Source organism: Phascolarctos cinereus, unplaced genomic scaffold (assembly GCF_003287225.1).
Source record: "Phascolarctos cinereus isolate Bilbo 61053 unplaced genomic scaffold, phaCin_HiC Scaffold_2;HRSCAF=192, whole genome shotgun sequence".
NCBI lineage: Eukaryota > Metazoa > Chordata > Mammalia > Diprotodontia > Phascolarctidae > Phascolarctos > Phascolarctos cinereus.
This window is the reverse complement of record NW_027555625.1, coordinates 37,932,957-37,990,103: the sequence shown is the minus strand read 5'-3', so window position 1 is coordinate 37,990,103 and position 57,147 is coordinate 37,932,957. Positions and strand designations below refer to the sequence as shown.

The following is a 57,147-nucleotide window of genomic DNA, read 5'->3' as shown; positions in this document are numbered from 1 at the left end:
TGGAGAGATGAATCATAGTTAGAAATTGTAAAGAGGCAGTTTTCAGTTCATTATAAGAAAGGAACACTGCAAAACTTGAGTCTAGCTGGAAAGCAGCAATTAGGCATAATAATAAAAGACAGGATTGTGGAACCTATGTGTTTCAACTAGGTCTTGTTTTATCCCACAGTTTCAGTTCCATGCTACTCATAAACTATTTTTGATGGGCCTAAGCCCCAGCATACATGTAACTTCCTTGGGAGTTTAAGAGCCACTGTCTAAATGCTTTTTGAGGACACAGACTCATTCAGTAATATAATGGGAGTTATGAGGAATGATCTAACGCAAAGTCAGATAGTAGTGAGTACCATGGGCTTAAACTCAGCATCAGACAATAGGATTCAGAAGAAAAGAGAACTTGGGGGCATTTTGTTGGCTTTTGTTAGTTTCCCAGATGAGTGTCGTGTATATAATATGTCCAGGCTGTGCACTAAAAGTATTAGTTTGCCCTTTGTAAGTTAAGGCCTTCTAAAGACTGCACTTTATTAAGAACAGAAAGCAGAGGGTAGCCCTTAATGCCAGAAGTGCTGCACAGTATAGCTCAGTGACCATAAAATCATCAGAGGCAACACAGTGGAGTTGGAATATGACAATTACCAGAAGATGTCAGTATTCTGCAATATGGAGATGCATTGCCCTGGTCACACATGTGCCATGGCTACATCAGTACCTGATTTGTTTGCCTTAATATGTGTTCTTTTGTGTGTGTGAATATTCTTTTCCAGTGATATTGTAACCTGTGGAATGTATGCCCCATGTGTTTGGGGTGGGGGTAGTGGAGCACCTGTGTATTTCATTGCCTTATTTGCTATGCTGTTTGATTAAATGCCACTTGTTTTGAATTAGTGTGTCTTATGTGTGTCCAATAAAAGTAAGCACACTTGTGGGACATGTGAGCTATTTTTTCAAGTGAGTACTCATCCATAGATAAATTCAAATCTGGGGTAGGTTTTCTAATAGCTTACATTAGGGGAAAGCGTCATAACAGTAGACCTATGCAAAGGCAGAGTAGACTACCTCAGGAGTTAATGGTTTCCCCAACACTGGTAGACTTAAGTGGTAGATGGATGGTCTTAACTAGCTAATAATAAAAGATGCCACTTATGTAGCACTTTAAGATTTTCAAAGCACTTTACAAATATATCATTTTATCCTCACAACCCTGGGATGTAGGTGCTTTTATTATCTCCATTTTGCAGATGAGGAGACTGAGGCAGGCAGAGCTCAAGTGACTTGCCCAGGATGACAACTTGCAAGTGTCTCAGGTGGGAGTTGAACTCGGGTCTTCCTGACTCCGGGTCCATTGTGTCATTCACTGTGTCACCTAACTGCCTCACTTGCCAAGATGTTAGAAAGGGTAATCCTATGTAGCTACAATAATTGGACCACATGAGCTCTTTCCCAACTTAAGTTCTTTTAGTTGGAATGGTTGGGGATGAATGGTTAGACTAGGAAAATACTCATGTAGGAAAGCCCTAAGGGCAAAGATAATACATGATAGAAGCAAAATGGGGTGGGAAGATTGGGAGAATGGGTGAAACCCAATATGGAGAAGGGTAGCATACAAGGAAAGGTGAATAAGTAGCTAAATGCCCATAATGGAAGAAAAAGTTAATAAGAAATGCTGTAGACTAAGCCCCAAGAATACCCTAGTCATGAGTTGATACTGGAGGGGACCCCCAGTATACAAACTTCAAACAGAGAGTCAGGTTGGCAATTCTTTTTTGTTATAGGTTTCACTAGATGTCTACCAAGGTCACTTTTCTATTTTTTAATCCCATGAATTTGATTATGGAGCTGAAGCCTTGTCCAGAATAGATCTTATTTTTCCAGAAAGCAGAAGATCCCCCCAAAAAATAGTGCACATGGATGCATGCTGTCATAGCAAAACAAAACAAAACAAAAAACCAACTATGATAGTATAAAGTAACATTGAGAGGTAGCAAACTGGGGAAATGTGATAGTACAAGTACCATGCCATTAAAGGCCCTCCCTTCTGTTTTGTTGTTGAGTCATTTAAGTCGTGTCCACCTCTTGTGATCCCGTTTGGGGTTTTCTTGGCAAAGATAGCAGAGTGGTTTGTCACTTCTTTCTCCAGGTCATCGTACAGATGAGGAAACTGAGGCAAATAGGGTTAAGTGACTTGCTCAGGGTCAAGTGTCTGAGGCCAGATTTGAACTCAAGAAGATGAGTCTTCCTGACTTCAGACCCAGTGCTTTCCAGTGCACCACTTAGCTTCCCTTCCTTTCTGTTAGCAGCTGACAAACTATTTTTCTAAGGAGGTTTGTTTGACTATTATGAAGGGTTGTTTTATATCGATCCATTTTTTAAAAGTAATGTCATGGATCAAAGACTGCGAGACATCCTTTCAGATAGAAAAGAACAGGCATCCTACATGAAGTGAAAGCATATGTGAGACAGTAAGTAGGAGTTAACTCAATTGTGTCTTTATCTTACCTTGTACTTAAATCTCTTGATCACAGAGCCTTCCTTGGTCATGAATATGGAACTGAATATTTTTGAAATGATAGGGGAAAGTGGAGCATGTCAGGTGGTGCATTTAAGATGGGATCTGTAGAATATGGTAATGACTGATGTGTGTGTGTGTAAATCCCTAGGTCACACTGGGAAAGGAAGCATCATGATTATCCCCATCAAGTCAAAGGTCTATGTGAATATGCCTAGAGAATTTCCATTACCTGTCCACATGGAGTTTTCCAGCAACTTGTGTCCTTTTTCTTAGCAGAGTCAGGGCTTTTTCAAAAGAAGTGGACCAAAATGATGACCCCATTGATCTTACTCATGGCTTTTTTAGCTTTGAATTTCACTGGAGTACCTTGGTGTCAGCTCCTCATTTTCATCATGTTAAAAGCTTAGTTACACAAAGTGTGCCCTTTGTGCAAAATCTAATGCTTCATAATACATTTGGCTGTGAGGGGAGAGAAAAGAGGGGAAGAAAACGATGTCATAGTCAATACATTGAAAAACAAGAAGGCTGGGGAAAGAATTTTTAAACCAGAAAAGAACAACAATCAGGAATACTAGAAGAAACAATCTGTACCAAGCTAATGCATAATACGAGTCAATTAGTGGGATTTACCATATCTACCTGCTTTTTACTCTGATATACCAGATCACAAAGTCTGGGGCACAAATGTGACAAATTTATGGTTTTAAGAAACATAGAGAAGAGGGTAGTGCATTTTTTGTGTGTGTTTTATTATATTGTTTAAAAATTTGAACTTAATCAAAAACAAATAAGTTGAGTGCTTCTGTGTATCCAGTGGACCAGAAAAAGAGGATTGTACATAGAAATGATACTCTCAATTATGTACAGCTTGCTTTTCTTTTTAATAATATAGTAAATTTAACATGTAACTTGTCTAAGTCTTCCAGTTTGTCTGTGAATCCATCTGGCCTGCCATTCCCTTCTGTGCATTTTTAAATGCTTTAATAACCCTCTTTTTTCCATTTCTTTTTCTTATCTATTTTTCCCTTTTGTTTGAGAGGGAAACATGCTTTTCATCATATCTTTCTAATTTAATAAATTGTTCTGGTTCTGTTCACTTCACTGATTTATAGAAGTCTTCCCAGGTTTCTCTGAAACCATGACTTTTATAATGTCTTTTACCTCAATAATATCCTATTACCTTCATATTCAGCCGTTTACCGCTTGAGGAATATGTCCTTAATTTCTAGTTCTTTTATTTCTTCAGACAACAGGCCTCATAATGGTATTGCTGAGTGAAAAGGCTGACACAAATTAGTGACATTTTGGGAATCATTCCAAATTGCTTTCCAGAATGGCTAGGCCAGTTAATAGCTCAAACAACAATGCATTGGTGTATTTATTTTCCCAAAGCCTCTTGAACCATGTTCATTTTCCTTTTTTATCAACTTTGCCAATCTGATGGTTGTGAGGTGGAACTTCAGTGTTGTTTCAATGACTGATTTGGAACATTTTTTCATATGGGTTTTGTGGCTTGAATTTCTTTTTCTAAAAACTGCCTGATCATATTCTTTGACCATTTATCTATTGGGGAATGGCTTTTGTTCATATATATTTGAGTCAATCCTTTATATATCTTGAATATAAGACCTTTATCAGAGAAATTTTTTTCCAAGATTTGCCTTCACTCCCCCCCACCCATCATCTTGTAATTTTACCTATATTGGTTTTGTTTATGCAGGTTTTTTTTAATTCTATGTGATCAAAATTGTGCATTTTGCCTTCTGCCATCTCTGTCCTTTGGTTCCTAAGTCTTTCCTCGATGTGACCTTTTATGTCTAAGCCGTATCATTTGGAGCGTAGTTTTGAGTATGGTGAGAGATAATTTTTCTGTACCTAACTTCTGCAAGCTTACCCTAGGCCAGGGATGGGGAACCTCCTTCTATTAAGGGGACTTGTTCTGTGAAGTTTAGATTCAGTCAAAGGGCCACACTTGGCCATGTATGGCCTTGAGGCCAAAGCTTCCCCACCCCTGCCTAGGATTTTGCAGGTTTTGTATCAAAACAGTGCTACTATGTTCATTTGTTTTGTACATAGTACGTAATCTGTTCCTTTGACCTCTCTATTGTTTAAGTGTTTATCAAATAGTTTTGATAATTACTGCTTTGTATTAAAATTTTGAGATATTACACTGCTAGCTTTCCATTACTTTCCATTCTTTTTAATGGCTTATTTTGAGATTCTTGACCACAATATAATAAAATTTATATTTAATAAATAGACTTTTGAGAATGGATTAAAATCAGTTGGAGACTTAATATTTTAATCCTAAAGAATTGGTGAATTGAAGAGCACATACTAGAAACAACGGAAAATTCTAAGTAGTAAATTGACAATTAGGCAACATGCCCAAAACTTTATAGATGTAGCTAAAGTGGTCCTTATGGAAAAATCCATAACCCTAAATACATTCATCAACAAGAGAGAGAGAACACACCAGTGAACTGGGCATGCAAGTAAAAAAAAGGCAAAGAGAAAAGTATAAGTTAAAAAAAAATCACCTCTAAACCACCAACTACATAACAAAATAGAAATCCTGAATCTTAAAGAAGAAATTGATAATCATTTAAGATTAACTGAGCTCCAATAAGGGCCAAAAACCTGAATTAATCTTTTTCTCTCTGAGTGAACTAAAAACACCCCTTCCTCTGTCAGCAAATTCCAGGACCAGATGGAACTGACCATCATTCCTGCTGTTTGTTATCACTGGGCCCAGGATGTCTGGGACCAGATACTCTCTTGAATAATGTGATTTTTCTTATCTTGAGTTTCTATCGACACTTTGGCGTTCTTCTGTTAAACAAACATATGGAGGCTGTATTTTTTGTAACACAGACATCCTAAGTCTGATCACTCTAAACTGTATAAAACCTCTCATTTTGCTCAATCTCGGAGTCAGAATCACATCTGGCTCCCATGTTAACATGATTCGCTAGCTAAAAGGGAATAAACTATGTAATCATGTGTCACCTAACTTGTTTGCCTTCTTTAACCAAACTTTCAGGTTAACAAAATAAAGCACTTGGAAGAAAAAAACGAACAAGCAAACCATTGAATGAATCAGTGTGTGAGTGTTTTCTTTAAATGGTAACTAGTGTAATTTTTTTAAAAGGAAAATTGTATTAAACATGAAAGGATTCACAACAGTTGAAGATGAAATAAAGGAAATTGTCAGACATTTTTGCCCAATTCCATGACAGCAAAAATGATAATATAGATGAAATTGATGAGTATTTTAAATATATATATGTATGTATATATATATGTATGTATATATATGTATATATATATATATATATATATATGTAAAGAAAACAAGAAATGGGTTGTTTTCATAACCCAGTATCAGCAAAAGAAATTGTATAAGCCATAAATGAACTGCTGAGGACACAAAGACTAGGACCATATAAATATACAAGTAAATTCTATCACATTCATAGAAAAATTATTTCCAATGCTACATAAACTCTGCACGAAAACAGAACAGGAATTCCTCCAAATTCTTTCTAGGATAGAAACACAGTGTTCTTATCAAAACCAGAGAGAAACAAAATTAGGGAAGATCAGAGGTCTCAAACCACTATGCTGCCTATAAAACTTCCCAGTATAGCCAATCAGATTAAGATGTAATTGGGAAATGTTTAACAAAATAAGTAAAAATACAAGACAACCTAGATAATGTTAATTTGTGGCTTTCTAAGTATGTGGTTTACAGGGATCGGTTTCTATTTGATTTTAACACTACTGCTTTCAGCCTATTTCCTTCATGAACACTGACACAAAAATATTAGAGTATTAAAGAGGCTACAACATATTTAAAAGGTTGTTCATTATGACCAGTTGGGAGGCAGGCAGGAGAAATAACAAACATAATCTACATTAATAATAAAAATTACATTATTCTACTAATAGATGCTTTTAAAATACAAAGCCCAATTCTCATTTTTATTAAAAACGCTGTTGTTAGGGGCCACCGTTCTGGGCTGGTCACGAATATGTCCATGATGTGATACTCGTCCTCCTAACAGAATGAGAGTTACGCATACCTATGGGTTGAGCTGACGCGGTTGAGGCGGCAGAGTTCTAGACTCTTGCCACGTCTCCATCGACACACCCACTCAGTGTCCCTTGAGGCGGTTAAACCTATGGGTTCTAGCCAAGTCTCCGTCATTGGCCACCTATGCATTGTGATTGCTCTTCATGAGTGTGGAGGCGGGATTGGATTGTGGAGTATAAGTGGCTCCGTCTGGTGACGGGAGGGGCTCTTTCCTTGGCTCGTACGCTTTACCCTCCCCGTTCCTCCCACTTGCTCTCTCTGCTCTTAAATCTTTCGACATGCTATAATAAAAGTGATTGAACACTTCACGGTCGACTCCTTTCGTGTATCCGGGTAAGCTCCGAAGACTCGGTGGTGAGTATACCCTGGCGGCCTGATCTCAGTAGGAGATAAGGCACGGCCGGGGTGGCCGGTGCAGCTAAAGAGCTTTTGAATAAATTTTCCTTAAGATGGTAAGTATTATCTGTTTAAAACCCAGAGCCAACATTATATGTAATGGAGAAAGGGATAGTGAGTCTTTTCCAGCAAGATTGGGCATTTACTTCTAAGAATATTAGCCAGAGTAATAATACAAGAAAAAGAAATCCAAGAAACAAACATAGGAGAAGAGAGAACAATTACTTCTTACAGTTAATATCATGGCCTATGTAAATATCTCAGATGTGTCCACTAAAAAAATCAGTTGAAGCAATAATTTAAGAAAAGTTGCAAGATATAAAATAAACCCATAAAAATACTAGCCTTTGTGTTACCAACACTATTCAGCAATAAAAGAGAAATTCCATCCAAATAACTATAGAATATAAAGAATACTTGGGAATCCATCTACCAAGATAGATACTAGGAAAAATATATGAAACAAAACTTTCCATATAAATATAGACTTAAATAAATGGAGAAATTTTAATTGCTTTAGGAGAGGCCTTGCCAGTATAATAAAAAGGACAACATTGCCTAAATTACTTATTCATTGCAATACTAAACTCCCAAAGGTTTACTTTACAGAACTGGGGTGGGGGAGGGGAAATTCACAAAATTCATCTAGAAGGTGATATATTTAAAATTTAACCTACAGTGCATGATAGTGAATGATATATGATATAACCACCAGATAGCACTATTGAGCAAGGCATCTGAGCTACCGACCATCCCAATTGATCCAGAAGACTTGTATGCCTAGATATCATTTTCCCCTCCCTTTCCATGGGTGGAGCATTCCAGCAAGTCTTTTGCATAGGCATGGCTTTGGCAAAACCAGTGCACCAAATGGCTGCCCACATTAAATTTGCCCACTTCTGTATTTTTACCAACTCAAATTTTATTAGAAGTACTTTTATCTTTGCCAGCTGTGCTAAGTTTAACACTGGCCTTCCTGTTTTTGTTATTATCACCTACTGAACAAATAAGATCCAGTCTCTTAAAAGGAAAATCCACCCCTCATTCCCTTAGCTCTAGATCTAATATAAGCAAAATATCACAGCAGCTCACATTTATGTTGGCTAACATTTTTATCATGTTAAAAGCTTGGATACAAAAATGTTCATTGAGATCATAGATAGTTTGATGCTTCCCTTATCCAGAGAAAAGTAGGGAATCTAAAGTGAGTGGGTAACCTAAAATACATTTGGCTCTGGAGGAAAAGGAAAGGAGGAAGGAAAAATATATTGGTTTCTTCACACTCAATCGGCAGCACAAATTTAGCCCAGTAGGACATAGTCTGTGCTTTGGTTGTCCTCCCTGCCTCTGATAAGGATTCAACACAGTTCCTTACACTTATCAAGCTTCTCAATGAATGGCCCCTCAAGTGCACCTACTCCTTACAATTGCTCATCTTGTTTCCTCTAGCCCAGTTTAACAAAGATTAAGGTCTAAGGCTACCCACAAGCTCCCTCATTCATGATCAGAGGGGCTGGGAATTTGGGCAACTGTTTGCCCAAGGTTTTAGTTTCCTCCCGGCAAGTGTCTCTGTCATTTCTAGGTGAAACTATGAGGAGTCTTTTCTTTTTCCTTTTTTTTTATATTAAATTTTTACTTTATTTTCAGCTCTGAATTCTCTCTCTCCCACTTATTCCTTCTCCCAGGTGGAATGCAAGGAAAACAAAACCCATTATAAAAATATATAGTCAAGCAAAACAAATTCCTGTTTTAGCCACATTCAAAAACAAATGTGACTCAATATGTCCTACACCTCTCTAGCTGGAGGTGGGTAGTATGTTTTATCTTTCGTCCTCTGGAATTGTGGTTGGTAAGTGTATTCATCCAAGTTATTAACCTTTACAGTATTTTTGTTATTGTAAAAATTGTTCTCGTTCTGCTTATTTTTGCTTTATATCAGTTTTTGTAAGCCTTCCCTGGTTTTTCTGAAACCATCCTTTTCATCATTTCTTATAGCACAATTCCATCAAAATCATATACCAGAACTCGTTCAGCCATTTCCCAAATGATGGGCATCACCTCAGCTTTCTATTCTTTTCAACCAAAAAAAGAGCTTCTATAAATACTTTGGGATATAGGGTTTCTTTTCCTCTGGATTTCTTTGAGGCTATAAACCTAGTAGTTGTGTTACTGTGCTGAAAGATACATATGGTTTAATAGCTTGGGGGGCATAATTCCAAATTGCTTTGCAAAATAGCTGGACAGGTTCACAGGTTCACCAACAGTGCATTAAGGTACCTGTTTTTCCACAGATTTATTTACCACAAATGAGATATTGGTAAAGCTCTTAGCACAGTGCCCGGCACGTAGTAGGTGCTTAATAGATTACTGTTCCCTTCCCTTGTCTGCTTCCCACTGCCCTGGGAGCAGTCTTTTTTAAAGGGCCCTCATGTTGAGTTCAATTCCATCATTGCCCTAGTGGTGAGCAAGCAGTGAAGAGCCATAGAATCTCTTATAGCCCAAACTATGAACAAGTTATACTTGGAAACCATTAGAAGGGAGAATCAGACGTCCCTCTTAGCATTACAACCACGAGAAAGGAAAAAGAGCTGAAACAACAGGGGCAGAGTCAAGTGAGGAGCAAAAAGCAGGCCAAGAGCAGATCTGGGAGTGGGTTTCTACAGTGATCTGATTTCCGAGGAAACCTGGAGTGACCCCCAAATTTGATGCTGAGTATTCTGCAATTAGCTTAATGCAGAGGTTCTTAACCTGGGTTTCACTGACCCCTAAGGGGGTCATGGACCCTCAGGGGTCCATGAACTCAATTCAATGAGTCTCTGGACTTGGATGGGAAAAAAGTTTCCTTTGTAGTCTTATGTATTTTGTTTTATGCATTTAAAAACATTCTGAGAAAGACTCCATTGACTGCCAAAGAATCTGTGACACCAAAGAGGTTTAGAACTCATGGTTTAATGAGAGGGGCTTCCACTGCTCCTTAGAAGCTAATTTTAGTAGTTTATATTTTTTGTAAATATTCATCAATTTCATTTTAAATTGCAGGTTTTGTTAGCACAGAGTTGGGTAAAAAAAAGTCTCGAATATATTTTATTTCTTCACTTATTGTGAATTTTTAAAAAAACTTTGATATTACTTTTCCATTTCTTTTTAATCAAAGTGCTAATCGTTTATCTATTTTATTGTGCTTTCTCCAAAAAAGCAATTTCTAGTTTGATTTATTAATCTTCACTTTTTAAATTTTACAAATTCTTTAATTTTTGAGGATTTCCAATTTGGTGTCTAATTTTTAAAGATATGTTGGTTTTCTAGTATTTTTAGTTGTGTTTTCAATTCATTGATCTGTGCTTTCTCCTTTTGTTAATGAGAGTTTAGAGATATACATTTTCCCTTAAGGACTGCTTTGGCTACATCCCCAAAATTTTGATTGGTTGTCTCATTGTTGTCATTATCTCTAATGAAATTATTGCTCATTTCTATGATTTGTTCTTTGGCCTAACAATTCTTTAGGATTCTTATTTTGTCCCCAGTTAATTTTTAATACCTTTTCCACTGGCCATATATTTAGTATAATTTTATGTCATTGTGATCAGTAAAGGATATACATATATATCATATATGTGTATGGGTGTATATTTTTTCCCTGTTTCTTAGTGAGGTTTTTATGTCTAAGACATGATCCCTTTTTGAAAGGTGTCATGTATAATTGAGGAAATTGTCCCGCTTCCGCCATGTCTGTGAACAATTAAAGGAACATGGAAACAATAACTGATTGATCAGTACAGGTCCATATGGGTTGCTTGAGATGTACAATTGTGAGAAAACTTCTCGCATCAGTCTTTGGGTCTGACTGGGTTTCTGGTTAGCATAACCTAGGTCCTTGGTTAAGGGTCTCTAAGCAGCAGAGAGAGGTGGTCCAGTTTCCCAGCCATACAGGGCAAGGTTCAAACAATGCAATAAGGTTTTCTCCCAGTTCCCACAAATGAATAAAGTTTTCTCACGGAACAGAATTTGGACTAGACCTCTGAGGAGACAGGGAACTGGGCTAGCTCCAGAACTGAGTCACAAGATGGAGTCAGTGTTGTTCACTCAGTTCCCACAATTAAGCACCTGGTGTCCTAATCACTTCAATTCTCTCACTGGCCAATCACCTTTGACTCAAGTACCCATTCATGGAGCAACAATGATAGGACCCAGCAAGGGGCCCGAACATTTGTATAGCTCCATAAGAAGATTGGTCCCAATAAGGAGTTCTCATGGTCATCTACTAATTAGCATTGATCTCATCTACTGTTTATACATTTGGGGCTGTCTATAGGGACATTTTATAGTTTCTTTTCCCATCTCTATTGCTTCTGACACTGAGGCTGATTAAGTGGACCACAGCATTTCTTCTATGTCTTCACTCTCCTCATATTGCATTTGGGTTGGATTTCTTATTGGTTTCAACCATTTTCTTTTTCTTTGTTGTTTCTAGTGGAGATTGTGAGGAGACTGCTCTCTTCTGCTACATTCCTACATCTTGGATCAGTCGCTGAGGAAGATAACAGTAATAAGTATATTTGCATTTCAAATTAGAGGCATTGTGTCCACCATCTCCAGCACCACGTGTTACCATCAAAGGGAGTGGGTGTGGAGTGGAATGTGAAGGAGGCTTTTCCAAGGCTGAAGCTGAGGCATCTCTTTACCCTCCTTCCCAAACAGTTCCTTCTCAGAGAGTTAGGCTAGAACTCCATGCTCGCTCTAATTTATCAAATCCATCTCTTCTCAATTCACTCAATAACTTATAGATGTTTCCTGGTACTTTGCCAAATTTTCCCAGCATATCAAAACAAGAAAAGCTTCATCTCAGCAATTAGAGGGGTATTGACTACTGAAGCAAGTTAATACTAAGCAAGGTGCAGATTGTACAACCTCAGCCTTTGCAGCACTTTGAATAACCACATGGCTTAGTCTTCCTTTTATAGATCATGATGGAGAAGAAAATGGACATATGTATCTTTCCCTCCCTCCTCCCTTCCCACATATGGCATTTTCTTTACTACCACCTGCTCTTAGGTGGTGCCTGGATCATTTAAAACTAACTTTATGAGCTGCTAAGAACTGCAGTACATATTTTGCATAACTAGTTTGTTCTCCAGCAGAGACTATTTCCGCCATAGTGTCCAAAGAGCACAACCAGAACAAAGGTTACCAAAAGCACTTGCTCCTTTACCTCGAAGCAGAAGAGTCAAAGGCAACCCCTTCCCCAGCACCGAGAAAAACAACTGGTAAATGTTTAACAAAATAAATATACAACATAGCTGATGTTAATTTATTTTTCTAAGTCAATATGCCATCTCCATTTGACTTTGACAACATTGGCTTCCAGTGACTATCCTGAATGACTTCTCAGGAACCTTCCCTTACTGCAGTCATTCAAGCACTTGAAAAGTGTTGTGGGTTTTTTTTCCCCCCCACATGGGTTCCTATTTCTATTTTTAAAGGCTGACTTATAAAGGGCTGGCATCGGGAACTTTAGATACCCCTCCACATAAACATTTGGTGTGTCCAATTTTCTTTTTCATAGGACTTTTTTTTTTCAGCTTGGGTTTTTCAATGAAATTTTGCTGTTATATGGAAAGCTGTCATTCTCACGCAGATATTGGTATTAAAGCAGCAACTTTCTTTACAATGTACCATCAATGTTCAAACCAAGTCAGTGCCTACTTTGTGTCAGGCACTGTCCTGTTTTCTTTTGTTTTTCACAAACGTTATCTCATTTAATCCAAGTTACAAGTATTTCAAGATCCAAGTATCTCTTTTAATACAAGTTAGGAAGGTGCCTTAAGATTATTTGGTCCAACTCATACTTAAATGGGAATACCCTCTGTAATATGACAGGTAATTATCCAACTACCACTTAAAACTATCATTGGTGAGGAACCCACTAAGCTCCTGGGGCAGTCTAATCCACTTAACAACTCTACTGTCAGTATGATTTCCTCTAATATATTCCCTACCTGCTCTAATATGAACCCCCAGAAACCTTATCCTAGGTTTGAGGGACCCTGTGGATCAGTATTCACTCAAAAACATAGCTCATATGCCCCTAAATTGTTTATATTACCAGTAAGTCCAAAGACACATTAAAAAAAAAGATATTTAATCAAGTAGCATGGTAAATAATGCAATAAGAGACCCCATGCACACATGGGGTACATTTTCCCACAGGTTACCACAGTAGCAGTTGGGAAGAACACACAAGCAGAAAACATAAAACAATAATAATAAATAACAATAATAACTCACATTTATTTATGTAGTACTTATGATGTGCCACAAGGTCGCCTAAACACTGTACAATTATTATCTCACTTGATCCTCAGAACAACCCTGGGAGGTAGATGCAATTATTTATCCGCATTTTACAGATGAGGAAATTGAGGCAGACAAGTTAAGCAATGCCCAGGGCCACACCTCTAGTGTCTGAGGCCAGACGTGAACTCAATTTTTTCTGAGCATACACCCATGACTCTATCTATCCACACATATGATCAAGAAACACATAAAAGACACACACAGAGAACATGGGAACGGGTTAAGGGAAACACATGAAGTACTGATGTGGACATGGCACATGTGAGGCTTGAGGGACTCACATCTCCAATATTATAGAATGGCTGACATTCAACCAAACTATTCTCTGTTGGGTGCAGTCTGCCTTCCACCAGGCACCACATCACCTCTGCTGGTTATCATGTCAAGCCTGGCCTGTGTTGTCTCCGACACCTTAGTGCTACTGACATGCACTCTGAATGAACTTCAGCCACTAAGAGCTACCTACTATGCTCTTCCCATCTCCCGGAGTGCAGAGTTCAGAAGCCCTTCCCTGGAAAGGTCAGGCTGATGCTCTTGGAGCACCCAGCTTGGGATTATGACACACCACAACCATCTGGGGAACTAGCAAAAGCCACTTGAATTCCCCCAGACTTAAGTTTTTTCCTTTTGAATCCTGGAGTCTCATGATGAGTTCAAGTCCATGGTGGTAGGTACCTATATGACTTAGGGTTAGAAAACTCCTTCTAGCTCCTGTTACAACTCTGATCATCAGCCTGTCCCTGTTCAAGCATTTCTTACATAATGGCTCCCAAGCTCCAAGTGGAGTTAAGCAGCAGAATGAGATTTTAAGGCTCATCTTCCTCCTAAGACCCACTAAGATGTTAATTAGGTTCAGAATGTTTCTCTACAGTTATTTTGTGTCTGTTAAGGTTTCCCTTCTGGTTAAAGGCTCTTTCACATTTATAACAGATATTGAGCTTTGTTTCTGTATCTTTATTAAGTTTTCCATTCTGGATGAAGGCTTTTCCACATTTACTACGCTGGAAGGGTCTCTCCCGATTACGATGGTAAGTTAGGCTTTCCTGATTGGTGAAGGCTTTCCCACAGTCATTACATTTATAGGGTTTCTCTCCAGTATGAATTCTCATGTCTTTTAAGGTTTTCCATTACAATAAAAGCTTTTCTACATTGATTGCATATGTAGGGTTTTTCTCCAGAATGAGACCTCTTATGTCATTTAAGGTTTGCCTTGTGGGTAAAGACTTTCCCACATTCATCACATTGAAAGGTTTTATCTCCAGCATGAAATAGTTGATGACGAATTAGACTTTGATGATCAGTGTATGCTTTCCCACATTCATCACATTTATAGGGTTTCTCTCCAGTATGAGTCCTCTTATGTGTTTTAAGGTTTGTACACCACCTGAAGGCTTTCCCACATTCATTACATATGTAGGGTTTCTCTGCACTATGAACTCTCTTATGTCTATTGAGAGCTCTCCTCAGAATAAATGCCCTTCCACATTCATTACATTCAAAAGACATCTCACCTGTATGGATTCTCTCATGACTTTTAAGGTTTCCCTTGAGGCTAAAGGCTTTCCCACATTCATTACATATGTAAGGTTTTTCTCCACTATGCAGTTTCTTGTGTACCCTAAGGGACGCACGGTATCTAAAGCCTTTCCCACACAGATTACATTCCAAATGGTTTTCTCTAGTATGACTTATTTGATGTGTCTTCAGGATTCCCCTTTGCCTAAAGCATTTCCCACATTCATTACATTTATAGGGTTTCTCATTAGCATGCATTCTCTGATGTCTCATAAGACATGAGTAATATCTGAAGGTTCGCCCGCATGTATTGCATTTCAATTGTCTCTCTTTAGTATGAATTATCTTATGTTTATTAAGGACTCCTTTCTTGATGAAGGCTTTCCCACAATCATCACACCTATAGGGTTTCACCCCACTGTGATTTCTTTGATGAACAGTAAGGCATGAAATGCTGCTGAAGTTTATATTACATTCGTTACACTTATGGAGTTTCCCTTTAGCATGTTTTCTATGGTAATGAATAACATTTGACTGGTAATTGAAAGGCTTTTTGCATTTACTATCCTTACAACATTTCTTCCCAATGGAAATTCTCTTATATTTAAATGGATCTAAAACCTGTTTTAAGTTCTTTCCAAGGGTATCACATTTATAGAGACTTTCTCCTATAGGAACTCTCTGTTGAGGAATGAAAACTGACCCCAGGATGAGCTTTCTCCCAAATACAGTACATCCACTAGAAGATTCATTAGTGATTTTGTCCTCCCTAGAGTGTGTCTCTTGATTTTCCTTCTGCCTCTCTAACTCAACATCATGAGCCCGAGTTTCTTCCAAAGGAGACTGCCGGGGGCCATCCTTTGTAAGTATTCCTTGGAATGTTTCTCTCACAAAAATATCCTGCTTTAGAGTTGGTGCCTTGACTTCACATCTTGTCTTCTGACTAAGGGAACCTGAAACAAACATATAAACCATTATTTAACCATTATTCTCTGTGGTGGAAGAAAGCAAAGGGACTTATACTAGGTCTAGATTGTCTTTAAAGACAATGACGATTAACCTGGAAAGAGTTGAACAGTCATTGTTACTAAGAAACTAAAGCCCAACCTAATTAATGAAATATTGTATCAGAGCACCTACCTGCCCAAGATTTAAAGAATTACATTCCAGGGTACTGAAGGCATTTCTAAATGTCATCAGAACATCCTGATTCATAATAGCTGGGGATAATGTCTCCATCTTAAGAAAGAAGAACCAGATTAATTTTGTAAACTAAAGACTGATAAGTTTCAAGGTAATCTCCAGATAAATTTGGGGAAAGCCTATCAAACCAATAATCGCTTAGTAATACAGTGTTTGCAATACCAATCAAACTATCAAAAGATTACTTTAAAGAGCTAGAAAAAATAATAAGGTATATTATCTGCAGGAACAAAAGCTCAAAAATCTAAAGAGAAATGTTTTAGAAATGGCAAGGAAGGGAGCCTAGCAACACCAGTTCTCAAACTGTACTACAAAACAAAAATCATCAAAACTATATGATACTGGTTACAAAAAAGAGAAGTTAATCAGAGAAACAGATTAGATATGCAACATACAGAAGCAAATGAACCTAGTAGATCCCAATACCTGAATTGCTAGCTTACTATTTGGGAGGGGGAGGGTGGGAATATTATGCTGAAAAAACTAGAAAGCAGTCTGAGCAGAAACTAGGTTTAGAACACTTTATGCCAAGATAAGTTCCAAATGGATGCCTAAATTAAATATAAAAAGTCATGTTCTAAACAAATTTGAAGAGACAGGAATAAATTACTTTTCCTACATGTGGGTGGGTGAAAAGTTCATGACCAAACAAGGAATTAAAAAGAGGATCAGGGAAGATAAAACGGACAACTTCAATTACATAAGTTTTTCTACAAACAAAAGCCAGCGCAGCTACAAGTAGAAGGGAAACAGGTAATTAGCAAAAAAAAAATTTGCAGCATTTCCCTCTTCTAATCAGCCCTTCACAATACTTTCTCCAGTATCGCATCCCAATACATGTCCTGTGAAGGTTGCAAGTGCCCCCATTCCTCCCAGGTGAAGTCCACAGCCACATCTTGGAACGTCAGTGGTATGTGAAATAGCAAACAATACACATGCTCACTTGGGGACCAGCCCTCATGGGGAATATGACAAAGACATGAAGTTGGCAGAATGGAAAGGCACTGTTTCTCAAAGCATTAAGCAGAATTTTAGTATTTCTGGAGAAATTACTTATTGGACATATTGGACATTTATACTAGACACAATATTGCAGAAAAGTTTCCTATTCAAAGTTAGCCTTACAAATGAGCTCCCACAGTGAGTCATGCTTGAAAATCCCCCTGCCATAGGAGCAATTTCCTAACCCCTGCCCCCACCCAAGTCAGGCTAGTTTTTCCTTAAAAGGTATTGAGACCAACCTAGAGAATTGGTTGGCCCAGGCAATGAAAGCTCAGGATATTGACATCACTTGCAGATCATCTGAGTACAAAACCACCTTGGGAACGTTCAGGCATCCTCTCTGATGCTTGGCTGGTGGAACTTGAGGGCATGTCATTCAGCTGAATCCTGGATGTCCATGCTTTCTGAATATTCTTCTCCTGCTAAGGCTAAGTAAATCTTTTGTTAACTGCTGAACGACTTAAGTATGTCTCATTTTGTATCAATATCAAACCTAACCTACCAGGGCACTGGTCTAAGGCTGGCCCAGGCCACAACACCCCAAAAACACATCAGGGTGAAACTGAGAGCCCAGTGAGGGTAACTGGAAAAACTACCAATCACACACTTACAACGAGCTTCAAGGTTTACAAATGTACCAACTGTCATCGTATCTTGGAAGACTAGTATGCCCATATTTCCTCTCATGCCAAGCTCCAGAAGGATACTTTCTTCTTAACAGATTTACAACCTCTTTTCTCATCTGAGGATTCAGGGCTTCAGATACAAAAATGTTGACTTGGCATGCCAAGGTCTCTCTTAAGACCACCGGTTGAAAGGCTATGAAGGGATTCAAAGAAGCCCCATTCAGGTTCTCCCATCCTCTCTGGGCAGCACTGTAGGTCACAGGATGGGAAAAGGCCCGGGAAGAGAGAAGCAGAGTGAAAAAGGGGGTCAGCCAGGGGGTGGGTTCTGCTCCTAAATGCTATAAAAATAGGTGTAAGGGTCTAAAGGGCAAGGAGCGAGCAGCCTACGGTCACAAGCAAGAGTTTGTCTCTACTAGGTAGTCTTTGACCACTGCCAGGGGCTGGACAATGCTGTCTCAGCTGCTTCAAGGCATTCTTGCCACCAGTACTGGTAGACAAGCCAGACCTACTTGCCTGTCTCTTCAATGACAGATGCAGCTTGTCTAGATGCTCTGGGAGCCCTGAGACTCAGGGGGCCCCAAAGCCTTAATAGTACCCATGGAAGGTGGCTCCAAGTCATCGGGCCTGGAAGAGAGCAGCAGCTCCAGCCACCAAGCTTGATGAGACATTTGTAGTTGAGGGGATGGGTGCACTTTAACAATGGGCTTGTAAGATGATTTATAGATAATTTCCAACTCTTTGAGGTAGAAAAGAGCAGGTGCCTCTTTTCCAGGATTGGTCAAATACCTGTAGAGTCAACTTCTAGTTAATGTGTGTAGTGGATAGAGTGCTGGGCCTGGAGTCAGAAAAACTCATCTTTATGCGTTCAAATATGGCCTCAGACACTTCCTTGCTGCGTGACCCTAGGCAAGTCACTTAACGTTGTGTGCCTCATCTATAAAAATGGGCAGGAGAAGAAAATGGCAAACCACTCCAGTATCTTTGCTAAGAAAACCCCAAATGGGGATGAAAAGAGTCAGACATGACTGAAAAATGACTTGAACAACAGAAAAAATTTTAAGGCTGGTCCTCTGCAAGAACAATCAGTCTTGTACTGTTTCTCCCAAGAGGGGAAAATGAGGCGCAATGGATGTAAGGATATTAGGATTCAAAGCAAGAAAAATGCCCTAACCCTTGCAGTCACATAAAAGAGGAATGGGCTGCACCGAGTGGTAGGGGGTTGTTACCCCTCTTTAAAGTCTTAGACTAGAAGCTGGACAATCACTGCTCAGACATGTTACAGTGGGCACTGCTTTCATGCAGTCCGGTCAGCAAGCAATTATTAAGCACCTACTACATGCCAGCCATTGTGCTGAAGGGCTCAGGACACAAACAAAGAAAGAAGTTCCTCTTCTCCAGGAGTTTCACAGCCCAACTGGTATCTATACCGGTGGGACTACATGGGACCATCTCTTCCAACTTGCAGATTCTGTTATTCTTCAGTTTGCATCCGTTCACACAAATCCTCCAACATTCCTCCGAAGTCCTCATGCTCTTCACAGCTTGTGACACAAACTTCCTGTACATTCAAACATCGTGATCTGTTCAGCCCTTTCCCAAGTGATGAGAACTCACGCTGCCTTCAGCTCTTCCCTAGCACAAAGAAGGGCCACATGAACCTTGGGGCAGACGGAGCATGGTCTTTCTGCCTCTGAACTCCTCAGGATCCGGGGGCAGAAAGAGGGGCACTGGGGCAAAGGATTAGGGCATGAGTTTGTAACCAGACACAGTGAAGACAATGTCACAAAAAGCAAAACAGATGACTCCAATTCCATGAGAAGAAAATGCTTTTGCTCAAACAAAATACATACGTGTAGAATGAAAAAAAGGCAGAGAAGTACAGTAGAAAGAGCACTTGGCTCTGAAATCAGAGGACCTGGGTTCAAATCTCACCTCTGAAACTTATGCTACCTGTGTGGTCTTGGACAAGTCATTTGTGCTCCCTAACCTCAGTTGCCTCAAGTGTAAAGTGAGAGGCTTGGGATTCACGGCCTCAGAGGTCCCTTCTAGCTTAGGATCTTCAACCCTAAGAAAAGATATGCTTCTGCAAATCTTTGTGCACACTGTAATGATAAACACGTAACATCCAAAATCCACAAAGAATTTATACCAAACCCCTACCCCCAGTACATAAGTGGGAAAGGATATTAGTGAAAAATTGTCAAAAGATTTAATGCAGATGTTCAAGAACCTCAACATGACTAATAACCAGACACATGCAGACTCTGCCATTTCAGTTCACACCTATCAAACTGTCAAAGAGAGAAAAACTCAATGTTTGTGGGATATGAAACATTCCCTGGTCCTGGAGATGCAAGGTGGTCCAGCTATGTTAGAAAATCCTTTGGAATTCCACAGGAAAAGTTACAAAGCTGTTTATACCCTCTGCCCAAGCTAGCTGTTCCTACAATTAATTAGGTGTTATATCTTAAGCCATTTATTGACAACAGGAAAAAAACTCACGTGCAAATATATCTATATGTATATAGTCACCCCCCTCAACTCTGTTCCAAAAGATTGAGGAATGTGCTATAAGGAATGACAAATACGAAGATTTCAAATAAATAGAGGAAGATCTGTAAGAAGTGATACAGAGTGATTAGGGCATAATGAAAAAAACATACACAATTAGAAAGCTAAGTGAATAAAAACAACTTTAAATGGTAACAAAAATCAGATTAATAAAGCATGGCTAGTAGAGAGTGATGGATGTGTGGTAGGAGAGCCTGGGTTCAAATACGAGCTCTCCCTGTTATTCCCTGTGTAACCTTTGCCAAATCAAACTTCTCTGGACATGCTTCCTCATCTAAAAAATGAGGCACTTGGAATAGAGAGATGACATGGAACGTCCCTTCCACCTGTAAATCACTGAACACTGGACCATACTGCTACTATTTTGTAATATCTGTCCTCATCCTTACTTTTAAGAAAGGTTTTACAATACTTTAACTACAAAACATTACCAGCCAGAATCCCTCATTTATCTCATTTCCCCTGTATATTTTCTGGAACTGTACAGTATAGAGGATTCAAATGACAGTAATATGAGGGTTTGCATAATGTATCAAAACTTTACAAAAGCTACTTCTAGTGAGTATGTCTTGCTGTCTCTGTAGACTGTTTGAAGATAGGAATTAGGTTTTAGGCTCAACTCTGGCTACACATGAGGTTGAACAAACCAGTATTAGTCCAAAGGGGCAGTCAGAATAAAGACATTTGGTGAGTGGAGCAGCACAACAAAATGAAGACCCCAGGTTCTGTCACAGGTGAGCTTGAGTAAGAAAATTCATCTGTCATCTGAGGGGTCTCAGCTTCCTCATCTATTAAATTAGGGCATTAGACTATTCTTTCCAATTCTAAACATCTGTAGACTCTACCATCTGTTAGAATTGCACCAGCCTTCAATGGACAAAAACTGAGGTTCAGGCCCCTAGATGCAACTTGGTTGAAGACAAGGTAAAGGGAATGATCCACACTTTGAGAAAAAGGAAGGCCTTTCAGGAGAGGGAAAATATCCTAACTCACCTGAGATCTGATTGTTAGGAGCACAGAAGTCATTCCCTTTTTTCTTGGGGAAGAGCAGAGCACTGAGAAGCCAGAACTGGAGAAGGAGAAAGAAGTCAGGAGGAGACCAGTCTCTTAGGGGGTAATTTCCCCTCTCCCCATATGCCCATCATTCCTACAAAGGAAGGAACACTTAGCTGGGCCTACCGTATGCATGAAAGACTGGAGAATGGTACGTGAGTTAAAGCGTTCCATCAGAAATTCAGGCCGGGAACAAACCGATGGTGCTGTCCTTTAAATGAATGAGCTCATGACCATCTGTGTTAGTCAGAGATTCCAAGATGTCCAGCCAAGGCCATGAAGGACAAGCTCCTTTCCCTGAGCGCACATCTGAAGTGAGCCAAGCATCAGCCAGACTCCCTCCCCTAGAGTTCCCTTTTCTCTTTCTTGGTCTCGTCAACCAATTATAGCACCCCTTAAAATGAGAAAGTATTCCTAACATAGGTAAGGATGAGATGTTTCCTGTGCAAAAAGGGAAAGCCAGGAAATGTCACTGAGTTGTCCTGTCAACCCCCTTTTCTAGGATAAGAGAATCTCAGCTTTCTTCCTATCTCCAGTTGGTTTTAAAATGCCATTTTACTGTTTTGGACACACTGAATCTTTTTTGTGTTTTGTTTCTTTTTTTGTGGGTTGTTTCTTCCTGTCTTCCTAGTATGAACTCTGATTTAACATATAATCGCTCACTTGGAGAGGATTTTTATGCTGAGAGTAGCAAATGAGCAGAAAAAGCCGATAAAGCCTCTGTGGAAAACGAAAACTCACCCAAACGCCCTGCCTCCAAAACGCTGCATTGAGTGGCCCTCATTCACCAGGCTATTGAAAATCATGAGAGAGGTGAGTTCTTGGAGTCATTCTCAGAGAACTCAAAAAGATTGTAAACAACATGAGAGGTGCCAAAGAACTGGGAAAGGGCAAAGGTTATCCCAGCTTTCAGAAAAGGAAAGAAAGAGGAATCTAAACTACAGGCCAGTGAGCTAGACTTTGATTCCTGGCAAATTTCTAGACCCTGTCATTAAAGGGTCTAACTTTAATAACTATTCAAAACCATTAATGACTATCATTACACTAATTATTGAAACTACTAATTTAATTACTATTAACAATTAATGACTTACTATCATTCTACTAATTATTTTAAAACCATTAATTCAATGACTATTAAAAACTACTAGGAGACATCTAGAAGTGGGAAGGATCCTGGAGGGGCAGCAGGGCCTCATCTAGAACAGGTTATCTTAGAGTAATCTCATTTTTTTGGGTAGAATGAGGATGACCACACTGGGAGATCTGGCTACAGGCATAGCGCACCCCCTCACCCCTATATCATTATCTGGGAGCCTCTGTCCATGTTGCTCACCTGTCTCCTCCTGGACACTGTCCTCTCTAGGTTTTCATGACCCCCTTCCGTCCTAGCTCTCCCCCTGCTTCTCTGACCTTTCCTAGATCTTCACCTAGACCATGCCCACTGACCATAGGTGACCCCAAGGTTCTGTCCTGTGCCCTTGGCTCATCTCCCTCCACATGATCTGGCTTGCTGACCTCATTAACTCCCAGGGGGGACAGATCAAGTTTAAGCAGATGCTTTCTGGGTCAACAGATCTAGTCTCTCTCCTGAACTACAGACCCATGTCATCCCCTGCCTTTCGAGTATCTCAAATGTACCAGCTGTCCCACAAGCACATCCAAATCAACCTGTCCAAGTCAGGACTTAGTCTCTCCCCTGACACCCTTCCTAATCCCCAACTTGCCCCCTCCTGTCTTGGGCATCCCCATCCTCCCTGTCACTCAGGCTCAGTCTCTGAGATCATTCATGGCTCCTCTCTCTCTTATCCCTCTGCCCCAGCTCTCATCTGTTGTGAAATCTCATCATTTCTCTTCCCATCTCATCCACACAGCCCCTTCTCCACCCACACAGCCACTGTCCCAGTACAGGCTCCTGCCTGGACTCTGGTCTCCCTGCCTTCAGCCTCTCTTCACTCCAATCCATCTTCCACTCAGCCTCCAGAGCGATTTTCCTCAAGCCTGCTCTGACCTTGTCCCTCCCCTACTCCATAAGCAACAATGGCTCCCTACTGCCTCCAGGACCCAAGACAAAGCCCTCTGGTATTTACACCTGGCCCCTGCAGACCTTCGTAGGGCTCCTTCCCCTTTACTGCTGCTCCCCTCCCAGCACTGGACCCTCTGGCTTCACTGGGCTCCTGCTGTTACTCTCCAACAACCCTCCACCTCCCAACCATGTGGGCTATCCCCCAGTCCTGGTAGCCTCTGCCTAGCCTTCACTCCCGGCTTCCCCAGCGCCCCCCAAGGCTCAGCTCAGATCTCACCTTCTGCAGGAGACCTTTCCCCGCCCCCTCCTGCCCAGGGCCTCCCCCCTAGACCATCTTTCACATCCTCTACAGGCACCTGCTGGGGAGGGTTCAATACCTTTACTCGGCCTCCTTACTAGCCTCCCCACCACTTTATAAGGCTAGACAACCAGCAAAGCTACACTCGGACCCTGCTCTGCCCAAATGAAATGGATGAAACACACAAGGAAAATGTCATAATCGGCCCGTTCCAGCGGCCCCCGCACCCTGCTCTGCTCAGCCACCTGACATTACACGCTGCCGCCCCGCCCCAGCAGGGGGGATCCTGCCTTTCCTAGGCACCTCCGACCCGACCCTGAGCCGGCACACAGGAGGTGCCTAATCATTATGGCTGACTGATCGATCCCAGCCTGCCGCCAGGGCTCGGTCCTGGGAGGACCCCTTCTCCTCCCTGTTAGGGGCTCCCTTGTCAGCTCTGCAAGAGGACCCTCAGCTCCTCTCCAGGGCCAGCCCCCCATCCTTTCTGGTGCCCGGCCTCGGGTTCGAATATGGACCCCCACTTCCCCTTCTCCACTCCCGCCCCTGCCCGTTCTGTTCCTGAACACACTCACTTTCATACTCAGACACACACACTTGGACACTCTCACACATTTACACACTTTCGTATGCGGGACCGCTCATTCTCAGAAACTCCGTTCCCTGCGGGAGCGCCTAGACGCGCACACGCACGACAAAAACACGCACACAGGCACACCGACACGCACCCATATTTCTTCACACTTTCACCTGAGCGCAAACTAGAACTCACTTTCACTCATGCACCCTTTCGGGCCAGCACAGACTCGCGTCAAACACACACCCTCCTCCTCCTTTCCCCTTCCCTCACCCACTAGCGGCGTGAAGGCTCGCCCAATAATACTCGGCTCTCTGAAAACCGGGCCGCTTTCTCATCCAAGTACTGCGCCTGCGCGGAATCTGTCCGGAACTACAACTCCCAACATCCCTCACGATCCGGGGGCGGGGCGGGATGTCCGGGCGGCTCTAGGCCTGGGAGACCCCAGACCCCGGCTGGAGCGTTTTTCTCCAGGGGGTGCTGGGAAATGGATGTGGGTCCAGCTTCCACGGTCATTCCTAACTCCTCAGGAAACTTCTCTGGGAAGGGGCTCATCCAGGCTGCTTCTGCGCAGGCGCAGCTCCCGGGCCCAGAGGCGTGGTTCCAGAGCTGGGGGCGGGGCCTCCTTACACGTCATTCATAATGAACACTGCGAGTGGGCGAGGGGGCTGAGTGGGGCCAGTTGGGAGGTTCAGCTGCCTAGCCCGAGCAGAAGCACCGAGGAAGCATCGCGGAGATGCTAAAGTGTCCGAGTGTGCGTGGACCCGCGTGAAGAGACCTATCCTCAGCTATCCTTTCGTTCTAGACCACGTAGAGAGAAACGTTCCAGCTGCTCCTGTTGAGTTTTTTCTTCGAAAAAGAAAACATGTCCCCAGTGTCGGGGTGGAAGGGCGAACAGGGCCACCTACATCCTTCCTGCTGCACTGGGGGGGCCCTACCTGGAAGACAAGAGGGGTGTGTGTGTGGAGAGAGAGAGAGAGAGAGAGAGACAGAGAGACTGACGCGTGTTTGAGTGGGTGAAGTCTGTGTGTGTCAAACCCATCTCCATGGAACTGATGGAGAGTGTCGTGTGGACAGGGTGGCGACCGATGCAACCCAGCGTCTCTGGGACCCTCTGACGGTCAGTTCCAGGGTCTCTTGGTCAGTGCGATCGTGCCTCGTGATCCCCAGGCTCAGTGTTTGCACTACCCGTATCACTGGTCCTGAGAAAGCAATGCTGAGAATGAGCTGAGGCCAGAGGACATTGATAAGGCAAAGGCTGGAGATCATTAAGTTATACTGAGGAAAAGAGAAAGAAAAAGCCACACAACCACTACATTGGGAGAGAAGGAACAGTGACAATGGAGGCCAGGAAGAAGAAGGCAAAGATGCATGCCCAAGTCCTCCTTGATGTCTTTCTGCATAGAAGAATAAAGTTTGGAATGGAAGGAACAGAACGAAGGCTAGAGGGGAGTGCAGACCCCAAAGAAATGTCTCCAGTGGTATCGAGGGCTAAACTGTTCTTGTTGGGTTTTCAAGACACCAGCACAGATCAGTGTCTGCCAGGCTTCTCCAAGTGTGTTGGTGAATGTGATTGCTGAGTCACTGCAGCTGATTTTTGAAAGACCAAGAGCATGAGGAAGTACTGCTGCCCAAATAATCTTCCTAATGCTGCTTTCTAATCATATTGCTCTTTACTTTAAAAAAAAAAGCTTCAGGGGCAGCTAGGTGGCTCAGTGGATAGAGCACCGGCCCTGAAGTCAGGAGGACCTGAGTTCAAATGCAGACTCAGGCCAAACACTTGACACTTACTAGCTGTGTGACCGTGGGCAAGTCACTTAACCCCAGTTGCCTTAAAAAAAAAAGCTTCAGTTCTCCCACACTGCCTTTTAAGTGAAATTTAAAGTCATTGTACTGGAATTTGTCGGGGATTCATGATCTGGCCTATATATTTGCCTTCTAGCCTTGCCTCTTACCATTCTTCATGTACACAACATCCTAATCAAACTGAGCAGAAAGAGATGAAAACTTAGGCTTAACATAAGAAAAAAACTAGAGCTAGGAAACTGTGTACTGAACATTCTTGGTAGAACTGCAAATCTGCCTATGTGTTATTTTGGAAAATAGATTGGAATTGTACCCCAAAAGTTGTAAATTGTGTATGTCCTTTGACCCAAAGATACTAGCACTACTATTATGGGGTGTTGAGAGAAGACTAGCACCTCTGTTGTGAAGGCTGCCAATCCCTTTTCAGCGCTGTTCACCCACCTTTGCTGTCCACTTCTCACCCAATTCTCACTTGTGGCTCCAGGAAGCTGTAGCATATGGGGTGGCCACACCTCAGTAAAACCATCTCAGCAGATGGGCTAAACCAGATTGAGGGAGATGAAAGGTGTCATATCTCTGGTGAGTTAGAGGTCTGTCTACCCTAAGCCAGTTGGCGACTTCCCTCTTGGAATGGGCAGATGGAAACAATTTGTTCCAGTGGTCATGAAGGCGGCTGAAGTTGGCACTGAGGCGAGCTTAGAGCTTGGTCAGGCATCAAAGGTCATCCACTGCATCCTGGGCCATTGCCAGGCATTCCTAATTTTTGTCCTGCCACTAGACTTTGATGACTGGAAGAAAGAGTGAGGCTGAAGACTTTGCAACTCTGCCTCACTTAAATCTAATGCACACATGAGTCAAGACATCACCTATGATGTCATTGGTCCTCTTTGAAAAGAACCCCTCTAAAAAAACCCCAAAACAACACTAGACGTGTACCCCAAAGAGAAAAAAGAGGGAAACGACTCATGGGGACAAAAGTATTCATAGCAGTTCTTTTGTAGTAGCAAAGAACTAGAACCAAAGGGGATGCCCATTTGCCAGCGGCTGGTGTGATGTACGACAGAGCAGTGAAAGAAAAAGGGCAAGGGGAACTGGAGAAAGAAAAGTTGGGCTAGGCAATTTTGAGACTGATGCTCATAAGACTAGTTTATCTTCAGGGTTACAAGATTATTATATAGAAAACAGCTTTGTACCATGAGAAATGATCTACAAGCGCTAATTAATAACATAAACAATCTGATCATCTAAAGATCCTCATTATCTCATGAGAAAATAATTTTAATGCCAAATTTCCTATCTATTGTTTTCCCTGCCCAGTTCTTAAGTATTGTCTGCCCGAATCAGCCATCTAGCTTCAAGGCTAGGCATGAGCAAGAACTTAGAATCAACAAACCTTAACAAACAGAGCTAGGGCAAGAGTTATGGGAGCATGTATCCCAAGGCAAGCCTCTAAAGTACTGACCCCTAAATTCTATAAAGACCTAGAGATTTTCCATAAGCACTCAGCCTCCCATATCTCCCCCTTTTTTGTTTTTTAATTTAAGTTAGTGCAATTGACTCATTATTGATCTGATGGGAGCATATATGAATCTTAAAAATAATGGTAAACAAAACCAAAAATAAATTGGGCTAATGCCACAGGGGAGCATATGCAAAATCAAGGACACGCTCAAAAAAGGGTGAAAGTTGGTGTAATGTGGACAGGATAATATTTGCTATTTTATGTGGGTGAATCCCAAGACAGGGACTGTTTTCAATATTGGAAGTAATATCATGAAGAGTATTAATATTGAGGGTAATACTGGAATCGTGCCAGGCCCCCAGTAGGCCAGCATGTATCTTAACCAATGATATGAGGATCTGAAGCATCACAGGGCAGCAGGGTAACATAAATATATGAATATCTATAATCACATTGCAATAGCCACCTTGTTTTCAAGGTTTCTAACTCATCTCCTAAATACAATACTGATTGCTCTAATAAATTGACCTTATACAATATATCTCTATCAATAGTTTTAAGTGCTAAGCTTATAGTTTTTGCTAAGTCATTTACAAATTATGCAGTTGGAATTTCAGATTGTAGCACAATAGCAATAGTGGATACAATAAGAGAAGCAACAGTGATTAAACTAGTAATAAGGAGACCAATAAATCGTTTTGATTGACTTAGGGGGGAAGTAATAATCTGAAGAGCATGTTCACCAGATGTCTGGAACTATTATTCACGTGAGATGTTAGTAGGGAAAATAGCAAATGATGGTTATTTTATCAAAAGTACAATATAGTCATTATTATCAATACATTGTTTGAGAATACAATTGACACAAGTAACATTCTATTCCAAAGTAGTATTAGACTGAGTAAAATTTACATATCCATTAGACAAACTGGTATTAAAAAATGATGTAACAAGAAAAAGACAGGGTTCAACATTGTTGCTAAATTTTGAAAAACATATAGGTATCCTGGATGCTAGAGATCTAAGGGTAATTGTAACATTGGCTCTGTTCTGGAGAAAGGGGTATTCTTGGCTTCCGAATATAAGGGTGTTATTAGCATACATAGTTCCCAATTTGTCCATATATGTGAGGGGTTGCCACCAGGGGGGAAAAGTAAAATACGTCCAGTGCCGAGCACTCTGTACATTACACATTTGGGGAGAAAGTAAAGCTACTATTGCTAAAAATAGAAGTTCAGGAGTCTTCCATTGCTCGATAAGAAGGAGCTTTCACTTGACCCCATATGGGAAGGTGACTCATCACTGTAGATCTGCTCCTTCTGTGCTTTCCCCAAATCCTCATACTTTGCATTTGAGCTGTGAGTTGTGGTACATGCTTGGATATTTTTCTCTGGTATCCAGAGAGGTTTATCAAAGTTTTCTGAAAAACAAGTATACCCTTGTCCCCAAGGTAGTAATGGATCCAAGCCTCTGGATGTTTATTTTTCTCAAGATGTTTTTCGGCTGGAGTGTACCCATCTTTGTTAATATTTAAAAAATTAATAACCAGTTGTCAAAAATTAATAGCCAGTTGTCAATGAGGGGTAATAGCCCAGATACCCCCTTTTTTAAGAAGAATAGTTTTAATATCTTTGTTTTTAATTATATAAAATGCTTGTGATCAGAGACATCTCATAAAAAACATAAAAGGAACAAAATGCTTTGCTAACATAAGCAGGAGCATTATCTGGTTTAATTTGTTTAAGTACACCCTTAACTGCAAAGGCTTGAAAAATATGATTGATTACATGTTTAATTGTTCCACTTGTTTGTAAAGTGGCAAAAGTGAAAGAAGAAAAAGTATCTTCTATAACATGAATATAAGAAGGCTTTTTAGAAGAAGGCATATGAGCTACATGTATTTGTCAAATATGTTTGGGAGAAAAGCCTCTGGGATTAATGGCAAAAGAGGGAGGGTTAATAAAAGTGATATATTTGGAACAGCTTATTTATTTAAAAAAATTATTTTTTCTGTTTCTAATAGTGCAGGGGTTTATGCATTCAAAAATTGTCACAAAATGTTATCCTTTCTACAATTAAGGTTGTTGCATTGGTAGAATATAGTTAATAAAAGGCCTAATAAAACCTTAATAAAAAGTTAAGTGTTAGCATTTTGGTGAAACTGGGAATGAAATTAATAGCTTGTTGTATGGTAGGGGTTAAAAGTGTTGGATAGAATTGTAGTTACGAATCAATAATGGTATTACTTTCAGTAAGAGGTACCAACAAATTAAAATGTACTCATATGTGGGTGATATAGATAGGGTGATAATGTGAATGAAGTAAGTTTTGAAGTTGTTGAAAAAGAGTATATAATTGTGTATTAGCAATATATTTTAACTTTGCAGTCTCTATATTTTGAGAGACATAGAGTATTTGCTATCAGAAAGAACATTAATAGGCTCAGTAAAATCCTGAAGTAATAATAAGACTGCTAATTCAGCCTTTTGTGCAGAAGAGTGAGATGTTTGAGTATAATTTCTTTGAGTTGGCAAGATATAATATCCTGCCATACCTGTACTTGAGCCATCAGTGAACACAGTGGGTGCTGAAGGGATGGGGTTAGATCTAACAATTTTTGGAAATACCCACGAATAATTAGTAAGAAAGGCTAATATCTTGAGAGATGGTAAGTGATCTTCAATACGGCCAGAAAAAGTAGTAATCGCAATTTGCCAATCCTCTGAAGAGGAAACAAGAGTGTCTATTTGTTTTTTATTATAAGGTTGATGAATAACAGAAAGTAAATTTCCTGTAAGTTGGAGATATCTTTTATGAAGTGTTATTATTAGATAAGCTACCATTGTAGGATAAGGAGTTATAGAACTGGGGAATTGATGACGGAGGTGAATCCATTCTAAGACTCCAGAAGATGGAAATAAAATTCCTGTAGGGGACACTGGAGTACTAAGAATAGCACCTTGTACCTCTTCATTTAAGGAAATATGGGTGAGTTGAGCTTCAGAAATTTTCTGTTCCACAAATTGAAGTTCCTTTTTTGCCTCAGGAGTTAATGTGCTAGGGGAATTTAGATCAGGATCTCCTCTAAGTGTAAAAAAGAGATTAGCCAAGTGTTCTGTAGTAATTTGGAGTGCTGGTCAAAGCCAAGAAATATCCCCTAAGAGTTTTGGAAAAGCATTAAGTGTTTTTAAAGAATTAAGGCCTTAAGTGTACTTTTGGTGGCTTCACCATTGTTTGGGTGACAATATGACTTAGGTAGTAAAATGGAGATTTTTCTTGAACTTTCTCTGGGGCTATAATAAGTCCATATTCGGCTAAAGCTAAATGAAGCTGAGGTAATAAATGTGTGAGTTCATTTTTAGTGGAACAGCTACAAAGCATGTCATCCATATAGTACGTTATTTTTGCGTTGGGAAATTTTTTCCTAATTGGTTGTATAGCTTTATTAACAAAATTTTGACACATTGTAGGACTGTTTTTCATGCCTTGAGGAAGGACTTTCTTTCCATCGAAACCTGGTTGTAGGTTGTTGTACATTAACACTGGGTATTGCAATGGAATAGTAAAAAAGCAATCTTGTAAATCAGTAAGTATCAAAGGCCAGAAAACAGGAATCATAGTGGGTGAGGGGAGAATGGGTTGGAGGGGACCCATAGTCACCATAGTGTCATTAATAGCTCGGAGGTCATGAAGCATCCTCCATTTCCCTGACTTCTTTTTAATAACAAAAACAGATGAACTCCAAGGACTTGTAGAGGGTTCTATATGTCCTTCTAAAAGTTGTTGTTTGACTAATTGTTTTAATGCAAAAAGCTTCTCCTTTGTCAAAGGCCACTGTTCCACCCAAACAGGTTTTTCAGATTTCCAGTGTATTTTATCAGCTTTATGGATAGGAAAAGCACAAACAGTGGCCCTCAGTATAAATTTTTTTTAGGGGGGGGTGCGGGAGAAAATGACAGCTCCCATTTGATGTAAAATATCGCTCCCCCAGCAATGAAGGGGAATTAATTGGGTTTCAGGTATCTATTATTCTACTAGTTTAAATTCATCCTTTGTTTGAGGTGTAAATATTCTTGGTGAGGTGTCTGAGGGTGGTAAAAAGATTAAATGATTGATTAGTGGTGATCTTCGAGGCAGGCTAAAGCTAATTAGTACCTTTAAGAAATATTTTGAAAATTATTAAGAGTTGTTAAGGAATCTTGCCTAATTTGTAATATTTTGGGGGTCTAATTGTAGACTGTGAAACAACATATCTAAAGTAAGCAAAGGGTAATTTCTTTTGTACCTTTTCAGGGGCAATTATAAATCTATGAGACTGAAGGGCTTGTTAAAGCTTAGGCGTCAATAAGGAGAGTTCGCTAGTAGTAGCACAACTGCAAAGTATATCATCCATATAAGGAAGTCTTTTTGCCTGGGAATATCTCTGTCTCACAGGTCTGATAGTGTTATGAACAAAATTTTGGTACATGGTGGGAAATATTCCTTCTTAAAGGAACACAATAGGGATACTTCAAATACTGATTTAATGGAGACAACTATACCCACATTCAAACTCAAAACAAAATTAGTTATAGTCCTAAGAGTCTTTTACCTCAAACAGCAAGCATCACTAATCACAGCTTAAAGCCAGATAGTTAATTTTATTCTCATGGAGTTGTAATAAGTAATAAAGTTGTAGTAGGACTCATATATATAAGAGATTTCACTTAACATCCTTTTTTCTCAAATTTAAACTTGTCTTGGTGTAAAAGCCAATCATTAGAAATCATTTCTATACACTTGCAAATTCTCAGTAAGCCAAATGAATTGTTTAGGAACTCTATAATGCAAACAAGTTCTTTTCTCAGGGCAGAATGACCTTGCCCACACAGATGGTTTCTAGGGACCTTGGCAAGTTTACAAACTAAAGGGAAATTGCCTTGTGCCCCTCCTTTTCACACACAAGTAACTAATTAACAATTCTAGGTTTTTACATTACAACAGCAACTCCAAATAAATTAATTAACAATCTGGTAATTTTCATAAGTGACAGTCAAATTGTTTTAACTATAAGCTGTTCTTTAATTACAGGTAAAGATGGAAATACCTGATTTTCTAATTCTCAGCTGTAAAACATTACAAGACAAGATTAGCAAGGCTTGATAAAATGATTTAAATGGTTTTACACAATTTTCCCACTGTCCTTCAGTTTCTTTTAGTTCACACTTTGATAAACTCCAAATTATGAAAAATTGCTTGACCTAACAATACAAAAGTTTACCAACTGGAAACAATACTAGATTTTTAAAACTTGAAGCAAATACATTACCGGTTAGAATGAACTAAGTTATCTTTTGGTTGTGTTCCAATACATAAAAACTTTTCTTTTTGATCTGAGGGGAAGAAGTTCACCCTCCTTTCCTCTTTCTCTTCCTCTCTCCCACACCCCAGCCCCGGGCCTAGTTGGGAGCCACAACCTGGCCAAAGCTGAATGGGGAAGAGGGGAACAAAAAATTTTCCAACAGCTTATCTTTCTTATCTTTCATTTCACACTCAAAAAGTTGGCCAGAGTCCAGAATGTAAAAAGAAAGAGAATTTTTTCCTAACAATTCTCCAAAAGTTTCCAAATCTTTTACTCTCAAACCCTCTGTTCACACTGTTCATTCAAACAGATTATGCTTTTCTTTCTACCCATACTTCCCTCATTCCTGCATGCTTAAACTTTCTTGTCTTTTACCAGTCATGTAACCTAAATAACAAAGTATTTTTCTCTCCTTCTCTCTCCCATCCACCTGCTCCTGTGAGGCAGCTGGTATTAGGGAGGGAGAAGGGGAGAAAGAAAGCGGAACTCGAGTCTAGGAATGCGATTCTTGCTACCTGGTTACAAAGGTTATCAGATTACATGCACGGATGCTTCAGTCATACCACACAGACAAACACAGAACAAATACAGAAAAAATATGACCGGGAAAATCCAAAAGCTTAGAGGGGTTGGTTAGAAATTCCTTGCATAAATCAAATAATATTTATTTCTATTTTTTCTTTTCATGGTTTTCCAGATGTTATGGAAACTGGGCAAAATTTTCCTTCAGGTCTTGGAGAAGGAGTTTTCTCCAGGGAGAACACACTTTAACCAAATGAGAGGAAAGAAAGCTTGAAGGTGTTGCTCTCTATTTTTAAACTGAATCTGACCCATTTTAAGGAGAGCAGAGAAATCCCTGAATAAGCCTAGTGTCTTGCTTCTTTCAACAGGAATAAATCCCTTTACCTCTTCCCATTGTTGTAGTGGAGCTCTGATTCAGTAAGGGCTGCTGTGTGGTGTCTCTTAGCCTCTTCTACTCCCCCAGGGTATAAAACTTTCCCATCCAAGGATCTAGTCGTCCCTGGTCAGGTGGCCAAGTGCCACCAGCCAGTGGGATGTATGACAGAGCAGTGGAAGAAAAAGGGGAAGGGGAACTGGAGAAAGAAAAGTTGGGCTAGGCAAGGCTGAGACTGATGCTCATAAGACTAGTTTATTTTCAGGGGTTACTAGATTATATAGAAAACAGCTTTGTACCATGAGAAATGATCTACAAGCACTAATTAATAACATAAACAATCTAAGCAGCTAAAGATCCACATTGAGAAAATAATTTTAATGCCAAATTTCCTATCTATTGTTTTCCCTGCCCAATTCTTAGTATTGTCTGCCTGAATCAGCCATCTAGCCTCAAGGCTAGGCATGAGCAAGAACTTAGAATCAACAAACCTTAACAAACAGAGCTAGGGCAAGAGTCATGGGAGCATTTATCCTGAAGCAAGCCTCTAAAGCACTGACCCCTAAAGTCTATAAGGACCTAGAGATTTTCCATAAGAACTTGGACTCCCACACCCATTAATTGGGAAATGGCTGAAAAAATTATGGTATATAAATATAAAATAATTTAAGAAAAAAAGGAGTGAGTTTCTGTATCTCAGTCTGGCTGGAAGTATAGGGACCAGAGAAGCTTTTATGTACTCTGTTTTCTGACCTGACCAGGTTCAGCCTTCCTTAGGCAACTTGGTGGCTTCCTGTGGGGATAGGGTGGGGTTCACCATATTGATAACAGACTTTGTGTTTAGCTTACTGTGGTTCAGAATTCCATTATAGCTGTGCATCAATAAAATATTCTTTTTGTTTTATTTTTTTCATCAATAAAATATTAATGTTACACAAAAAATCAGGAAATGGATGGATTCAGAGAAACCTGGGTAAGCCCTTAATGCAGAGGGAAGTGACCAAAACCAGAACAAATTTATACAATGGCATAAACATGATAGAGAAAAACAGCTTTGAAAGACTGAAGCACTGATCTGGGAGTGTGCTGATCAAGGCCAACTCCAGAAGACTCATGACGAACTTTGCATTTTCAGACATGGTCTATATATGAATTTGTTTTGCGTGACTATGTCTACTTCTTCAAGGAGAATTTTTTTTAAATACTGGTGAAAATTGGAGAGGAGAATTATGGAAGGAAAGAAGAGCTAGTAGAAATACAGAAAAAAAAAGTGTGAAGTATGTTTAAATGTGAAGAAAGAGTACAGAGCCTCAAAGAGATACAGAGAAGAGAGACAGCTTTTGGAGCTAAGGTGCTGACAGTATCCATATATATATGTTATACGTGATATATTGAGATATAGATATATATATATGCACACACACACATTGTAAATATACACATGTTCTTTAGTGTGTGTGTATCTATCTTGTAATGGCATATTCCTACACAAAGAGCATCAGGATTCCTCGAGGTTTTGTCTGCCCTGCTTCTCTTCTCTCTCACTCTTTTTACTCTCTCACTCTCCTTTTCTCCTGTATGTCATCTCTTTCCTCTCCTCTCCTTCTTACCCCCTCCCCCTTTGCCTCTGTCTCTCCCCCTTCTCCTTTGTCTTTGTCTCTCCGCAGTCTCTTAAGCGCTGCCCTCTCCCAAAGTCCCCTATGCCCTCCAAGGCCACCACCACCATCCTGCAGCACTTTCTCAGATTTCTGAGTCTGTTTTCACTCCATCGCCTTCCTCCCCCTCATCCCAGCATCTCTGGCATCCAGCGGGACGCCATTTCCCAGAATCCTTCTCGAGACCGGCCCTGGATCTCCCCGGTCTCGGCCTTACCCGGCCTGGGTCGCGAGGCATGCTGAGAATTGTAGTTCCCGTCTGAATCCGCGCAGACGCAGCTCGGGTTCGGAAGCGGCCGGGTTTGGAGCCTTGAGCACTTATTTGGGGGGGGGCCTTCGCTGCTGGCTGGTGAGTGGGAGCGAGGTGGTAGGGGTGGTTAGTGTTGGCACGCACGCGCGTGCCGAAGTATTTGAGTGTGTGTTAGCGCGCGTGCGAAAGTGCAAGTATCTGCACCCAGGTATGAAACTGAGTTTTTGTAGGCGCTAGTGTGAAAGTGGGTATCAGTGGGTGAAACGGAGTTTGTGTGCGCGTGTGTTTGTGTGTGTGAGTATAAAAGTGAGTGTGTGCAGGAAAAGAACGGGCAGGGGCGGGAGTGGAGAAGGGGCAGAGGGGGTCAGAATTCGAACCCAAGGGCGAGCACCAGAAAGGATGGGGGGCTGGCCCTGGAGAGGAGCTGAGGGTCCTCTTGCAGAGGTGACAGGGGAGCCCCTAACTGGGAGGAGAAGGGGATCCGCCCAGGACCGAGCCCTAGGGGCAGGCTGGGATCTATCAGTCAGCCAGCATTGATTAGGCGCCTCCTGTGTGCCGGCTCAGGGTCGAGTCGGAGGTGCCAGGAAAGGCAGGAGCACCTCTGCCGGGGGCGGGGCGGCAGCGTGTAATGTCAGGTGGCTGAGCAGAGCAGGGGTGCGGGGGCCGCTGGAACGGGCCGATTGTGACATTTTCCTTGTGTGTTTCATTCATCCATTTCATTTGGGCAGAGCCGGGTCCTCGTGTGGCTTTGCTGGTTGTCTATGCTTATAAAGTGGTGGGGGGAGGCTAGTAAGGAGGCCGAGTAAAGGTATTGAACCCTCCGCAGCAGGTGCCTGTGGTGCCAGAGGGTCCAGTGCTGGGAGGGGAGCAGCAGTAAAGGGGAAGGAACCCTGGGAAGGTCTGCAGGGGCCAGGTGTAAATACCAGAGGGCTTTGTCTTGGGTCCTGGAGGCAGTAGGGAGCCATTGTTGCTTATGGAGTAGGGGAGGGACAAGGTCAGAGCAGGCTTGAGGAAAATCCCTCTGGAGGCTGAGTGGAAGGTGGATTGGAGTGAAGAGAGGCTGGAGGCATGGAGACCAGAGTCCAGGCAGGAGCCTGTACTGGGACAGTGGCTGTGTGGATGGAGAAGGCTGTGTGGATGAGATGGGAAGAGAAATGATGAGATTTCACAACAGATGAGAGCTGGGGGAGAGGGATAAGAGAGAGAGGAGCCATGAATGATCTCAGAGACTGAGCCTGAGTGACAGGGAGGATGGGGATGCCTAGGACAGGAAGGGGAAAGCTAGGGATTAGAAAGGGTGTCAGGGGAGAGACTAAGTCCTGACTTGGACAGGTTGATTTGAATGTGCTTGTGGGACAGCTGGTGCATTTGAGATATTCGAAAGGCAGGGGACTATATGGGTCTGCAGTTCAGGAGAGAGACTAGATCTGTTGACCCAGGAAGCATCTGCTTAAGTTGATTGTGGCCCCCCTGGGAGTTAATGAGGTCAGCAAGCCAGATCACGTGGAGGGAGATGAGCCAAGGGCACAGGACAGAGCTTTGGGGTCAGCCATGGTCAGTTGGCTTTCTATGGGTGTCTCCGCAGTGCTTAGCACATTGCCTGGCATGTGGTAGACTCTTAATAAATATTGATTTGCTGTTGATACATGCTACGTCAGTAGTCATCTGAGTGTTAGAAGTAAGGGTGGGTCACACAATATAAATTTGTAGCAATGCTGTCCAGTGGTCATCAGTTTCCAGGTGGAAGGGACATTCCATGTCATCTCTCTACTCCAAGTGCCTCATTTTATAGATGAGGAATCCTAGGTGAAGACTTAGGAGAGGTCAGACAGGCAGGGGGAGAACCAGGACAGGAGAGGGTCATGAAAACCTAGAGAGGAGAGTATCCAGGAGGAGACAGGTGCCAACATGGACAGAGGCTCCCAGATAATGATATGGAGGTGAGGGGGTGTGCTATGCCTGTAGCCAGATCTCCCAGTGTGGTCATCCTCATTCTACCCAAAAACAATGAGATTACTCTAAGATAACCTGTTCTAGATGAAGATCCTTCCCACTTCTAGATGTCTCCTAGTAGTTTTTAATAGTCATTGAATTAATGGTTTTAAAATAATTAGTAGAATGATAATGAGTAATTAATTGTTAATAGTAATTAAATCAATAGTTTTAATAATTAGTGTAATGAGAGTCATTTTGAGTAGTCAATTAAAGTTAGACCCTTTAATAACAGGGTCTAGAAATTTGCCACAAATCAAAGTCAAGCTCACTGGCCTGTAGTTTAGGCTCCTTTTTCTTTCCTTTTTTGAAGGCTGGGATAGCCTTTGCCCTTTCCCAGTTCGTTGGCACCTCTCATGTTGTTTACCGTCTTTTTGAGTTCCCTGAGAATGACTCCAAGAAATCATCTCTGCCATGACTTTCAGTAGCCTGGTGAATGAGAGTCACTCAGTGCAGTGGTCTGGAGGCAGGGCATTTGGGTGAGTTTTCATTTTCCACAGAGGCTTGATCAGCTTGTTCTGCTCATTTTATTTGCTACTTTTGGCAGCACCCTGGTGTTTGGGAATGACAGACAGGATTGATCTCCCTCCTGACTTCTTTCTCCTCCTCCTGTTCTGACTCCTCAGTGCTCTGCTCTTCTGCAAGAAAGAAAAATTAAGGAGGAGAAGGGAATGACTTCTGTGCTCCTAACAGCCAGATCCCAGGTGAGTTGGGATATCCCCCCCTCCCCAAAATGCCATCATTTTTCTCAAAGTATATTTAGAACCTTTTCTTTCCCTCATTTTCTGCTGTCTTCAGTGAAGTTGCTTCTAGGGGCCTGAACCTCAGCTTTTGTAGATAGTATCAATTTTGACTGATAATACAGGCTAAGAGGAAAGGGCACCGTGCTAATAGCTGATGTCTCCTTTGAATATTTATTCATTTGTTCAGCCTGTTATGGAGCCAATACTGACCTAAGCTCTTTGAGGTGAAGAAGCCTAATGCCTGGTTCAGGTCCTCAAACAGTGTCACTGAGGCAGTAAGTCATACTCACCAGAAGCAATTTTTTTAAATGGTTGCATTGATGAATCTTGTCTTCATACAAAGCTCCGTATTACTCTTATTTTGATTCTCCCATAATGTATAATACCAGAAAACATGTAAGTGAAACAAGATAAGTGAATGATTATAACTGCAACCGCCCTGTTCATTACCGTATTACATCTGAACTACTGAAACAGTTCAATGATTCAAGTACCTGCTACAAAATCATCCTCCACTCATCTAAATGATCTTCATAAAGCCCAGGTCTGACCACATCACCCCTCTACTTAGGAAACTCCGGTGATTCCCTATCACCTCCAGGATCAGCTATAAAATCTTGTTCAGCATTTGGAGCCCTTTATATCCTAGCCTTCCCCTACCTTCCCAGGCTTTTTACCCCTAATGCTCTCAACCTGTATTTTATGATCCAGGGAGTCAGGCTTCCTTGCTGTTTCTTGAGCAAGATGCTCCATCCATGCTTGAAATGCCCTCCCTTCTCATCTCCACCTCCTAGATTCTCCAGGTTCCTTCAAGTCCCAGCTAAAATGTCAGCATCTACAGGAAGCCTTTCCTAATCCCCCTTCATTCTAGTGCCTTCTGTCCTTTGGATCTCTCCCATTTGTGCTGTATATAGCTTGTTCGTACATAGTTCTTTGCAGGTTGTCTCTTCCACTAGACTGTGAACTCTGTGAGAGCAGGGAGTCTGCCTTTTGGCTCTCTATGCGTGTCTCCCCAGTGCTTAGCACAGTGCCTGGCACGTAGTAGACTCTTAATAAATATTGATTTAGTGTTAATACATGCTACATCAGTAGTCACCTGAGTGTTAGAAGTTAGGGTGGGTCACAATATAAATTTGTAGCAATGCTGTCCAGTGGTCATCAGTTTCCAGGTGGAAGGGACATTCCATGTGATCTCTCTACTCCAAGTGCCTCATTGTATAGATGAGGAAGCATGTCCAGAGAGGTTGTGATTTGGCAAAGGTCACACAGCTAGCAATTGGTAGAGCTCACATTTGAACCGAGGCTCTCCTGCTGCACATCCATCACTTTCTAGTAGCCATGCTGTGATTGATCCGATATCTGTTACCATTTAAAGTTGTTTTCATTCACTTAGCTGTTGTAGTTGTGTATATCATTCTTTGATTATGCCCTAATGAGTCTATATCATTTTTTACAGATCTTCCCTCTGTTTGTTTGAAATCTTTCTATTTGTCATTCCTTATAACACATTCCTGTGTCTTTTGGGACAGAGTTTCAGGGTGGGGTAGAGTTGGAGTTTTTTTAAACTAAAAAAAAATTTATATATATGTATATACACACACACATACATATATTACATGTATGTATATATGATACATAATTATATATATAATATGTATGTATATACATGTGGTTTTTTTTGCACGTGTGTTTTTTCCTGTTGTTAATAAATAGCTTAAGATATAAAACCTTATTAATTGTGGGAACAGGTAGCTTGGGCAGAGAGTATAAATAGCTTTGTAACTTTTCTTGTGGAATTCCAAAGGATTTTCTAACATAGCTGGACCACCTTGCATCTCCAGGACCAGGGAATGTTTGCCTCTGTTTTCACATCTCCAGATACATTGAATCTTTCTGGCTTTGGCAATTTGGTGTCAACTAAAATGGCAGAGTTTGCATTTGTCTGGTCATTAATCATGTTGAGGTTCTTGAACGTTTGCATTATATCTTTTGGGAATTTTTCACTAATATCTTTTCCCATTTATGTACTAGGGGTAGGGGTTTGGTATAAATTCTTTGTGGATTTTGGATGTCACATGTTTATCAGTTGCAGTGTCCTCAGAGATTAGCACAAGCGCATCTTCTCTTGGGGTCACAGATCTTAAGGTGGAAGGGACTTCTGAGGCCTTGAATTCCAAGCCTCTCACTTTACACTTGAGGAAACTGAGGTTTAGGGAGCACAAGAGACTTGTCCAAGACCACACAGGTGTCATAAGTTTCAGAGGTGACATTTGAACTCATGTCCTCTGATTTCAGAGCAAGTGCTCTTTCTACTGTACTTCTCTCTCTCTGTTTTTTTTTTTTATTCTACACATGTATATTTTGTATCAGCAAAAGCTTTTTATTCTCATGGAATTGAAGTAATCTATTTTCCCTTTTGAGCCCATCCACTAAAATACCGTCCTATCCCAAAACAACTATATTACTATTCTTTCTGTGTCCTATAGTTGTACAGTTCACTTTTTTCTACCAAAGTATGAGCTTCATAGACTTGAAGACTATATGTCATATACGTTATAGTGAGAATTCTTTTGGTTTATGGTTTCAGCCTTCCTGTGAGGTCATTTCCAAGTCACAGATTCTGTGGTTCTGTGACTACATTTATCCCTGTTGAATTTCCCTTTATTACTGTTGGTTCAATTCTCTAGACGATGAGAAACTCAAGCTCCAACTTTTTGAGTCCAATATGATGAGCATGCGATATGCCATCTCTGCTTCTATCCAAATCATAGACAAAAATGTTAAGATGTCACCGGGTCAAACACTGCCCTCTTGGGCACTGCACTGGACACGTCCTGGGAACTTGTTGTTGAATCAGCAACGACCACTCTGCATTTTGCCATCCGACAATCTTGAATCTATTCAGTTGTGTTGTTGAGTAGTTCATAATTCTCAATCTCCTTTAAATCTGTATTGAGATATTTTATCAAAAGCCTCGTTGAAACCCCCCTTTCATGCAGAAGTGATCCCATTCCTTCCTGTCTTCTTTAGCAGACTGTCTGTCCCCCAATCACCCTTCCTCTCTTACTGGTGTTCAGTCATTCCTTCCCTGCCTACTGGTTGTTTTCCTGCTGCCTACAAGCAAGCCCATGTCTACTCCATCCTCAGAAAACACACACCCTACTTGATACGTCTTTCCCTGCCAGCTGTGGTCCGATATTTTTGTTCCCTTTTGTGGCTTAATTCCTTAAGAAGGCTATCTACAGCTGTTGCCCTCAGTTTCTTTCCTCTCACTCTTTTCTTAACTCTCTTCATTCTGGCTGCCAGGGAGAGCCATAGAGGAGTAGAAATCAGGGCTGCAGCATCTAGTCCCATCCCCTGTTATTGCTACCCAGTGGACTGTTATTTTTATCCCCATTTTACAGATGAGAAAGAGGTTGTAAATCTGTTAATAAGAAAGTATCATTCTGGAGCTTGGCATTAGATGAAATATGGGCACAAGTCAAGTAGCCAGCTGATGGGTGAATGAAAAGAGACACTGATCTACCAAGATATGATGGCAGCTGGTACATTTGTAAACCTTGAAGCCCATTGTGAGTATGTGATTGGTAGTTTTTCCAGTTACCATCGCTGGGCTCTCAGTTTTACCCTGATGTGGTTTTGGGGTGTTGTGTGCTGGGCCAGCCTTAGACCAGTGCCCTGGTAGTTTATTCAGAAAGGATGGAAATCCAGGATTCAGCTGAATGACATGCCCTTAAGTTCCACCAGCCAAGCATCAGAGAGGATGCCTGAACTTTCCCAAGGCAGTTTTGTGCTCAGATGACCAGCAGGTGATGTCAATAGCCTGAGCCTTTCATTCCCTGGGCCAACCAATTCCCTAGATTGGTCTCAATACCTTTTAAGGAAAAACTAGCCTGACTTGGATGGGGGCAGGGGTTAGGAAATTGCTCCTATGGCAGGGGGGTTTCCAAGTATGACTTACTGTGGGAGTTCATTTGTAAGACTGACTTTGAATAGGAAACTTTTCTGCAATATTAAGTCCAGTATAAAATGGTGTATCCAATAAGTAATTTCTCCAGAAATACTAAAATTCTGCTTAATGCTTTGAGAAACAGTGCCTTTCCATTCTGCCAAGTTCATGTCTTTCTCATATGCCCCATGAGGGCTGGTCCCCAAGTGAGCATGTGTCTTGTTTGCTATTTCAGATACCACTGACATTCCAAGATGTGGCTGTGGACTTCACCTGGGAGGAATGGGGGCTCTTGGAACCTTCTCAGAAGGACATGTATTGGGATGTGATGCTGGAGAACTATGAGAATTTTGTCTCCCTTGGTAAGGTCAGCTCTCCCCCAGCCAGATAATCAGCTTCCCTTGGGTTGTCTTTGCATTTCCTCTTGCTGACCGATGCCTGAAGTACTTCCCTTCTCCTGGAGGGATAATGTCCTGAATGCACCTGATAGGGAGTGATTTCACATTTGTTTGGTACCCAGGGTCACTGGTGTTTGTGCTCTCTCTGCTTAAGTGAAAGGTGTTTGTGTACAATGGGAAATCAGTAGTTTCATTGTGCTGCCCTAAGACTGTATACCTCTGATACTGGCTGTTCATTCAATTCAGTCAGTTGCCTCAAAGAGCCAATGTTGTACTGTAACAAATGGGAGACAGAGACCCAATCTGAAATTTAATGTGGAGGTTGATTGAAGCTCAGCTGCAAGGGGTACGCACACCCAAATCAAGCAGCAGCGATCAGGGGCCGAGCTAGGGTTTATATGGAAAAGAGCATGGGAAAGAAATGCCAGGAACACTGATGAGGTAATCCAAAGGTGCAGGTGTGTTTGGGGGCTATGGATGGGAAAGTACAGGGAGTATACCGGACAGGGAGGGGCATGGATCTTTGGAGTCTGGCAGGAGGAAGAGTCCTTGGGCTGGCCAAGGACACCCCTCTCCCTCTGTCTTGATGAGAGAATGCTCTGCAACAAGGGAAAGCTTTCTTACAAGACAGGAACTTACTAAGGAATTGGGAGGCTTCCAGAGACATGATCTGAGGGCTGGGGCCTGAGCAGCCCAGCTCAGTGTAGCTGTACCAGGGAGAGAGATAAGGGTCGTGCTGAGGCCCATGCCTGAATAACTGCTAGGCACAGTGTCCTTGGGCTGGGGAGAAACTGTCAGGGATAGTGTTTCTGAGGCCAGGGAGAAATTGGGGTACAAGTACAAGCACAAGCACCCGAGCACCCCATCATTACAGATCAGAGATCACACAAACCAGACCAGGTGTCCTGGTCTCTGGTATAAACATAATTATCTAAAGCAGTGAATGTTGCAAGCTTTCTTATCCATTTGCGTTGGAGGTACGGGCTATGCTGAGCTAGGCAAGAGTGCATTTCACTATTGTTTAGATTTAGGAGGAAAGAGGTCTGGGGCAAGATTAAGCAGTAATTCCTGTTTTTTCATGGCTTAAAGGGGCCTACTACCTAAAATGGTAAAATAATGTTCTGCATTACACCAGTGTAGATACTTGGAAGACTTGAACAGTTTGCATTTTCCTAGCAGAGGATGTGTTAGGATAAAGTCATTTCCTTTGAGCTGGTGACCCATCCCCCATGCTTCCTGGGAATACCATATGGAGAACACTTCAGGAATCCTTTGTCCTTCCATCTGGGTCTGGCCTGACATTCCCTTTGTTCTGTAATGAGAGACAGGGCAAGACTGAATCCTGGGTTCTATCTCTGACCTCAGCACTCTCCCATTTATTTCCACACAAGGAGGCATTCCTGTTTCCTTCCCAGATGTGATTTCTCAGATGGAAAGAATAGAAGCCCCATGGATGACAGAGAGAGGAGTCCTGGTTAGCGCTTTTCTAGGTGAGTGAGCAAATGAGTAAGTGAAGAATTAATGGATGGAAATCTTGGTGAGCGCAGTCACAAATGGTCACTGTAGGTGTTGGACTGGGAGCAGAAGCGCTATTTCTGTTTCACTTGAGTTCTCTCCTATGAACTCCTCTTTCACTTAAAACATCACTTTGCTGACCTCCCTACACTCATTCCTAGTCTCTTTGAGAAAGGGTTTTCTTTTTTCTAATGCCAGCCCCTCAACTTGGACTCTGGTTCCCACAATTTCCTGTCTCCTTCTGTTTAATTTTTCTTGCAGCTGTAATACCTCTTTTCAGATCTTTCTGCTTTCAAGCTATGTCTAACTGTACATATGCATGCATGTATGTATATACATATATGCACATATATATACACACAAGTATAAATCCAATTTTAATTTAAAACAAAATTCTTTCATTGATCTTGTTGCTTGTTTTATATTCTTTGCATTTTTTATCTTTCCTTTCTGTGTGAGACCCCATCACCACCGCCCAAAATATCATCTACAAGCTTTTTTCTCCCAGTCTTCCTCTCTACCTCCTATCTTCCTTCTTCCTGTCTCTCTTTTTCTCTCTTCTCTTCCTTCTCCAATACCTCCCTGTCTTCCTCTGTCTCATCTTCTCTCCCTCTGCTTGGAGCTGGCCAAACCATAGCATTATGACTACCTGATTATATAATTTCACCTTTTTAAATATACTTTATATTTATATTTTATACTTATATACTTATACATATATCATATATATAAAATATGCTTATCCTGTACTTATATTTTAATATACTTTCAACCCCTCCTCCTATTCCCCACCTCTACTCCCATCTCTTTCCCTTGAAATACTGCAATCTGGCTTCTGTCTCACTGCTTTATGGAAAATGATCTTCTAAGTTCCCCCTTTGATTTTGTGATAGTATCAATAGTTTATACATAAAGATAATTTTCTTTCTCACCTATGTACTTCTCTAACCTGTGAGCCATGTATGTATTACTGTCTGCATTTTATAGTTGCAGCTGCTGAAACTCAGGGAAGTTTTTTACTGTCCATGATTGTTTGCCTAGTAGCTGTAGTAACTAGGACTCCAATAGAGGCTTGCTCTATTCCTCTTTCTACACCCAGTGTTTTTCCTGTGCTTCTCTTCTATTTTCCAAGGATATTTTCTCAAATTTTAATCTTGTCCCACTCTACCACATTTCAACTATAACCAGCCCTTAATGGTACTTCTTGGGGATGATGCCTGTGGGACCCTCAATCTTGTATAGGTTTTACTAGATGGCTGCTGGGGTGTTTTCCACCTCAAAGGTTCTGTGGGAATCCCATCATGCTTTGCCTTGCCTGTTGTGGTATGCCACTATTTAGGAAGTGTGTTGGCATAGGGGAGAAGATGGATGTAGCCAAAGATGGGTCAAAGAGGAAGATTTAGGCAGGGACTGGAGTCTGATAAAAGTTGGAAAGATGGCCTGGGAGTCAGTAGATAATAGCTACAAGAATGAGAGACAATGGTGCAACTTGAGTGAATGGACTACCAAAGAGGTGAAGCTCTGGTGTGATGATGGTGGAGCAGTGATCTGAACTGGATAACAGATTGAGAAATGGCCAGAATTCTAGAAGCAGTCAGTGGGTGATGTGATTCCTGCACAAAACTCAGAATTGTTGTGGATATGATTGTGATGGTTTCCAATTGCCGAATGCTGAATTCAAAGCTAGGGATAGATCCCTCAGGCACTCCTTTCAGAACTCTTAACAAGTTAACATCTAGATATTAATGAATCTTTATTGGGCCAATCATGCTACCTTCCTTTTCTACTGTCTAGCTCATCCCTCTTCTTGTCTATAAGAATAGCTTGAGGATAACCAGAGTCAGTGCTTACTGTCGGTCTATGTTCAGCTTAGGGTCAACTAAAATTTTCAGGCCTTTTGAACATGATCTGCTGCTCAACTATGTCTCTGCAATCCTGTATTTCTACAGTTGATATCCTGAGTGTAGGAATTCACGTTTATCCTTATTAAATTACGCGTTGTTTATGCTATCCCATTTTTCTATCCTTTTGAGTTTTTTTTATCTTGGTTTATTTATCTAATACATTTGGTATGTCACATACACTTGTGTCATCAACAGTATCGGTAAGAGTGCTCTCAATGATTTCATTAAATTTTTGGATAAAAATATTGAAGAAGCTGCCTTTACCAGTGCATGTTGACCCCTTCTCTGCTGCTTGTAGGCTTAAAGAGTTTCCTGGAAACTTGAGAGGTTAAATAACTTGCCCAGACAGTGTGTGTCAAGAGGAGGGACTCCCAATCTGGCTCTCCAGTGATCAAGTCAGGCTTTTTCTTGTGTGTCAATAGCAGTTTTGGTAAGAGTGCTATGTAGGGTTCATCAAAAATGGCAAGTTTAGGGCAGCTAGGTGGTACATTGGATAGAGCACAGGCTCTGCAGTCAGGTGGACCTGAATTCAAATCTGGCCTCAGACGCTTGACACTTCCTAGTTATGTGACCATGGGCAAGTCACTTAACCCCATTGCCTAACAAAAAAAGAAACAACAACAACTAAAAATGGCAACTTTGTCAGGGCCACATCCACAATTCTAAGGCATAAAACCAGAGAATGTACTATAGGTTCACAAGAGCTCCATATTCTAGACTTTTGGAGTAAAGTTATTTGAGCAGCTAAAAGGTCACTGAGTTGTTCTCTCATCTAACCCACATTTGTTTTTGTTTTATTATCAAACATGTCTTAAGAGTCTTTTCTAAATGGGTAGTTGAAATCTAGGTGCCTTGATGCCTATGGCAACACCACATGTACCAGCCCATTCATCTTGTAAATAAAGGAAGTGTGGTTGGTTTGCATAATCTCTTCTTATTGAATTTATGCTGTGATTTAGGAATCAACATTTTTCCCCCTAAGTGATTACAAATCATTGATTTGGTAGGTTTTCCTTTATATTTTCCTGGAAATTATTTTCTTTTTAGTCACAAGTTTCTAAAATTAAACTCTTTTTTCTTTCTAAACAGGTAGACATTTCCCTAAGTAAAACCAATATTGAAATTCTGATGCTATCTACAAATTCTTTCACTATTTTGTAATTAATTCAATTAACTCCTGAGGACAGATCAGTTACTAATTCCTCACCTGTTTTGGGTTTAAATTTCCTGGTAACAAATGATCGTTCTATTTTTTCCATATTGAAGGAAAAGATGTAGTCTAGAACATAGCACAAATACCTTTACTTTGATCAGAGTTCTAAAGTTCCTGGTTTGGAGGAAAATGTATATTGACATGTTTTTGTTATTTTCAGATTCTCCTAATCAGAAGACAAGATGTGAAACCAAGGAGACAACTGGGAAGCAGGATATTTTTCTGGGACAGTCATTGAAAGAGAGATTCATAAAGGAAGGGCTGTGGCATTCCACATTGGGAGAAACTTGGGATTGTGACATAAGGTTAGAAAGGCAGAAAGAAAACCATGAAACACAGTCTGAGGAGGTAATATTCACTAATGAATCTACTCGTGAATGTAATATATTTGGGAGAAAGCTCAACCTGGGGTCACTTATTTTTCCACAACGGAGAGTTCATATAGGAGAAAATCTTCCTAAGTACAGTACCCTTGGAAAGAGTTTGAAGCAGTTTTTTGACCCACTTAAACCTAAGAAAATCTCCATTGGGAAGAAACTCAAGTATAAGAAATGCAGGAAACCCTTCAGTTACCAGGCAGACCTTATTCTTTACCATAGAACACATCCTCAAGGGAAACCCCATAATTGTAATGAATGTAACAGATCTTTCAGCAAGAAAGGAAGCCTTAATGCACATAAACTGATTCATACTGGAGAGAAACAGTTTGAATGTAGTACCTGTGGGAGAGGCTTCAGATACCATTCATCTCTTAAGCAACATCAGATAATTCATACTGGTGAGAAACCTTATAAATGCAATGAGTGTGGGAAAGGCTTTAACCAGAGGGGAATCCTTAAGACGCATAAATTGATTCATACTAGAGAAAAACACCTGAAATGTAATGTATGTGGAAAGGCTTCAGATATACGTGCCCTTAGAGACATAAGAAAATGCATACTGGAGAGAAACCACATATATGTAATGAATGTGGGAAAGCCTTCATCCTGAAGGGAAACTTTATAAACCACAAGAGATTTCATTCAGGTGAGATGCCTTTTGAATGCAATGAATGTGGGAAAGCCTTTGTCTTGAGAAGAGATCTCAACAAACACAAGACAATTCATACTGGTGAGAAACCCTATATGTGCAATGAATGTGGGAAAGCCTTCAGGTGGAATGGGAAGCCTTAAATCACATAAGAGAATTCATACTGGAGAGAAACCCTATGTATGTAATGAATGTGGGAAAGCATTCACCAATTATCAAAGCCTAACTTATCATCAGATATTTCATCCTGGAGAGAAAATTTTTCAGTGTAATGAATGTGAGAAAGCATTCACACAGAGGGCAAATCTTAATCGACATAAGAGAATTCATACTGGAGAAAAGCCCTATATATGTAATCAATGTGGGAAAGCCTTTATTGTGATGGGAAACCTTAAAAGACATATGAGAATTCATACTGGAGAGAAACCCTATAAATGCAGTGATTGTGGAAAAGCCTTCACCAATCATCAAAGCCTAATTCATCATCAAATAACTCATACTGGAGAGAAAACCTTTCAGTGCAATGAATGTAAGAAAGTCTTTGCCACAAGGGGAAACCTTAACATACATAAGAAAGTTCATACTGGAGAGAAACCCTATGTGTGTAATGAATGTGGGAAAGCATTCAACCTCAAGGGAAATCTGAATATACATAAAAAAATTCATACTGGAGAGAAACCCTTCGAATGTAGTGATTGTGGAAAATCCTTCAGACAGAATGGAAGTCTTAAAAGACATAAAAGAATTCATACTGGAGAGAAACCCTATGAATGTAATGAATGTGGAAAAGCCTTCACCAATCAACAAAGCCTAATTTACCATCAAGTATATCATACTAGAGAGAGACCCTTTCAATGCAATGAATGTGGGAAAACCTTCATCCTTAAAGGAAAACTTAATAGACATTCAAGAACTCATAAGGGAAGCCTTTAACCAGATGGGGAAAATCGACATAAAACAACTCTTATTTGGAAAAACACATTGAGTTTAATGAATGTTGCAAAGCCTTTAGCCAGAAGGGAAAATATAAAATATATTTTAAAATCCATACTAGGGAGAAACCCTATAAATATAGTTATGAAAGTCTAAATTCCCATCACTATTTCATTGCGATAGAACTATCAGTATGAGAAATGACTTATACTAGAGAGAAAATCTTTCATGCAATGAAGGTAAGAAAGTCTTTGCCACAAGGGAAACCTTAATGTGTGTATAAGAAAGTTCATACCGGAGGGAAACCTTATGTATGTAATGAATCTGGGTAAGCCTTCAATTGGAAGGGAAGCCTTAATTCATGTAAGAGAATTCACTCAGTGAGATGATCTTTGAATTTTAGTAATATGGGAAAACTTTCACCAGTAATCAAAGTCTAACCCAACATTAAATATTTTTCATGCTTAAGAGAAATCCTTTCAGTATGAGTGCCAAAAAGCTTTCAAATGGAGTAGAAATCTTAAAGAATATAACAGTTCTTTCTTACTAGTGATAAATTTTTTGATTGTAATGAATGTAGAAGAGTCTGGTCCAAACTTTCTTTTACATAATAAAATTCATAATAGAAGAACTCTTTGAATATAAGCAATACAGGGAGATGTTTAGGTCTAGCACATTGATTAGGGAACATCAGATAATTTGTACTGGAGAAAAACCCATTTACACTTAGGGAAATTGGGAACGCCTTCAGAAAAAGTAGAGTATTATTGCACATCGATGAATTCATGCAGGTCCTTTCAGGGTAACTGATGTAAGGACAGAGTAATGTCAGCATAGGCTAAGGGAGCAGTTACTGTTAGAAGTGAGGGGAGGCAGAATTCGGGGAAGCTAATTGCCTTCTTTGGGAATGATATTCTGAACAGCAAAGGGGAAGCCAGGATGAATTCATATAGAAGATTGAATTATATATTCTACTTTAACCTAGAGAGACAAACAAGAGTAGAAGTTGTAAAGAGGCAGATTCCAGTTCATTATAAAATCTAAGGAGGCCTAGAAAGCTTGAGTCTAACTGAAAAGTAGTAGTTAAAGCATAATAAGGTAGGATTGTGAGACATGTGTGTTTCACTTAGCTCTTGTTCTGGTTCCCGGTTTCAGTTACATGCCACTGGTAGAAGTTCTTATGCAGAACTCCTGTGGGACATTAGGAGTAATTACTTAAGAAATTCTTTGTGAGGACACAGGCTCAACATCTATAACATATTGGGAGTTATGAGGAATGTTCTAACTCAAAGCCAAATAATGACCAGTACCATGAACTTGAAATCAGCATCAGAAAATAGGACTCAAAAGAGAAGACTTGGGGATGTTTTATTGGTGTTTGTTAGTTCCCCAGGTTTATGTAATATGTCATAATTCGAAGATATGCACTAAAAGTATCAGCCTGTCCTTTATAGGGAAAGACATTTTAAATGTTACATTACAGTAGATGGAAACAGAGAACAGTAGATAGGTCTTAATGCCTAAAGCCCAGCACAAGGTGGTAGAGTATAGCTCAGTAACCAGGAGATCATTTTAGAGGCAACATTGGAGAGTTGAAATGAGACATGTGGCAAAGATGATGGATGCATGGTGGAAGGCAGACAGCATCTAGCAGAGAATATGTCATTGACATCACCAGAAGATTTTAGCAGTTCTGCAGTTTGGAGATACGTCACCCCAGTCACATGTGCCATAGCCATATCAGTTCTTGATGTGTTTCCATTCACATGTTTCATTGACAAACAACTATGGGTGCCTCTTCCGTATTTGTTCTCAGGTCATGTATATACTCTCCATACATGTTCTTTCCATCTGCTCTTCTGATAACCTGTGGGGAAATGTACCCTGTGTGTGCATGGGGGTATTTCGTTACTTTATTTGTTACGTTGTTAGATTAAATACCTTTTGTTTTGAGTTATTCTGTCTAATGCCTGTCTGGTAAAAGTAAAAGTACTTTTTGGGACATGCAAGTTATGTTTTTAAGAGGGTACTGATAACCAGGCTGACTCAAACCTGGTGTTGATTTTCTGAGGGCCTACATTGGGAGAGGCAGGTATTGTATTAGGGACAATCATTCTGACTACAGACCTGTCAAAAAAGTGGGTTAGATTGCTTCATGAACTACCACTGGTAGTTTTAAGTGGTAAACATCACTTGCCAGAGATGTTACAGAGGGCATTCCTCTTCAGATTCAAATTGAACCACATAACCTCTGAGGTCCTTCCCAACTCTTAGTTTTCGGTGGTTGGGCTAGAAAAATACTTCAGTAGGAATACCTTAAGAGCACAGACAGTAGATGATAGAAGTAAAATGATATGGGAAGAATCTAGGGATTGGGAAGATGGGTTAAATCCAACAAGATAGATGACTTAACAGGAAAAGTAAGAGGCTGGGTGACTCATTGAGTGACATGTTAATAAGAGATGGCTAATGGCTAGCATGAGTTGGTATTGGAGGTGACTGCCAAAATTTCAAGTAAGAGCTAAAGTAGGGATTCTTTTTGTGTGTATAAGTTAGAGTCAGTACTCACTGAGGTAATTTTCTATTTTAAAATCCTGTTAATCTGGTTCTGGACTTGAAGCCTACACCAGAATGTGTCTTATTCTTCCAGAGACCTAAAGACCCTAGCTTTGACTTGAATTGGCATATGAATATTTGCTATATTAGAAAAAACAGAACAAAACCAAAAACCACACACAATACAAAACCCCCCCAAAACAAGGAACAAAATACCTCCACAAAACCCAAACTTACAGCAACAATGCAAAGTTAATATGGAGAGGTAACAAATCTGGAGAAATGTAATGGTACATATTAGTACCATGCAAGGCCCTGTATTCTGTTAGCAATTGATAAACTAGTTGCTTTTAGAGGACTGTATTTCGTAAGGAGGTTTGTTTGGCTATTTGTTATGAAGCCTTGTGTCAAAACAGTATATTAATACTTTAAAAAATGCCGTGGGTCAAAGACCACAAGATATACTTTCAACTAGAAGAGAACAACAACAATAAGGAATACTAGAAGAGACTTATCCTACATCAAGTAAAAGCGTATGAGACAGTAAGTAGGATTTATCTAAGTTGTGTCTTTATTTTACCTTGTATACAAATCTCTTGATCACAGGATCTTTCTTGGTTATGAATGTGGAATAGACTATTTGTGGAATGTTAAGAGAAAGCTGAAGATATGGAGAGTGGTGCTTTTAAGATGGGATTTGTAGAACACGGTAATGATTGATGTATGTGTAATCATCAGGTCACACTGGGAAGCGAACCATCATAATTATTCTCATTTAGTCAGAGGTCTATGTGAGTATGCCAAGAGAGTTACCTGTCATGGAGTTTTCCAGCAACTCATATCGTTTCCCTTTGCAGAGTCAGGGCCTTTTCAAAATGAGTAGACCAAAATGACAAGCCCTATTGACTTGGCTCACTTGTGAAATTTTTAGCTTGGATTTTGCTGGGAGTACCTTGATGTTGACTTCTTTGCTATGTGATGATCAAAGTTTACTAGTTTACCTCTGGCCTCTACTTTGGTTTTAGGATCTGACAACTGTGATAGTCCCCACTAAACAAATTAGGCTTTGGTCTCCTGAAAGGAAAACCCACTCCCTACTCTCTCTCTTAGCTCTGAGTACTAAGTAAAATCCAAAAGCAGCTCAGATTTATGTTGGTTGACATTTTCATCATGTTAAAAGTTTAGTTACAAAAATGTGCCTTTTGAGCTTCTAGAGTCCTATGGAGGGAGAGAAGATAAAGGAAGAAAAAGATATCATAGTCAATACCTTCAAAAACAAAAACAAAGTGCAATGCCAAGAGTGAAAGACTGGAAGAGTAGTTTTTAAACTAGAAAAGGACAACAACAATCAGGAATATTTAAGGAGACTGTTTAATCTTCATTCCTGCATCAAAGTAATGTACAGTGTGATTAAATTAGTGTGTTTTACCTCAATGATTTGCTTTTTACCCTCTATTTAAAGCACCAGATCACAAAATCTTTGGCATTAATGTGAGAAAAACTGTGCTTGTAGGAAGCTGAGAGAAGAGGGTAATGCATTTTTAAATCCTTTATTTTGTTTTTTTAAATAATAGATTTTTAAATAAATAAATTGAGTACTTCTATATATACAGTAGATCAGAAAAGAGAATTGTATATAGTACTGAAGACTTTCAATTACATGTAACTTGCTTTTCTTTTCTGTGTAATAAATTCCACATGTAACTCAAAGTTCTGTTTCTCTGTAGTTCTCTTCTGGTCTTCCATTCTCTTCTCTTCATTTAAAAAATGCTTTAAGGACTCTCTTCCCACTCCCCCTCCTTTTTTTTGTCTACCCTTTACCTTTTATGTGGAGTCAAAACTGCCACCTTTCCTACACCACCACCCCCATTTCCAGCTTCCACTCCCTTTTGGAAAAGAAAAAAGAAAAACAAAACACTTGGGGCAAATAGGCATAATCAAGCAAAACATATTGTCAAATTGGCTCTTTTTAAAAATCTATGACTCATTTTACATCATGATTCTATTACCTCTCTGTCGGGAGGTGGATAGCATGACTGATGAAGTCATCATCAGTCCTCTGGAATTATGGTTGGTTCTTGCATTGATTGGTGTTCTTAAGTCTTTCAAAAGCATTTTTCTTTATGTTTATTGAATACATGGTTCTTTTTATTTACACTTAGTTCATATACATCATCCCAAGTTTCACTGAAACCATGCCTTTTTTAATTTATTACACCTCGATATAATATTCCATTGCCTTCAAATCCAGCTTAATTTTTAGTTCTTTAATTTCTTCGGAGAATAAACCTAATAATGATATCAAGTCAAATGGCTTGCACAATTAAGTGGCATTTTCCTTTACTGTTGTATTAGCCAATCTGATGGGTATGAGGTGGTGCCTCAGAGTTGTTTTGATTTGCATTTCTGTAATCAGTAGTGATTTAGAGCTTTTTTTCATGTGACTGTAGATAGCTTTGATTTCATTTGAAAACTACCTGTTCATATCCTTTGATCATTTATCAATTGGGGAATGACTTGTATTCTTATAAGTTTGATTCAGTTCTCTATGTATTTAAGAAATGAGGCCTTTATCAGAGACATGAGAGTGGATTTTTAAGAATTTAGAGTGATCTCTTAAGGGTTGACATAACTAACTCCACTTTGTTCTGTATTTGTCATTTTACTATGTGTGGCTTCTGCATAAACTACAAGATCAGCTTACAGTAGCTGTTTTCTTTCAGTGTCTTCTTTCCTTTTCTAATTGCTGCATTGCTATGACTTAATTGTTGTAGAGGATTTTAACAGCCACAGGCATCTGCTCCCCTTCTTTTGTTTTTCAGTGATGTATGGTCCCTTTTGACTTAGTATGAGTAACTGTGCTAATAAGGACACATTCATTCTGTAGCTAGTGATTAACATTTTCTTTAAAAGTATACCTTTTTTTCCTCTTTGTATAACCAGTTAGTAATAAGCAACCATTTTTTTCGTTGTCTCATTTAACATATAAATATTACTAGACGAATTATATAACACGCTTGTCCATCAGCTGCTAGTAGAATGTAGCTTACTGTGAGTGAATAAACTATAGTACATTCTTGTCTTTATATGGTATTTGGTTTATTGGCGGTAACTACTCAGCAGTCTCAAAGAGGACTCATGCAACAGTTTTGGCAACTCAGATGGGATTAACCGTTGTATATGATCTCAGATCCCTAATTCCAAGAATTTTCCAGCATGTACCAAGTGAGCCCACTTGTTTGGATACTTCTAGAGAGGGGGAACTAGGAAGGCTGATAAAGTTGCAGTCCAGTACCTTCGTTCTCTAAATTGAGAGTTCTACAGAAACAGGTTAACATTTTGTATATATTTGTCTTTCTTTTGTACCTCAAAAATGTCTTAGATGTAAACTGTTAAACTGAGGCATACATCAACCAGGCGGCCCCTTTGATAACCTGATGAGCTTGGTGTTATGATGCAGGACTTGAACACAAGGGCTTGGCTGAGGAACCTTATGTTTCAATGGGAGGACTTCCTCTATTTCTGGGTGGAATGCCTGGGATAGGACAAGGATTTTTCTAAACCCTATGCCCCTTCACCTTATTTTTTCACAAAATTGTTGTTTGTCTGATGGGTCTTCTGTCATATTCAGTTACTGTATTGTCCTAGTCACCCTTCCTGTCTAAGTTCCTGATTTTTTTTCTTGTCTGGTCTGGTATTTCTGGTTTGGTCCACTTTGGCCAGGTTTGGTCCTAACTTAAATCTGGAGTAGTCAGTAGGATTCCTGTCACTAATGATATAAAGCTGACATAAGTCTCAATTCTTGTTTTAAGTAGTTGGTCATTATGGGATCCAGCATTTCTGGTCAATCTATTCTAGAACAGAGATGGGTCCATTTTGACTAATTTGAAACAAATTCCAGCAAGTTCTAAGTCCATATTTCTTGAGCTCTGTCAATCTAGATGGCCATCCTAAACCTATGCTACTTAATGACCTTGGCCATTATCTGGTACCTTCAGTCATAAACTTTACAAGTCCCAAAGAGTCAAATAGAGATTCAATTCCCAAAGCAAATAAGTTATTGATTTATTTGGGCTAACCTTGGAGTGCATGAATTTTTCATCAAAGTGCAAAAGAAATTCTTCCTTCTTGGGAAAAGAAAAAAAAACACATGAGACTTCAGCAGAGGATGCATGCTGGTCTTCTTGGCCACCTTCTTTCTTTTTTTTACCTTCTGTCCTACCACCTCCCTCAAATACCCTCTGTTTGGTGACATAGGTACTCCAGTCATAGATTCATTTTGAGACCAATACCATCACTCTTTATGACCTTGCTCCCGAAAGGCAAGAAAAACCCTTATCTGAAATCCTCTCTCTGGTGACTGGTCTTCAGTAAGTGGGATGAGAAGAGAGAGGGAGAAGTGAATACTCAGAGGCAGGAAGACTGCCAGGTGTGGCTGTTAGTTGCTATTCTTGCCTCTGCCCTGCAGTTAGACTCTAACCAAAGTTGGCCTTCAGCTGTTGTTGTTGAAATTGTGATGGGGTGTGGGCTCATGTCGAAATCCCTTGACCCAAAGGGAATCTGGCTCCCATTTATCTAGCTCCTTATCTCCCTTTGAAAGCCCTAGCCCCACCTTTTGATCTTATTCAGATGCCTTTCAAACTTCTTCCTTCCAGTTCCCTTCATTATCTACTCCCATTGTCTATTCAGTCTCTTAGGACATTCCAATCAAAATTCTCACCTAGACCCTTTTCCCAGCCCCTTCCTGGTCACCCAAAGTTACTTTAGTGTATATAAGATCCACCCTGACCCCCATTCAAATGCTGAGAATCTCTAATGCCCAAAAGGCTGAGCTTTTCTCATGCCTGCTCGTCCTTAGGGGCATCACCTAGTCTATGTGATTTATCTCTAATAAACTTTTTCTCTGGCTGGAAGAAGATTCAGGTTGAATTCATTCTGGCAGGGCCCGCATCATGATCTTGGGGTTCCAGCACCCCAAACCTCTAGACCTCATCAGTTGTTTTTTTATTCATCCTTCATTCTCGAAGAGGGCTAATGACATCAGGAAGTTGATGTCTCAACTTGCAAGTGGATTTAAGTGAGGCAGAGCTGTCCAGAGTCATCAGCCTCACTGTCTCCTCCAGAGTCATCAGAGTCCAGTGGCAAGACATAGGTCAAGATGACTGACACAATGGCCCCAGATGCAGTGGGAGACCTTGGCCTTTTTAAGCTAAGGTCTTTCCCAGGTCTCAGTTTGTCTGAGGCAATGTCCATTCAGTAATTAAAAGCTAGATAAGAATTAAG

The 57,147-nt window shown here is 40.5% G+C and overlaps 2 protein-coding genes across 2 annotated transcripts; one reads left to right on the top strand and one right to left on the bottom strand.

The window, feature by feature from the left end:
• Nucleotides 1-13,269: 13,269 nt before the first annotated feature.
• Nucleotides 13,270-24,778, bottom strand: LOC110203590 (uncharacterized). Its single transcript, XM_078149312.1, is given in 5 exon segments — nt 13,270-14,462; nt 14,464-15,823; nt 21,266-21,341; nt 21,452-21,766; nt 24,497-24,778. Coding segments are annotated over 4 exon segments (1,749 nt in total). The 5' UTR covers nt 21,500-21,766; nt 24,497-24,778; the 3' UTR covers nt 13,270-14,197.
• A 10,800-nt stretch (nt 24,779-35,578) lies between these two features.
• Nucleotides 35,579-52,065, top strand: LOC110203586 (uncharacterized). The gene is given in 7 exon segments (XM_020980092.2): nt 35,579-35,731; nt 38,251-38,328; nt 42,552-42,678; nt 44,106-44,204; nt 47,507-48,238; nt 48,241-48,503; nt 48,505-52,065. Coding segments are annotated over 6 exon segments (2,058 nt in total). The 5' UTR covers nt 35,579-35,731; nt 38,251-38,295; the 3' UTR covers nt 49,309-52,065.
• Nucleotides 52,066-57,147: the final 5,082 nt, after the last annotated feature.